This window comes from Coturnix japonica, chromosome 28 (genome assembly GCF_054131305.1).
Source record: "Coturnix japonica strain WE chromosome 28, WE-NBRP24, whole genome shotgun sequence".
Classification (NCBI taxonomy): domain Eukaryota; kingdom Metazoa; phylum Chordata; class Aves; order Galliformes; family Phasianidae; genus Coturnix; species Coturnix japonica.
The window spans coordinates 3,661,244-3,731,789 of record NC_140690.1 but is presented as its reverse complement, the minus strand read 5'-3'; the positions used below and the strand labels follow the sequence as shown (position 1 = coordinate 3,731,789).

Genomic DNA, 70,546 nt, shown 5'->3' with positions numbered 1-70,546 from the left:
GGAGGAATACTGATAAAAGTCTTCAGAGACTCCCTGGTTCCTTTCATTTGCAGCCCAATTTTGGGGGAAATGTAGGTCACATTTGCAAGTTTGCTATAAAAGCGTGTGAAATAGGTTTTTTTTTTAAGAGGGAAAAAGCACCCAAGATTGTCACATAGTTTAAATCTACCTCAAGCACACAGGCCTTAAAAAACAAACATAAGCAAAGCTCTCTAGGCAGGAATCTCCAAGTATTCTCTTATCTCCAAGACTTCTCTTTTGACTCATCTGTAGCGGACTGTGTTTCTTTGCACTTTGTAGAGGGACCCAAAAGCAAATGGTGAGAAGACCTCATGGCTGCCATAGGGAGAAAAACCAACCAGCGCCACCCCGACCACACCTGAGCTGTTTGTTACCAAATGTCTGTAATGTCAGTTTCATTGGACTGACTGGGAGCAGCCAGAAAGTCTGAGCAGGGCCACTGCTATGTAGACAAGCACTCTGTATGCAGGACTGCCACAGCTGAAGGTGAGACCATGTGTTTGTGTAGGTGCTGATTTCTGACGTGGATCCTTGATGTGGACAGCTGAGCAGAACTTAACTAATGGGGTGCTTTTGTGAAGTGGAAGGAAGAGCTGCACAAGCAGCACAGTGCTGCACCAGAGCAGGTTCACACTGGATTTGGGGAGAAATTTCTCTCCAGCAGTGTCCAGGAGGCGTTAGGACAGTGTCCTCAACGTGAACTGACTTGTGCTCAGCCCTGAAGCTGTCATGCAGTTAGACCTGATTATCTTTGTAGGCCTCCTCCCCCGATCTGCTATAAACACGATGAATTTTCTTCCTCTTTTCTTCAGATTACATAAGCTCAGTGAAGGGTTTCGGTGCTTGAGAGAGATGCAGGATAAGAGCACAACAGCACAAGGTCTGCCTTTTGGCAGCTGGAGCTGTGATAATTCCAACATGCATGAAATGGCCTGATGTGCAGCGATTTAATTAATTGTGATTGCAGTCACATTTGGAGTTCAAGAGTTGCAGTTTGCATTTTGTCTGTGTCTTTTCTGGACCACGTGCAATTAAGTTTGAAATATTTCAGCATAATGTATGTAAGTGTACGATGAAGGACACTGCAGTTGCTCTTTTGAAGGTAAACATGTCTGTGTGTCCCTGTGTGTAGGTCCTGAAGCTGATCAGACATACTGTCAATAGTAACATCTTACAGATCAAGCTTGCTTGAGTTCTGATTCCAGTGATGTGGAGATGGGAGGAACAAAAGATATCAAAGCGCTGTTGCTATTCAGAAACATTCAGGTCTTGATTTTAGAAGTACTACTTCAACTTCTTTCTCTGTAAGATGAAAATAAAACCAGTTACCTGTTGTTTTAAGTTCACTGCTGTCTCTAGGGGAAATCTTTCCTTACTGTTATATATTAATAGATTAAGTTCATCTGCAGGGCAAGTAGAAAGAACGGCAAAGACAAAGAAACCACACCTGGGTCTGCAGGAGCTGAATTAGTGGAGGTTCCCAGCTGCTGCTGCTCAGGAGGCATCACCCATAGAGCACAGGCTTGCAGGATATGATGCCTAATTGCTTGTTCAGTTTGTTTCAGAATAGCCTGTTATGTTTGAAGGACTTTTGTAGAACATGAAGTAAATTGATATTTTCCTTCTTGTTTGCATAAGTCCTCAAATTCTTGGCTTCCCAGGCTTTGATTGGAGGAGGTGCAAGACAAAGGAGCAGCATCTGAAAGGCACAGCTTTGTGGAAAGGCTCTTACTGTTCTGTCAGGACCTTAATGCAGCACTGCACAACACTGCAGAGCACTGCAGTGAAATGGCTGAGGTACTTGATCAGGCTTTACCTTCAAGGGTCAGTGTTCCTCATAATGAGAAACAGAAGGGTTTTTCGCTGTGGGAAAAACACTATAAAGAGCAATTAGAGCACAGAACCCTGAGCTGCATCTGCTGCAGGCTTCATTCCAAAGTGTTGAAGTCTGGAAGAATTCACTAAGTTACTGTGCGGTGTCAGCTCAGACATATGTAAAGTACAGGTAAGGATCTTCAAATACAAAACCACTCACATTAATAATCCCCAGGGGACATGAAGGAATGCAGGTCTCGGTGAAGGCAAACAGCATCTGTAGGCAGAAGGCCACGCATCAGAGACCTTTTCTTGTTGTTTGCTTGCATTGTAAGTGAAACATCTAAAATGACACTCCCAGAGGAGAATTATACCCAGGCAGTGGTGCACAGGCATGTATTAAAGTGCTCTTAGTACTTGTAAACACAATCAAATCAGATGGAAACATAGTGCAGAGTTCACTTCCAAAGGTCTTGAAGTTTGTTATTTTTCAGGCAAGATCTGATTGCTCAGGGTGTCAGTTTCATCACTATCAGGATGATTTCCCTCCTGAAGCAGAATCTGTTCGTCCCAGTCTCACAGGAAGGCTGAGGCTCACAGTCCTCATTTCCACATAGGGAAAACGGTCTTGTATTTTGTATTTTGCAAGTGTAGCTGCAGGAGAAAGTAGATCAAGTCTGTCTTTGATGCCAGGAATGAAGTACGAGGAACTGTGCTCGTTTCCCAGTTAAGGGCCATCAAGGTAATTAGACATCTTGAAGTACATTATACTTGATAGATCAGAATATTGCATCTCATTTAAATGTCAGTGGGGTCTTTTGGTGTTTTTTCTGCATCCATATTATTTTGTTTCCTTGTCTTTTGTTCTTTCTAGGGCTCATGTGCTTCTGTTACTGTCTGATTCCTTTCTCTGCTGTTGTTGTTTAAGGTTTTCAGGTATCAGGTGGAATATTTTCCATGAGTGAGTCCACAATAATAGTTTAAATGTCTGTGGGATTTTTTTCCATGGTGCACAGCAGAGGTTAAAGCAGTTCATCTGTCCTTGCACTTGAGGCCTGATTTATGCGTCCTAGCCTTCCACTCGTGACCAGCTGCTGTTCTGTAAGGTGCTTTCCTAAATAGCTCAAGTAAAATCTGAGCTTCATAAATAGGGAGCAAGACGATTGTTTAACAAGGAATGCTACTGTTTTCCGAATCCTATTATGTTCTTTATCAAGTACACTTGTCATGTGAGCCCTTTTACTTTCTCTTGGTGCTTTACTGTAAACAGAAGAAGTAGATTTGAGAGACCAGAGGAGGAAAAACATCAGGATGTTGTGTTCTCACTGGGTGAAACTTTGCAGAAGTGTGGAAGAACACATTGTTCATCATGTGATTCTTCCCTGTTGTGTTTGCTCTCATGCTCACATCGAATGACCGTCAAATTCCAGCTTCAAACCGGCACAGCATCACAGCTGATAGTTTTGCTGTTCAAGTTATTGGAAGTCTTATCTGAACTATGAAAAGTAGGGATTCTTTGCTTTCTGAACATATGGAGTGTGTTTGAGTCACAGCTCGATGCTTTTGTCCCTCAGCTGTGGCAGCTAGAAACTTCTCTTACGTGATAGCTGCCATTCTTCTGCAGGCATCTGAATTTGACACCTCAGTTTTCAGGAGAAAAGTCTTCAGTTATTAATATTGCTTACTATGATTATAGCTGATAAGGAGCCCTTGTCACCAACCCTGCGTGGATTCAGAAAATGAATGATCTGAAAAAAAACAAACATGACAGCCATAAGGGGGAAAGAAGAAGTAGAATGTATGACTGAATAATGTAGGCAGTGGCACAGAGTAGGTGGCTTATTACTGTAATTTCTTAAATGTTGGTTGTGAGCTTATTTTGGGAGAGGCTTACGTAAATCAAAAGGGAAGGATGGTCTTTGATCAATCAACAGGTGAGCAACTGTGGGTGAGGGATGCTGGTGAGGAGTCAAGCTGATTGAAGAGATTGATGAGGGTGTAGGAGATATTTAGCATAAAGAAATCTTTGGACTAGGACAGAAAGTCCAGCCCAAGTTAGAATGATCGCAGTCTGTAAGTTCCTTCCTTAGTGGATTTTGCTGGCTAGAGATTTCAGATGTTTTCTTCCTGGCAATAAAATAGTTTCCTTCTAGGGGAAAAAAAAACCCAAAACATAACTGTAAACCCCACAGGATTATGATATCACAGATGTGAGAACTACTGACAGAGACTGCTGGATGTCCTTCATGGAATGGCTTTTGAACAGAACCAGGCGCAACCTTTTGTTTCTTTACGCTGCCCGTGGTTTGTCCTTTTACTCTGGGCTCCTTAGTACTGAATGTGCAGCTCCAGGGTTCTTCAGGAATGAATCAAGTGAAATGATGGATAATTCTCATGTTCTCTTTAAACGGCGAATAACAGAATTTTCATTTCTCCTAAATATTTCTGAGACAAAATAGTTAAGGACAGTGGAAGTGGTATTTCAAGTTACACTGCCAAAACATATCACAGTACAGTGCTACTGGCCTGGTTTTCCATTCTGGTCACCATTCCAATCACCAACATGCTGATCCTGTCTCCAGTGTCAGTCTTTGTGCAGTGCTGTTTTGCGCACTAAACAGGCAGTGTGCTGCCCTCCACACCACCCACGAAGGAGCTATGTGTGTGCATCAATGTGCTTCTGACACATTCTGTGATGGAAGTCACTATGCCTTAGGCCATTAAATAGATATGGTCTGAATTTGATTTTTTGTACTGATAAAGTTAGTGTTTCTGTCACTCTATGCCAGTAGTCCGGTGACTGGACTTAGAAAGCATGTCAGTTTGCTCCTGTAATTGCACCTAACTTTGAAGAATAATTGATTTTCAATACCATTGTTCCATAGTGCTCCTCAAATATTTCACAAATTAAATTCCATTTGAAATGCTTCAGGCAATCTGAAAGAGGAAACTCCCCTTAAAAATACCTGTTATGCAGAGTTTTCTAACTTCCTTGTTTGTCTGGCAGTGATTCAGCCTGGTTGATGCTGACTCAGTTATAACTCTTGTATGTGACTCTTTATGTTCCTGTTTTCATGCTTTTGTTTTATTGAGGGACTGGTTCTTCTGGTCATGGGTTTACATACTGTGACTCAGGTGCAATGCAGACAACACGGCAGTTACAGGAGAAAGCCTGTTAATATCAGGTATGTTAGTACTTACGTTTTCCTTGTGCCTTTAGCTGAGAAATTCATACAGTCATAGAATGCTTTGGGTTGAAAGGGGCCTTAAATTTCCAACTCCCTCCAACAGCTGGTTGTCTCCCACAAGGACAGGCTGCCCTCATCCAGCCTGGCCTTGGCCATCTCTAGGGTTGGGCACCCACAGCTTCTCCAGACAACAGTGCCAGGGCCTCACTGCCCTCTGAATAAAAAGACACACGAGGGTTGAGCAGGTGATCCAAGACAGCTGGCACAGCTTCACCAAGGGTAGATTGTGCCTGACCAACCTGGTGACCTGGTGACCTATGATGGAGTGTTGGCATCACTGCACAAAGGGACAGCAACTAATGGCATCTACCTGGGATCCTGCAAAGCCTTTGGCACGGCCCCTTATGCTCTGCTCTTGTATGGCCCCAGCTGGGGTAGTGCGTCCAGGTTTGGGGTCTTTAACGCAGGAAAACTGTGAACTTCTAGCGATGGTCCAGAGGAAGCCATGAGGATGCTCGAGGGCTGGAGTGCTGCTGCTATGATGACAGGCTGAGGGAGCTGGGCTTTTCAGTCCGGCTTCAAGGAGACCTCGCTATGGCTTTACAATACTTAAACATAAGTAGGAGGGGAATAACATTTTTACACAAGTGATAGGACAAGGAGGAACTTCCTTTGTATGCCCAGCAGAGGCAACGCTTCGCCCGCCCGGTGCCAGCCCTTGGTGCTCCTTGTGCCCCACTCCGCTCGCTCAGAGCTGCGTGCCGCTGCCGACTTGGAGCGGTGTCAGACGCGCCGCGGATGCTTTGTAATTTTAATGCTAAAACGGAGCTGTGCCCGAGGGCTTGCACGCACGTGCCAGGAGGTGGAAAAACAGCAAGCAAACAAACGCGGCCTTTCCAGCGGTGTCGGGGCTCCCTCAACTCTGCCGCAGGCAGGAGCCGCCTTCTTTGTTTTACTCCGTGTTTGGCTTTTCAGATGTTGGAGCGCTCTGCCTTTCATTAGTCTTGGATATGGTGAGGACAGGCCGTATCTGTTGGCTCCCAAGGGCTAAGAACCAAATGTTTAGCTGCTCTGGATAAACCTGGCATTGAAAGTATGTTTGTACAGCTGTCACCTTTGTCCCTATGGCTATTTATTGTCTCCTGTGGTCAGTGGGTGTTTCTCGTGCATCTTTCGGAGGACAGCCCGGGAAGGGACACACCTTGTGGGAAAGGTTCTTGAAGTCTGTGCCCTTTTGACACTGTCCCGAGTGGAGCAATGTCCTGAAAACCTGCATTTTCCTCAGCCAGCATCTAAAGTTCAAAAGTACAGTTGAAAGTTAAGGACAGAGAAGTCGGGTTTTTTGAATTCCTTCTTATAAATGCATCAGTGTAGGTGTGTGCTGGAAGGGATTCAGAACGAATGCTGTCTTTCTCAGAGCTCTGTGCACAGCACAGATTCAGTGCAGCCGCCTCAGGTACCTTCCAGCATTCTGTCAGTCCTGCTTTCTTTCTGAACAGCAGCTGTTTAACACTGACCTGTTTGCCTTGGGGATTTCTGCAGAGGTGCTTTTCACATCCAGTGAGTTCACTTTTGCTTTGAAGACTGCAAAGCCATGTTTTGCTGTTGACGCTGGGTGAGTGTACAGTAAGAATGAAGTGACACAAAAGGCTCAGCTGACCTCACCTCTGCCTTATAAGAACGTGTTCTGCTCGTTGGGGGTGCCAGGAAAGCAGTTCTGTCAAGTGCATTTGTCAGCAAGAGTTACCAGCCCTCGTTTAGAATCAAGGGTTGCGCAGATTAATTGCGTAGTAGTTTAGCTGTGCTCAGTGCAAGGAGTGCAGGAGTTGAATATCACTGAGTAACCGCAGGGGAACCCCGAGTTAATCAGTGTTCCTGCTGATGGTGAGCAGTACTGCATCACTCAGCAGAGCTGCTGCAGGAGTCCTTTGCAGCCTCCTATTTTTAGACCTCGGAGGAGGGCTGTGTCCATCGTCACACACGGTGACTAACCCTCCTGGAGTGCTCTGTGGGCCTATAAATACTGGGTGTGCTATTTCAGTCTCAGTACCTGTGAGGCAGATCGGTGCGTGAGGGCAGCTCTGTGCTGCTGAGGGCAATGTTCCGTCCCACACCTGCCCTCAGGTTACAGCTGGGCTGTGCTGCTGGGCTGTGCTCACACACAGAACCAACCCAGGCGGCTCTCGTTTCTGAGCCCTTGTAAGACAAATCTTGGCCAGTGAGAGTTTCTAAGGGAGATCTGCCCAGTCTGGAGGCGGAATGCTTCCAGCTGTTCATTGCAAACAGCAGACCTGCACTGAAGGATGTTACTGTTCTTAGCACTGTATATTGTGTGCGGTCTCATTGCTGTAAAATAACATATATGTACATATGTTTTAAGATATTGGAGTATCCCTACTGTTGTGGAAGTGTGTACTTAGGCAAGCATTATAAGTGCGAATGCAGCTATTTAACATGCACATGTAGCACTTCATCACTATTGTGATCCTATAATACAGCTGGCTGGTCTTTTTAATTCAGCTGGAGTACTTATCAGGAAAAGAGCTGAACTGGACTTGTATCTCACTTGCTGCTGTCTTGTAATATTGGCCCTTCTGCTTAAATTTAGCCCATCTGTATTCATATTCTCAACCAGTGACCAGCCTCTTCCTTTTGCTGTGTATGCGGCAGTGCCCAGCTACAGGCAAGGTAAGTGAACTTATAGGGCTGCTCTGTCTTTCTGTTCTTATTAAAGTACAAGCTGGATGAAGATTTCAGGGCTGTTTTGTGAGCTCTGACAACTTAAATGTGCTTAATGTTGCCAGGGAGAGCAAAGGAAAACTGTTCTTTTTATGTAGGTGTTGAGATGAAGATTTGCTGTGATGCTCTCAGCTTTGCGGAGGAACTTCTAAAAGTTCCTAATGTAGATTGCACCAGGTGAGCAACCTGGAAATTAAAAAGCCTTTGTTCCCATCTGCAGCTTTGGACAGATCACGTGCACTGCAGCAACTTACAGATCCTGAAACAGGCAAAGAAATAGAAAAAAAAAAAAAGTTCAGTCTTTTGCTGTAGTCACTGAGCTGCATTGGATTCCTTCTGGCAATGCTGTATAGCAGCTGCTCTGTCAACTGCAAGACAGCAAAGTTGTGTCTTTTTAAAGATGGGGCTGTGTCTGTATGTCGGGTCTGCACGACGAGGGTTTGATGGCAGCTGCAGCAGTGACCTCTGGTGGTCTCCAGCAGCTGCCCCAGCTCAGCTCAGAGCCAGATCCACCCAGGACTAGAAGGGTGGTGCTGGTGGCCTGAGCTGAGCCTGAGCAGTGCTGTCTATGCTCTGGGGATGTGGGGAAGGTGTTTGCATTTGCTTTAGCTCTCACTGCTCTGATTTGTTACCAGCCGGTAATAAATTACAGCAATCAGTCTATGCTGAGTGTTTTGACGGTGACAGTAACTGGTGATTGACCTCCCTGTCCTTACCTCAACCTGTGAGATTCCTTTTCCTCCATCCTATTTCCCCCCTGTTCTGTTGAGGAGTGGAGCATGGTGCGGTGGAGCTGAGCTACCTGTTGCTGGATCACAACAGTGTGTGTGTGCTGCTGGGAACCTGTGTGAGGATTCCACCATCATTTTAAAAGAAATCTGAGCAGTGGGAGGACGTTTAAGGAGGGAGCTGAGGGGCTGCTGGGAGCGGCATTCTGACCAGCACAGCTGCAAAAACATGAAACTTTTTCCCTGAAGATTTGGAGGAAAATGTTGGGGTTTCCTGTTGCAGCAAGTCCTGGGAATGTGTAAATGGAGCAGAGAAAGAGAAGGGAGCCTTCATCCTGCCCAGCCGTATTTCTGAAGGTGGTTTGCAAAGCCTCTGAGTCATACAGTATTATCACAGAGTCCCCCCTCCTCCTTTTTTTTCCCTCCATTCTGACAGCTTAGATTTGGGTGGGAGAATTTTGCCCTCTTGCTCTCACCCTTCTTAATATTCTGCAGTAACTGGAATAAAAACATATAAAACTCATCATGCTCTTCTAATACAGAACAATGTGGCCTACAGCCTGCTGGAAGGAAAACTTGCATCGGCTTAGAGTATAAATGAAGAAGCTTGAGGCAGAAATTAAGAAGTAACACAAATCATCGGCATTTCTGATGGTACAGAAATGTGAATAGAAGGGCCGTGTTTCACTTGGAGATCATAAGCTCAGTCAGTGTGTCAGCGGGGTGACACGTTAGTGTGCAAGGTGTGCTCAGGACAAACGGGGGCTTCCATGTGCTTTCTTTTGTTGCATCTTTTGAGCGAGCTTTCTGCTTCAGGAGCTCTGTGAGGGGGCTTAATGGCTTTCTGCTGGTTCTCTGTTATATAGTCACGTAGCTCTTCCCTTTCTATCTTTTCCCTTGGCATTAGGGAGCAGCTTCTTGCTGTTTGCAGAGGTAATAACCAGCGGGTTACTTAGCACAGCACTTTCTATATAGTGAGAACATTCCACAGTGGGTAGGTGTTCTGCTTCACCAGGCAGAGTGCATCACAGAGCATCTGTTTAACGTGCGATTAAGAACCTATGAAGCTTGATAGATCAACTGCCCGGGGAAATAAAGTTCACTTTGTTTGGAAGCAAAGACAGAAGTGGAGCACTGTGTTCACAGTAAGGTTTGTACTTCTTTCCCCTTTTTAAGAAGAATAAGAAAAACAACTGAGCACCTGCCTGGCAGAATAGTTGTTCTCAGTCATATGAATGGTAGTAACTACTTTTGGGATGTTGTCTTAGATCTTCAGCACTTCAGTAGTGTTTAGCATCTGATTTAGGCCTTAAAAGGTATGCAAATCAGTATTGGTACTCCCCAGAACCTCTTCTCTAGGCTGAACAAGCCCAGCATCCTCAGCCCGTCTTTACCCGGGAGGTGCTCCAGCCCCCTGAGCATCCCAATGGCCCTGCTCTGGGCCGGCCCCAACAGCTCAGGGTGCAGAAAATGAAATCCTTCTGGGCAAACGTAAGCCGTGGTATTACTGCACTGATTTCATTTGCCCTACATGTTTGCTTTGGATTTTATGTGGGGTCTCATACGGGTTTTATGCTAATCATGCTAATGGTTTTGCAGAAGAAAACGTCTTAGAAGCACAATTTCCTTGTAGTATCTAAATATCCGTCATGTAGAACAGTCCCAGGTTGTACATTACCTACAGACAAGGCCGCATTTAAATGCAGAATAACTGGGGGAAGAACCTGTCTTTACAGTGGGGTTGGGAGCACGTGATTAATGAGCTGGAAGACTTGCTGGAGCTGAGCCCTGACAGTGACCGTTCTTATTCCTGCTCCAGATAACATTATGCTTGCTCCATTTTATTGGCACACATGAAACACCTAAGCATGGTGCCGTTGCATCCCTCCTACTATACTAGGATAGTTGCCACCACAAATTACTGGGTCATGACTGACCGAGAAGGGCAGGGCTTGGTCTCTTGTACCTTTTTATGGTATTGCAAATAGCTATGCAGTCATCCTGGAGGAACAGTGCAAGAAAACAAATTACAGGCTAAGCCAGTCTGCCGGTGTCTCGGTGCAAGAGTTTGTTTATGTTAGTTTCACTCTGCCAGTTCTTCCAGAAAAAGGAAATACAGGGAATGCTGCCGTATCAACAAGATCTTCAGCAGGTGTAAGGTTACCAGTGAAATAAGCCACCTGGGAGTGCGCCCTGGGTGCTGCACTGGGGTAGAACAGTTAAAGACACTCGATGGTTCCTTCCTTGGATAGGAACGGGGAAGTGGACTAAATGAATGTGAAGTTCAGTTGGGACAAACACGCTTCTCCAGAAAATCATAGAATGACCCAGGTTGGAAAAGACCTTGAAGACCATCAAGTCCAACCGCAGCCTAACCAGTACCCTAACTCTAAAAACCCTCCGCTAAATCATATCCCTGAGCACCACATCCAGACGGCTCTTAAACACATCCAGGTGCAAACAAAGAATCCTCCATAGAAACGCAGTCCAGCAGAGAGAGATTTGAGAGATGCAGTGACTTATAGCCTTACTAAAACAGAACCATGTGAGCTGTGATCCTCAGGAACAGCACAAGTGCTGTCCTGGCCTGCAGCGTCACTGTCCTTTATGTCTCATGGTACCCGTTTTCTCTGTAAAATGTGTGTATTGTCAGCAGTTCTTAGTCTGTTCTTGTTACAGTTAATAAAAGATAGGATAGAATATTTTAGCTAACCATTGCCATGGGGTGTGGTTTATTTTAGCTCTCTGCTGAGTTATTTCTGAGAATGGCCATCCTTCTTTCAAACATGTTTTACGTTTTGTTCCTATTCTCAGATACCGGCTTCTGCTGAAGTCTTTGCAGGGCTATGCAAATGCTAGTTTTAGCTCTAAATAGCTTCTCTATTTATTCAGAACTAAAGATTTGTGGCAAGACAAGCTTTTTTAAGAGCAAGTCTGTATCTTAGAACCAGTGATTTGGCTGCTGTGCAAGAGTTGAACTGACCCTAACCGATGCAGGTGAGGATTGGCCTCTGCACGTCCCACATCTCTGCCTCATCTCTGGAGGCGAATGGTGCCTTCAAGGCCAGGTTGGATAGGCAGCCTGAACTAAGGGGTGGAGACCAACCCAGCCCATGGCAGGAGGTTTGGAGCAAGATGATCTTTAAGGTCCTTTCCAATCCAAGCCTTTCTATGTGTCTGGGACAAATAGGCACAAATAAGCAGTTAGATGAATGATTACAGTCAAAACCGTGGTCATTCCTGAACAGGCTGTTTGCTCTGGGAAAAAAAGGGGTGATGAAAAATATATGGTATGAAGTTCCATGACTGCTGACGTTCTCAAGCCCCATAAATAGTCCGTGACTGCAAACACAAATTCAGATTTGTTAATCAGCCCAATCCCTGGAGAGAAATGGGAGAAAACTGTATCGCAGATACTGCATCCATCATTGGTGTCATTACTGTCGCTTCCTATTTGCTCTAATAAAGAGACAGAGACCTAGAAAAGGAGTCTAAGGCTGTGATTGGCAGCACAGGGAGGAACCTTTGCAAAATGGAGCCAGCTTGTTTCCAAGTCACTTCAAAACTAACAAGCTTTCTGCTACTTTTAGACTGCAAAATATGTAATGTCTCCTGTGCTCACCCTGATACACGGGGTGCTTTTATCGTCATTCTCATCACAGTCATGCTTTAAGAAACCTCAGAAATATTGTCTTATCTGTCATAAAATCTAACCTTTTATAATAGCTACCAAAACTCTTAATTCGTGGCTGCTCTGCTTCATAGCAGGATTATGGTTTCCATTTAAGAGGAAAGAAAAAAAAAGCAGTTTGCCCAAGATTAGTGACAAGAGGCAGCAGTTTCAGTAGCAGCTATAGCCATTAAGAGTGCTTTCTTGCTAAGCCCTGTCACCTTTCTTTTAAGACAAGTGTTTCTGCATCTTTTTGATCCTGTAGTCTATAAAACAGTACCATATTTATTTGGCACACTTGTGTTTTTCTTGTTAGTCAGATTTTTCTCCTTTCTAACTTGAAGGCTGTAAACTGTTTCCAGTCAGTCTGATGCTTAAGGGCCAGGAGCCTAATGAGAACAAACGAGAGGCTAAATTTTGCTTTTGCTTACAGTGGGTTTGTGCCAGAAAAACTCAGCTGAAGTTACTGGAGTAGAGTTACCCTTGTGCAAAGCCAGAGTAATAGAGTGACCTGGATTAATTCCACTCCATTAATTACAACTTTCCCTCTAGTCTGATTTTCTCATTTCAGCAGTAATAAAGGCTGGTAGTGAGAGGGACTATCAGAATGAAGACTATGGTTTTTCATTTCCACCTTACAAACGATGCTGACTTTCTGTGTGCTTTAGTGACCCGTTACCTTTCCTGTTCACAGCTGACTGTAACGTTCAGTCACCTTCAAATCACAAAACAGACACTGGACACTCAGCAGTGGAAAGGAATCAGAACAGATGGACATTTACATAGGTTAATAGCTGCTAAAAACAATTCACTGCAGCAGTTCTGGAATTAACTTTCCAGTAATTGTAGAGCTGCTTGAGAACCTGCATAATTTCAGAGTGCCACGTTTGGACCAGCAGCTGAGTGTCCATGTAGTAGAGCTATAGAACAGGGACTTCTCATTGTCAAGATTTAGTTGGACTGTGGATGGATTTGGAAGTCGAAAGCTGCTTGATTTCGGTCATCCTAGCACAGAAAACAGGCAGCTTTCCCAAAGACATCCAACCCAAGAACGTCAGTAAGGAAGAGTACAGAGCACTTTCTGCAGGCGGTGCTGCACAGACTTGGAGTAGTTGCTGGCACTCACTTGGCAGTTCTCTTCTGCAGGGATGAACCTGTCCACTGCCACGGACTGAGCCTGTTTATTAATACTGGGTGTGGGCACAGATTTTAACCATATTCAACCCAAACAACAAAAGCTAACTGTCGTTAACCTTCTTGGCCTGTATCCCTAAAACAGTTCTATCTAAAGCTGGAATACTCACGCCAGTAGGCAAGAGCAGCAAGGCAGGAGCAAGACTGTGGGTGGTGAGAACAGATGCAGCACGCAGAAATATTTTAATGCTGCAGTTTTACTTTAGCATGGAGGCGGGCTGTGTGTGTTTGGGCAATGCTGTGAGCCAGGAGAAGAGCCCCAGGCTGCCACCCACATTTGTCAGTATTCTCACAAGGGGAAAAAAGAGAATATTTTCTGTGGGGGGTGGGCTGAGGCCAAACACCCCATGGTGAGGCTGGGAGGAGTCTTTATAAAGTCTCAAATAGGTTGTGGATTTTTGGAGGGTTTCCTCCCCTGCCCCAAGTTTTTATGTGCATGTTTGTTTCACGGTTTGTGGTGGGTTGGCTTTTGTCAGATCTGCAGCATGGCTATTTCTGTACAAGTTATTAAACAGTAAAAAGGGAGAGAAAAGGAAGGCTGTTTGCAGTCTTGGAGGACTTTGTTACAAAAGCAAACATTAGAGTTTAATAGATTTTCACGGATGTGAAAACAGCTCCAGCAGGGGAGCTGAAGAGAGGATGGTGGATAAGATTCTGAAAGAGTTTTTGACTGCTCAGCCTCTGATCAAACCTGGCTGCTAACAGCATCAGTGGGGCCAAGCAATCACAGGTGTGTGTCTGTACACCACTTCCTTGTCTTCGAAGTACACAGTGCTTTGTGGGTATGTAAAAGGACCAGGAATCTCTGAATGCTGCGTGCATCCTGGATGACTTCAATGAACGTTGGGTACTTTCCACTGTGCAGGTGTACGTGTGAGCTCTGATGCTCATCGTTTTATAATGCAACAGGAAAGATCTCAAGAACCCCTCTGTGAGTGAAGATCAGTCAGTCAAGACTGCTGTGATCTTTGTGACCTGACTGTCCTGGCTGCTTTCAAAAAGCACCGTAAGGATACTGGCTGTTAAACCCCTGTGCTGTATGACATGTGTGTGCTCCCTGCTTCTATACACAAGTCACTAAGCAGCGCGTCCCTCATTCCAGTGAGTGGCCATGTGAATTACTAGCAAAACTGCTCGTAGTTGTGGACAGCTCATCCTTGCTGTTTAGCTGAGAAGTTAAAGCAGTAAACTGAAAACATCATTTGTCCTTTCAGCCTCAGCTTTTTCAGTCTGTTTCCCAGAGAGGTGAAAGTAGCTGCGTTGGCTGCCTCAGTACGTGTCTTCCCATGCATCTCCTGGGAGCACTGTGCAGAGTTCTACTTGTGCTTACTCTTTGCTTGGAGGGGGGAGCAGCCTTAATGAGTCCTGTGAGAGTCATTCTTAGGTTTTTGCCTTGGAAAACGAGAGGATCAGAGGCATGCTATGAAGGAGCTGGCGTGCTCTTTCAGTGACAGAAAGGGAGACAGATGGTGAGCTTTGGTTCTTGAAACCTCCATCCATTTCTGCAAGGAGAGGACATTCATTCTTTTAGGCTTTCTGCATTATTTCAGTCTCTAAATGCAGTTAACAGTTTCACTTAGTGAAGTGTGCTTTAATTCCTGTCCTGTGCCTTCCAGCTGTAATGCTTGAGCAGTGGAAATGCTGTGTTTTCCCCAGGGGGGGAAGACGGTCTTGTGAAGGACAAAGTGTTTGGGAACCATTGGGATGAAAAGGAAGTTCAGGAACCGCATGGCATAAGTTTCAAAGAAAATCCCCAGGATGGTTTTTTAATCTTATAAAGGAATGATCTGCTCCACTTCTCCCTTATTTGTGACTTGTGTTTAGTTATGTCGGTGTGTGCTGTAAGGTGTGCTGCTTCAGTTGACGTTACCCAGGCTGAAAACACCAGAGGAGAGCAACAAGGATGAGACAGTATCGTGGAATACAGTGCAGTTTATAGCATGCATGTGCTGTACAAGCATTCTGACTATCAATATGCTTTCCTTGTTGTCCATAAAATTCCTCTCATTCACTTCCAGGAGAAGACTGGGAAGTCCTTCTTTTCCACGTGTTGTCTGTTCACCTTACAGACTGCATTGGAATAGTTAGACTGACATTTCCTATTTATGCACAGCTGGGTACAGGATGGGCAGTAACACACGAAGCTGTCTCGGATTTGCCCACCTGGCTCTGGTGATGTCAGCACATTTCGGTCCCTGTAGCAGTTCAGTGCTGCTGGTTTTTGCACTCTGCTGGTCAAACACTTCAGAAATAGTTGCAGAGGAGAGTTCTGTGTTTTTTTGTTTTGAATCCACCTCGGTGTGTGTGGGGGAGGCAGCTCTCGGCCCTACACTGACTGCTTTGGCAGACCCATCCAGTTTCCTCTGTAGTGTTCTCCACATGTGGTTGTGAAATCCAGTGGCTGACCTCTTTTCTAAATACTGAGTCACCATTCTTTTAAAATAAGTGATGCCAGAATTCTCCCTTGTTTTCAGGACCTTTCTTTCTACTTCTGCAAGTATTGAGCATTTCTCCCTTGTCCATTCTGCACAATCACTTTTCAAGTAACTTTATTATTCTTTTTGCTTTACTGTGTTCTGGTGTAAGTAACTGTTTGGTTTGTCTTCCAAGCAAAAGATCTGCTAACAAAGACTGCTTTCCTTCAGCAATGCAGGAGCAGCCACCGAGGAGTGTGCTGTGCCCCACAGTTAGCACAGAGCGTGTTCTTCACGTGGGCACACCTTCTGTGTGTAGAACACGGACAGTAACGATGGTGTTAGCAAAGATGAAGTGTTCTGTTTTCTCAGTTCAGTTCTGAGCAAATAGCTGATATGTCTTCACTGCACTACCCAGCTGGAACCACCTGATGTCCTGCATTATTAACGTGGTTAAATGGTATTGCGTGTAAGTAAATGTCTTAGCTTGGCCTCTTGCTAACGATGCTAGACTTTGGCTCAGAGGTAAAAAGGGACCAAATGTAAGCCTGGGCTGCAAAACAGCCAGCAGACTGAATGAGTTCACTTTTTATTGGTGAGTCGTCATGTGCTTCAAGAAAATGACACGCAAAGCTCATAGCAGCCTCACATGGATTTGGTTGAAAAACCCAGTGTTGCACAGTGAAAAGGGCTGCTCACCCTTTTATCTGTATGGTTTAACAAGGCAAGTCTGATTTTGGGCCTCCCCTGTTGCAAATTACACATTCCACTCTCTGTACCGCTGATCTGATCTCATTGTTAAGCACCACAGTTCTCTCTTTTGTTTTAATAATCACACAAAGGTCTGGAAAACTGCCATAATTCAATAAAAAAGCAAGGCTGACTTCATGGTTTCCTGGCTAGCTCTCTCCTAGGCTGCAGTGAACCTGCATATACCCTTCGGAAACGTTACTGACAACATTACGGGGTTTCGTTCTGTACAATGTAATGTTTGTGAGAGGATGAAGTGATTCAAGTCACAGGCTCGGGGTATGGTGTCACTGCAGTAGTCAGAAGTGGCATTTGTGCCTTGCTGCTCCCATAGGGATGCTGTGGGGCTCTGTTTCTGTTGGAAAGATTTCAGGTTCGCCACAGACAGAGAACAGGTTTTTGCTTTCTGTATTGTGCTTTCAGCATAATTGATCGCATCAGGTTTTGTGTGCGGATGGACAGGAGTTTGCTCCACATCAGACATGGAATGTTAGGAGTATGGTGTGCACGGAGGATGTCAGTGCTGGTTTAGCCTCAGACGTGGGGTCAGAGCCTCTTCTTTGAACCTCTCCACATTCCTCAGGATGCGATGGGAGTGTTCTACCGCTTAGAACAGCCTGAGGTGACTCCTGAAGTGTCTCTTACGATGAACCTTCGGTACTATTGGATTCTCAGAAAAGAGTCGTACATTTTAGGTAGGATGATAAGGCACAGATAAAATGAGGTGGTGAAGTTGTATTGTACGGGCTGCTCCAAAAGTAATGCCTGCCGTTTATTTCCATGGGAACTGCACCGGGTGCAAAGAGCACAACAGCACAGTTGTGTGGAGCAGTGTCAGCTACAAAGCGCCGTGTCTCAGCACTGTCACTACCAGCAGCTCCGTGTTTTGGCCAGCAAAGAACAAGAGCCGAATGCGGCGCTGCTAAAAGCTGCATGGCCAGATCTGGGGCTTTTCTTTCCTGTCCGTGCCCCCAGTGCTGCAATGCACCACATCACTGCGCTCACACGCGCTGCTTGTGCTCCATCCACATTCACAAGTGGAGCTGGACGCCTCTGGCTGCCATTTCCCCGCACACTGAGGCCGTACATTGTATCGCTGCACACCCCGCTGTGTCACCCCGCCGCCACCTGCTGACAGGCACCACACGGGTCGGGTTCAGCTGTGCTGCCGTCCGCCCCCTCGTGACGTCATCGCGGCGCGACGCCGTCCTTCCGGCCGGTCGCTCGGTGTCATGGCGGCCGTCGGTGCTCTCCGTCAGACCGCCCGCCTGGCCTCGTCCAGCGCCCTGCTGCAGGTGCGGGCCGACCCGGGACCCCCGGCCCCGCCTCCTCCCGCTCCTCGCCCTCCTGGGCGGCGCCCGCGGGAGCCGGCCCGGCCCCCCGGCAGCGCTTTCCTCCCCCGTTCCCCCGCAGGTGCTGTTCCGGGCGGTCACCTTCGGGCTGAACGCGCTGATGCTGCGCTACCTGTCCAGGGAGCTCCTCGGCGTCGTCAGCGTGAGGTGACGCCGCGCTGCCCCGGCAATGGGAGCCGCCGGGAACCGCCTCTGGTGGCCGGGTTTCCTTGGCACGGAGCGGGGCCGACCCCGTGTCCCGTCGTGTCTCCCGCAGGCTGACGCTGCTCTATTCCACCGCGGTGTTCCTGGCCAGGGAGGCGTTCCGCAGGGCCTGCTTGAGCGGCGGCGCGGAGCGGAGCTGGGCCGCGACCATCAACCTGCTGTGGCTGACGTGAGAGCGGCTCCGCTTTGCTTTAGAGCTCACTCCTGGTTCCGGCTGGAGGAGGCGGCGGGTCCTGCAGCGGGACCTGCACGAGGCGGCCCGTGTCTGCAGCCCGCGTCTGCACTGCATGCCGTGCATGTTTTCTTCTGCTGACTCCACTGCCGTTGCCTGGAAGGCTCACTGTAACAGTTACATTGGGGCTATCAGACTCATAGCTGCAAGTAGTAGCTCGCACTGACAGGTTTTACACCAAAACTTGTAGCTACAATAGCAATGAGTTTGTCTGATCTCTTTCGACATACGTAAAGTACAGCAGCGTGGGAAATTTGAATCAGATTTTCTCTTGTTCTTTTTTCTGCTGAAGGAAACCTGACTGTTTTTACATTAACGTTTTAGAGTCCCTCTTGGTGTCTTCTGGTCTGTTTTCCTGGGCTTCGTCTGGCTGCACGTACTTGAAGTTCCGGATCCATCCGTGGTTCCTCACTATCAGGCTGGCGTGGTGGCGTTTGGCCTCTCTGCAGTTGTTGAGCTTCTAGGGGAGCCATTCTGGGTTTTAGCCCAGGCTCACCTGTTTGTAAGGCTTAAGGTTAGTAGGGAAGCTGTGAGCATAGGGCTGTGTGGGACGGAGAAACTTCGTGCTGAAAAAGTGACGTAATGGAAATGAAGACCAGATTCCTGAACTGGATCTGTGCATGTTCAGGGGTGCTTAAAAAACAAATGAAGCTATGGGTTGCTTCGTGCTGTACGATGTAGTCATAATGTATTTGTAACGTTAATTTGCTCCTGTTTAAAAAAGGAAGTTAATTTGTTTAGAAGTTACCTCCCTAATGCTCATTAAATGTATAATCACAAGTGTTGCTCAGAGGGAGGCACAGACGCCTTCCACACTTCTGCTTTTCACTGTCGGTGTGAGGCTGTGAAATGCAGCAGCTGGGGTCACGATTGTGCCAAGCAGGATTTACTCCCATGTGGGTCCCACACAAGGGAGCGGGGCAGTGTGATGGGGGAAAAGTGCCCTATAAGACTTGAGAATGTGCAGAGATGCTGCAGCGTGAGGTGGTCAATGCAGCAGCAGAACTGTGGTAGCCACACTGACTGTGAATGCCTTACAGGTCCTTTGTGGGTTGTGTGTGTGAAACTGGAGTGCTTTGCCTTCCTGTAGGTGGTTAAGCTGGCAAAAATGAGTGTTGTCTATTTTCTCTTTCTTGAAGGTAATTGCTGAAAGCCTTTCGATAGTGTCAAAATGCACTTTGACAGTTATCTTAGTCATCCTTTATCCGCAATGGGGCCTTCACATTTTTTCCTTGGCTCAGGTAAGTTTCCTGTATTCTGTATATAAATTCTTGCTCTGAAATGTTCTTTGCTGCTGTCTGTGACATTTAACCTGCTAGATAACACTGAGGAGGTGAGAGAATGTTCCTCCGAGGTGAGGGTTTAAATGTGAAGGATTTTGGTGATAGACGTTACTTGGCGCGTTGAGCCCAGTCAGTTTAATGGGCACCTTTGTTGTGTGCCTAAAGGTACATTTTGTGAATAAGGTTGTTACGTTGTGTGTGCTTTAGCTGTTCTTGAGGGCAGAGGGCTGTGATGCTGATCTGCTGATTAAAATGAATTTAAATCAACAGTACTCTGTGTGTGGGGAGGGGAGTTACAGTAACGCCTTCAGCTAGGTTCAGAGTTGACAGGAAGAAGAACTGCCTTCACTTCTCACTGAGTTCTCACTCATTCTTTGTTTTTTTCCTTCCTTGTCTTTCCAGCTTTTGTACACCAGTGTTCTGGTGCTGTGCTATGTGGTTTGTTTTGCAAAGTTCTTGGGGTCTCCTGAAGCAACAAAGAAGTCATTTCCGATTACAAGAATGAAAGGCCTGTTACCTAACTGGATGGCGGATAAGGTGGGTCACACAGTTCATTCTTAAGTCTTTGACGAGAGCGCTTTGAAAACTGGAGTTGATGGAGTGACTGAGAGATTATTTCTGCTCCTGGACACCATGGCTGGTTAGGAAGCATGGTTGCATAAAATTCCATTCACAGTTGTTGCATTCAAATCCTTGTCAGAAAACCACAGTGAACCTGGAGCTCTTTGTTTCTGGGCCTCGTTGGCTGCCTCATCTGTTGATTGGAGATGGAACATTTACAGTGTTAAAGGGAGTGAGCTGGTATCAGGTAGAAGAGAATCCAGGGTTGTCTTACAGAGCTGGTACTTCAACTTCTCCTCAGACAGAACGTGGTGGTGCACAGCGTCCTGCAGATACTCAGATCTCTGATGTCCTCCAAAAAGGAAATGGGGCAAAGAAAGAAATGAAAAGGCAAAGATGAGGAAGAGACTGAGAGATTGAGGACATGAAGGCAGTTCTGTCTTGTGAGGCTTGCAGGAGTGCTTTGAAGAGCACTGAAAGATGTACAGTACTGTGAGGGGCAGAGTTATATTGGTCTGCTAAACAACTTTTCCCCCTCTCTGGTTACTGTTGAGTGATTTACTCTGTAGAAAACTTATGCAGTTCCTTTGTGTATCTGCAAAGATGGTGATTTTCCACAAGGGAGAAAGTCAGCCAGACCAGGGTGACGCTGCTTCTTTGATTTTGCAGGCTTTCCTTAACTGGAAGGAAGCATGGCTGACTTGGAGCTTCTTCAAACAGTCCTTCCTGAAGCAGATTTTGACAGAGGGTGAGGCTCGATGTGTGGGAATGCTGGGGGAAGGAAAGTGGATACAGGTCACAAAATGGACAAGGAGCCTGGGAAGGCTGGGAGGGGATGGTGGTCAGAGCGGCACCAGCAGGTGTTGGCAACCCAGGTGCAGTTACGGAAGGTTTGTGGAGGATCAGAACTGTACCGTCCTGCTGGACATGTCTCTGGAATGCGTCCTGTTAGCAGGGCCTGGACACACACGGGGAGAGATGTGGGGGTTTGTCCTTACTTCTGTGTTTTCAACTTCAGGTGAGCGATACGTGATGACTTTTCTGAATGTGATAAACTTTGGCGATCAGGGTGAGTGTGGCGATGCTGTGCAACAATGACATCATTTTCTAGTTGCTCCTTTTTGTCGCTTCTGAAAATACTGAAAATATTAGAAACCATTTGAAAATAACATGAAAATGTTGGAGGATTTCAGTGGCGCTGGGACGTTGAGGTGCATTTCAGAGAATGATGGGTAAATGGTTATTAAATATAACACACACCAAAAAACAAGAAACAAAACCAGAGCAACTTGTTTGAGGGTCGTGGATTTAAGGAATGCTTCTCCCTTGGATCAAAACTTGGCAGTTGTGCCTCTTCTGCTGTGCGTCTTGTTTCTGTTTTAAAAACTTGGAAGGAGGCAGCATAGTATCTGATACATTGCAGTTCCTTCTCTTCATTTTCTTGGCCCTGTTGTCTTCCTTTGCAGTCTGTTAGCTGTTACAGCAGGAACACTGTTGTTTGTAGCATCACATCTCCAACTGAATGTGCTCCATAAAAGCAGTGTCCTTACAGAGTAATGAATGGCAGCAGCAGTTCAGGTGACAGCACTGGCTGCGCCACAGGCTGATTCTCTTGCATCTGGATCTTTTATCTTCCTCTGTAGTAAGAACTGAAGGGGCTGCCTGGGGGTGTCTGGGGCTATTGCTAGATTTGCTCTAATGCTGCATTAAGTTCCACTGGTTCTCTCTTTGTTTATCAGAAATGTGGAATAGGAATTTGTGCCAGAAAAAAAGTGACAGCTTGTTGGTGTGTTTTGTTTGTGAAGGTGTGTATGATATCGTGAATAATCTCGGGTCGCTGGTGGCCAGGTTCATCTTTTTGCCTATTGAAGAGAGTTTTTATGTCTTTTTCGCTCAAGTGTTGGAAAGAGGGAAGAATGTAAAGGATCAGAAGCAGGTACGTTTGTTAGTATTGGTTCCACATGAAATGCTTACCTTCTGTTGGAGATCAATTGTATCAGGAGTGTGACTGACGTGTGTTTAAATTACTGAGTGTAAAGATATTTGGAAAGAAACTTGAAGTGGAGACCATGCCGAAGGAGTCTGGACAAAAAGCAAATGGATAAAAAGGTAGCGAAGTAGGAGTTACGAGGTGCAATGACATAATGCTGCATTGTCTGGTAATTGAAGTTAAAATCCTCTACTCCAACAGCATGGTGCTTGTGCACCATGTCTGTGCAGCTGTGCTGAGGCAATTACTGTAGGTTCAATCTCTTTCCAGCAAATAAGTGGCACTTGACAATATTTGACTGACTTGAAAATACAACAGGCTGGTAAGCATTGAGCGCTTCAGAGGGTGCCCTTTCCAGAGGAAGACAGCTGTGTTTTGGCTGAGCTTTGGGATTGTTTGCGCAGTAACGATGGTTACATGAAGGAGAGGTTTCTGTATGCTCTAGAAGAAATTCTTGGTCAGATAGGAAGGTCCCAGTCAGCCAAGTGTCGTGTCTCACGTTAATGGTAGGCTGACAGAGGTGTACCTGTGTGTGTGTTTGACGTGGAGTGTTCATGGTGTGTTTGTGTGTGGGCTTATCCCGTGCACCTGGCAGGAGGTTTGACTCCTCATGAGGGGTGTGGGCAGCTGCATCTTACCATGTACAGAACTCACAAGTGGCTCCTTATGCTGTGGCGAAACTTGTAGTCCAGTGTAACAATGAAGACGTGGCCCTTTTGGTGATTCAGGCTGTGGCCCTGGGCAAATGCTGTGCTTTTCTTTGCTATTTACTGGCTGCTGTTTGCCCCTTTCCTTAAGCCCTGAAACAGAGCTGTCAATGGCTGATCTTTGTTGAGAGTTCTGCATATAATACGGAAGAGAATAAGAATACCTGAGCACAGCTGGAAGCCAGGACCAAGTGTGTAGGTGTGTCAATACCAAAAAATAGTCTTGGCTGTGCCTTGCATTGTGCCAGTGGACTTTTTCCCCCTGGAACAGTTTCTCTTGGTGACAGCAGCAGTTGTGCTGGTTCTAGTTCGTGTAATTGACTGCTGGGTTTTGTTGTTTTGTTTCTGTTTTTTTCTCCAGGATGATGTTGCTATGGCTTCGAATGTGTTAGAACTGCTGTTGAAGCTGGTGCTTCTGATTGGCCTTACCATTGCTGTTTTTGGATGTGCCTTTTCTCAGCTGGCTCTGGATATTTATGGAGGTTCAATGCTCAGTTCTGGAACAGGTAAAAAGCTTTAGCTGTGTTTTTTGTTTCTCAGCTCTGTTCTGAGCTCTTGGCTCGGTCAGCTTTCTGTCTGAAAAAAATCAGCTCAGGTTAAAAGGAGCTTCAAGTAGCCTCATTCTGGTAGAATTATTTGATTGCTTTGCCCTCCTGTAGATGCATGCATTTAGAATATTCCAACTGTAGCACCACAGCTCCCAAAGTTACCTGCAGGGATGCTTGCAGAGGCTGGAATGTAGCCCAGCAGTAGTTTTAACAATATTAGGAGGTTTACAAGGAAGGAAGGATAAAGCATTGGCTTTTCCTGACTTGTGTCACGTGTACCAGCTTATGGCCCAATAAATACAACCACCACTTTTGTGGAGGAGATCTTGTCTGTTACATTAATAGCTGCTGCCGCCTTGTACTTTGTGTTTGGGTTCCCCTTGCTTTGTTTATTCTGTTTGTCATCTTGTCAAGATTTCCAGACCAGAAGCTTCTCAAAGGGACACAGAAGTTGCTGTTATCATCGGTGATAATGTTACAGCTTCTGTTGTGGAGTATGAAACTGTGGCTTTATAAAAGAAGTAATGATCTCTTTATCCTTGTAATGCTGCTGTCTTTATTTTGTTGTAGGTCCCGATCTTCTCCGGTGCTACTCGTTGTATGTCCTATTTCTTGCTGTCAATGGAGTAATGGAATGTTTCACGTTTGCTTCGATGTGCAAAGAAGAAGTGGACAGGTGAGGAGTACCCCCAGTGCATCTGTGTGTGATTTGCATGGAGTTAAGCATGCAAATGGGGAACAATTGTTCTGCTTGGATATTCGCTTGGAAATGCTTTTCTGTTACTGAGAAGGCAGTTTCTTTTTGCAGTCGTTTTAAGGACTGTGTGCAGACCTCGATGTAAAAGCTTTAGTTTAAACCTTTGGGTAAAAAGGATCCGAACTGACAAGGTTATTAGCTTTTAATACACAGCAAACTGGGAAAGTAATTTAATGTGAAGTCTTATTTTCTGTACATGTACATGAATAGAAGCTTCAGTTTTTAAGGTGGACTGTTATGTTAAACTCCTTAAAGTCTTGCAGCTGTTAAAACTTCTCAGTCACAGTTTCTATAGATCACATTTGGGATGACATGAGTTCAGTGGTTTATCGGCCTTGAGGAGAGCTCTGGACAAGATGACTTCCTGTGATGTTTTGCAGCCTGGATGTTTTCTTGGTTCTCTGTTGTGGTGTGTTGGCACTGCAACCTGATGGCTGCCATCGGACTTGTTTCACTTCTGTGGCTGTTGTCTATTACAGCTCTGTTCCAAATTAATTAGGCCTTTATTTTTTTTAGGTCATTAATTAAAAGAGATCCTCTTTTAGCAGTTTAGCAATTGAGCAATTCTTTTTAGATGTGCAAGGACTGCTTTTGTCCCCCTTTCCAAGTGTGATCTTCTCTTTAAAGCCACTGTTTGGAGCAGGACTAAGTGTCACCCTATTGAGCGTTATTGTTCTTCAGTACCGAATAGAGAAGGAAAAAGTCCTCAGTGTTTGATACTGCTAATTATTGTTAGTAGGTTTTCTGAAGTGAATGCACAGGTGAATAGTAGGATAGAATTTCCTTCACTTAAAGTAGTTGTTGGTTTAGTTTACTCAACGTATTTTTCATTCTTGTGCTGCATTTCTTTTCTCAGCCTTGCCGGCTGTTAGCAGATGACAGGAGTTGTTGCTCCCATGTTTTAGAAAGCAAATGGATTTTTATCTTCTGAAAATGAGTTTAGTAATTAAAAGGTGCAACTGCATATGTTGTTTATATTGTTTCTTCTTCCTAGGTACAATTTTGTTATGCTGGCCTTGTCCTTCGTGTTCCTGTGCATCTCTTATTTCTTGACCCGCTGGCACGGAAGTGTTGGCTTCATCCTTGCCAACTGCTTTAATATGGGTATTCGCATTGCTCACAGCATCCAGTACATCTATGAGTACTTCAAGGAAAGCTCCTACAGACCTTTGACAGGCTTGCTTCCCTCACCGTTTTTAATACTCGCTTATGTCATAAGTGGAGGAATTACTGTTTATTCAGAGGTAAGTATCTGCCTCGGGATGTTCCTTTCACTGCGGAGGTTTGTCAGATGGCTTCATTACCAGAAGGAAAGAAATATTATCAACAGGAAAGGCTTACAACCATAGCCTTGGAGATTTCCATTACATCTTGCAAGGCTGCGTATAGATCTATTAAAAATGAAACAAAGACATGCAATTATATTGATCTTCAGATGTGTGCCTGCTTGCCTTCTCCAGGTGGCAGAGAACTGTGTACCTAATGAGTCAGACAGTTCTGCTGGCCATCTGTATATCCACATTCTTAGTTCTTGGTAATTGATGGTGATAGTGCAAAGAAATGGTCACTAAAGATTCGGTTAAAAAAATAAAAAAGCAGTGCAGGGGGAATAAAACAACAACATCTATCATGTATGTAGCTGGCCTACCTTGTGCCAACTGGTTTTCCTTCAGTTGCTGGTTTCCTTTGTTTTAGGCATTCTTCTGCTGCGATAAGGGTTGGATGTCAAGGCTGATTCACATCAGCATTGGGGCGCTGTGCTTTGCAGCTACCACCATTACCATGTTCTGCACAGAGACCAAGCTGGTCCACTTGGTCAGAAGCCAGTTCCTCTCCCAGTATATGAAGAAAGGAACATGAAATGCTCGTGGGCAGAATAATTCTTGTTCGTGGCTGCAATTATGGAGGGTTGTATTCTTTGCACGGGTCTGCCTGGATAAAGGTTTCCACATGAGTTTGTTGGAAGTATTGATAGTGACAGTATAAGTGGTTGCTGACTAAACTACTCTGTACAGTGAAAGAGAGCCGAGTAATTTTCTCTTCATGCATCATTCGTTCTTAGCTTTTCTTCCAACAGCCTCGTTGGTGATGAAGGTCTGTAGTGCACCTGCCTGACATGAACTGATGGCCAGAATTAATGTGGGGAGCTCCCATTCTTACTGGTAGGGAGACATATATGAAGGCATTGTATGGCTTACGTCTTAATTAACATGTAATTAAGAATACCCTTATTGAGGATGGTGGGCTGTTGAAAAAGTTAGCAAAGAAATGGTTTGATGTTGAAAAACAAAAACCAGAACCAAAACCTGAAGCAAACACTGGAGCGAGGACCAAGCACGAAACCAGTACCAAAGTGGAACGTAATGCAGCGCAGAAAAACCTGAGTTATCGGTGCCCTGAAGTGAGAAGCATTAAACAGACAGTTCTGGTACTTGCAGGGAAGCTACTGGAATATGCAGCGTGTCCAAGTCCAAGCTGGCTGTGTGAGTTTACTTCTGTCAGCATCATTCATGTAAGGAGAGAATCGATTAGCTTGTCAGAAATGCTCTGAAGCTTTTCTCTAGACAGAAGTGTGGTGGGTTTTTGAGCAGTGCCGAACAACAGCTGTGAATTACAGTCACGTCCAAGTTCCAGAAGGTAGAGTTAAATATCATTGACTTCACTGCTGTTCTGTTCCTACCTGAGGTGATCAGTGCAGTTATGAGCAGATTTGTCTCGCCTTTCTGCAAAGTGGAACGTTGTGTATGTTGAATGAGATTTCCTTCTGGGTTTGTGCGTGTTGGATCTCTTGCTTTTGGATTAAAAAAATGCTGCTTTTTCTTACAACGAGGTTTTTCATCTGGTTGCTCCTTTTTGTGTTTGTTATAAACCTTTGTGTTGATTTAATTTATTGAAAATGTCAATGCTCAGAAGCAATAAAGCATTGAATTTTGTTTCCTAAGGGCGCCATGTCGTATTGCTGGTCTAAGATGTGACTTCAGAGCATACGAGCAGCACGTTGTAACAACCAGCATTCCCTTCACATGGTTTGAGTGGAGCAGGAAATGCCGAGTGTGCTGAGACGTACAGCATGAAGACTTCACTGTCATCACATAGCAAACTCCACAGGTCCTGAGACAGCTCTAGAAGCATCTTCACTTCCAATGGCAGTGAGGAGTTGGTACCAATGGACAGAGCTGACGGGGTGAAATGCTTTCTGGTATCACTGTGGTACCGTTAGAAATGTTTGGTTCTGTTAGAAATGTTTTCTTAACTGTCGCCTCCAAATCCGGCGACAAGTCAAGGCTGCGTGTGAAAGTACCGTGCCTCCGCACATGGGGAACAGATGAGACTCACACACAGTGCGTAATGCCAAAAGAACGAATTTAATGCCTTGCAACAAATAGTATATACCGGTACATGTGACCGCCCCCATCAGGTACTTGTGACCTCCCTGACTCCAGCCCAGGTGCACCCAACAGCTTTGTCTCAAGTGATGCACGGTCATAGTTTACAAATCCTGATGAGCGGGCTGAAAGGAAGTGATCACACTATGATACAGGAACATCCCCTTCACCCGAGATTTCTGTCCAGGTTTTGTCTTCTCCAATTTAGAAAAGGCTCATTGGTAGGCTAACAGCATTGTAACCAGCATTACTAACACATCAAATGCCTATTCCCATAGATTCCAGCATTGGTAACATTAGATCCTATTTGATTCACATCCAATTTATTAATAAAATAGAAGCACACTGGATAATAACCTGGATAATGCCTAATAATTGCAGTTCCTGAGACTGCATTGGAAATGCTAGAAATTCTCCCATTATGTCGCTCCGCTGTTATCTGCAGTATAACAGGTTACAAAGCAGCACACGGGCCCAGTCACTATGAAAACTGGATACTAGGGCCAGTCCTAACGACTCCCATTTACTTTCCAAAAGCACAATTTGTGCGGGCGATGGGGCAAAGGGAAGTGATGTGCCCGAGGAGTGGGGCTGAGCAGCAGGCAGGAGATGCTGGGAGCTTTGCAGGGCGCTCAGCTGTCTGCCCGGGAGGAGCGCCACCTCCTCCATGTGCCACGGAGCCTGGTGGAGAGCTGCCCAATGGCTCCTTGTGGATGTGGCCTCGTTTCCTTCAGGATCTTCAGCGTCTGAAGGGCCAAGGAAGCGACAGCTGGACTGGGGTCATGCTTCATTCCCTGAAGGCCTGCGATAAGAGGAACAGAGAGGCATGATGACCCAGCTCTCCCCTCTGGCAGGAGGGAGCGAGGGACAGGCATGTCACCTGCTGGCTGCCCCAACATCCCACTCCCTGGCTTACTTTGGTAGATGTGCTCTCTGTCAGCCCGCTGCTCATCCCTCATGTGCCGCCCTAAGAGCCCTGCGAACACAAAGCCCCGTCAGCGACCCCCGCTGTTCCGTGGGTGCAGCATGGAGGGCCGGGGATGGGGGAAGCTCAGCCTCGTGGCTCACCGATGAACCTCACGGCCTCCAGTCGCAGGGTTTCCTGCAGGCTCTGCAGGTAGAGCAGGCAGTCGCCCAGGTAGTCCTGCGCTGCACTCTGTCTCCTCCTCTTGGTCAGCTGAAGAGGGAAGAATGTGAGGTCAGTGCAGGCTGGTCCCGACCCTGTCCTGGGGTGTGGGAATGGGCATACTGTTGCGCATACACACCATGCAGTCGCTGATCTGCCAGAACTGCTCTGTCTGCACCAGGTGCTCCAGCTTCCTCCAGCGCAGGAACCGTGCAGCACCAAGGAGGGCTTTCTGGGAGGCCTGCCAAAGAGCTGAGATAGCACCGCAGCCCGAGCAGCCGCAGAGCCCGTGTCCCCAGAGCCCCTCTGCAGGGAGGATGCAGCAGCAGGGGCTGATGCTGCTGTGGGCTGCAGTACTCTTGATGTATGGGGGGCACCACGGGAGCAGCATCACCCTCCCCCAGATGAACCTGATTCCCACCTTGGACACGTTCTCTTCCTCATCGTGCAGGTGTAGATACAGCAGGACCAGGTTCCTGCACACCGTCTTCTGCATCTTCCTCTTTTCTTGGCCCTCCACAAAGCTCAGCGTTTTGAGGAAGAAGTCGATGGAGAGCTGACGCACCGTGCCGGACTCCTGTGGAGGAGGAAGGAAGGACATCTGTGTCAGCAGCTCCAAGTCCATGGCAAGCAGGGACAGCACCACCAGTGAAGTGGGGGCAAAATCTCCGAGCTGAGAGGATGCAGATCTTGAGGATGCCCTCAGAACTGCTCCAAAGTGTGCAAGCTCTGCCCAGCGGAAAGTCTGCCCAGGACCACGCAGTGCCTGAACCTGGTGAGCGGCCAGGAAAGTCCCCTGGTGCGCTGTCACAAGGCAGCAGGCATGGGCACGCTGGGCTGGCAGCCACATCCCTCGTGTGCTGGACTCCCTATCATCCTTACATCGTTAAGCAGAGCTGGGAGCTTGCCAGCCAGCTCCAGAGCCATGACGCTGAGCTTAACCTCCTTCAGGAGGTGCAGCAGGTTGCTGAATATTGGTAGGGCCGTGGCACGGATGTCACTATCTGCATCCTGCAGCTGCTCCATGATGCACGGCAGGAAGATGATCATTGTCCTTGCCTGTGGGGAAAAACACCCCATCCTTTAGGTACGGCAGCAAGCGTAATGAGGGCAAGGCTACTCCAGTACCAGCCCTGAATAGCAGGCAGTGATGGGGTGGGCAGAGCGCACCAGCTCCTCACTGCCTGAAGAGTTGCCGAGTTGTACATGGCCCCGCTACAGCCCCATGGCAGGCCCAGCCCAACCTGTGGCATTCCTGGCCACCCCTGCTCACCGTGTCCTGCCTCTTGCTGAGCTGCAGGATGCCCCTGAGCACCAGCTGCTGCATGCCCACCCTCTTGCTCTGCAGATAGTGGGCAAAGATTCCTATGATGCGGTGCAGCTCTTTGCTGAGGTCCATGCATTCCAGCATCTGCAACAACACACGTGGCTCTTAGTGCTGGATCTAACAGTCAGCTTGGGGAAAGACAGCAGGCCCCGAGGGAGGCAGCAGGGCTCGTGCTGCCAGTGGCCTTGCAGCCTCCAGTGTTCTCTGCTTCTGCAGCTGTTGCTCACCTCAACGAGGAAGACCATGGCCACCATATCCCAGGAGTAGAAGTTGGTGCTGAGCAGCTCAACCAGCTGCTGGAAGATGGGGTCACGCAGAGCAGCAGGCAGTTCCCTCATCACCCTGCAGGGATAAGAAGGCACCGTGAGCCCTGAACCAGGCAGACGCAGCTCTGGCTGTGCAGCCCTCTTGCCACTGCTGCAGGGGCCACAGGCTCTGGTGCTGTGGCTGCAGTTTGGCTGAGAACTGGGGACCCCCGTGACACCACAAGGAAGGGCTCCCACCTGGCCACCACCTGCACACCCTGGAGGTGGGTCACAGTGCTGAGAAGCGCGTCCCAGCCCCCCTGCTCCTGGATGGCCTCCATCTGCTTCTGGAGGCCCACGCTGCAGAGCAGCACCTTCAAGGACTGCACCGCGGACCTGCAGGTGGAGAAGGGTGCGAGTCACATCAGGAGCCCCAGCACCGGGTCCCTGGGTGCAGCAGGGGGACGGGGATGTGGCACCTGATGGGAGTGAGCTGGTGCTGCTGTTGCCCCTCCCAGAAGATTTCCACCTCCTGCAGCGTCAGCTCCGTGGTGAAGGACACTTGCAGGAGAAGGGCTGGGAAGAGCTGGGGGAAGATGGCTTCAGCCTCCTTGAGGACCAGAGGCAGCTGGAGTATCTCTGGTAGGATCCTTGCTGCCTGCAGAAAGCACCCGGATATGATTCTTGCCCTGTCCCCTGGGTTTCCATCCCGTCTTTAGAAGTGTAGGGATGGAGAAAGGGAGGGGGGGGGAGGGAGACCCCCAGAGCCCCAGGCAGGTCTATGGATGCATCCCAGGGCAGGAAGAAGGCTCGGGGGTGGACAGGGAAGGGGAGTGGGGACTCAGCTGGGGTTCAGCTGGGTGAATGAGGAACTCACGGCCAGGGCAAGGACACGTGGCCTCTCCTTGATGAATGGGGAGGTGTGCTGCAGAGTGTGGTTTATGAGCACTTGGAACACCTCCTGCAGCACCGTCTTCACGGTTGAAGACTCCGAGAGCATTTCCCTCCACATGGTGACAGCAACTCTGCAGGTCCCCAGGGCTGTCAGCGTGGCTGCTCCTGCCTGGCTGACGGCCGTGGGGTGGGGAGGGGGGGGGAGAGGAGCCCTGAGGGCTGTGGCCCCATACCTGGAGCAGGTGAGAGAGCAGACCAGCAGGCTGCTGACCATCTCCTTTGGGAATTTGCTGGCCAGCACAAGCAAGGCCCTGCTCAGGCTTTCAAGAGCTGGCTTGGCTTTGATGGAAGGCAGGCTGCTGTGGATCGCCTTCACAATCTTTTGCACCTGGAGGGGGGGAGCATGGGTGAGAATGGGATGGCACCAGAGCAGGGCCCTGCTGCCATCCCCACTGCTGCCTGCCGGCCAAGCGCAGTGCCAGGGATGGAGCAGAGCCCCCAGGGCTGGAGCGGAGGCAGCAGCAGGTTCCCACCTGCTGTGGAGGGAAGCGAGCCTCTCCTGCGAGCACATCCACCATGTGGGCAGCCAGCTGGGTGCTGTGGAGGCTCGGTGCTTTCATGCTCTCAATGGCTGTGAGTAAAATGTTGACCTTTTCAGGGTACAGGAGGTATTTCAGAAGGACCTGTGGGAGGGAGGAGAGGAGGGATGACTTATCCTCTGCTTGGCTGCTCAGCTGTGCAGGTGTCCCAGGAGAACTGGGAGCAGAGGCTGTGCTGGGTGATGCCAGGGATATGAAGCGTGAGGGCCCCAAAGGCACCAGGGCTGCTCGGGGACAGTGCGTGCACTCTTCCTGACACTGCAGGCCTGGGTTCTCCTGTGGGCTCAGGGTTTGCTCTTTGTACCTCGAAGATATTTCTGGCTCTGTCCTCACGGGAAACCTCCTGGTGGAGCGAAGTTTGGCTGTCCCAGAGCTGTGGTACTGTGCGCTCCTCCGGTTGCCATGGCAGTCCTGGACAGGAGCACACACGGTGTCAGTGAGGGGTCTGGGCATCTGGAGGGACCTAGCCCAACACAACTCCTCTCACTTGGGGCAGCGATGAAGATGAAAAGCTGATGAACAGCATTAATCGCCTCATCTCTGGTCCTGTCATCCGTGGAAGTGCAGGACAGGATGAGGTGTCCGACCAGCTTTCCCAGCACGGGGAAGCGTTGGTTCTCCTGGCACTTGTGCTGGAACACCGCGGTTCCAACGAAGCAGGTGCACAGCTGGGGAGAGAGGCAGCACGGCTGAGTGGGCAGCAGGGCCCAGCCCAGGCTCTGTGCAAGCCTGGACACAGGTGGGCTCTGGCTGGGGAGCCAGGATGTGGTCCCAGAGCTGAGCGCGCCGGGACTCCCTACCTCAGGCAAGACGCAGGTGTTGCTGAAGGCGAGCAGCCTGGCAATGCACACCACAGCCCTCTCCTCCACGGCCGCCAGCTGGCACGTGGTGAAGGGCAGCAGGAGCTGTGGAGAGAAAAGTTGCTGTTGTGCCCACAGCACGGGGCACTCGTCCTTCCCTTTGCTCCCCAGCTGCAGCGGGGTGGGTGGTTGCGTCCCTGTCCTGCTGCAGCCCTGCCATCTTCCCGCTGCTCCCCACCCATCCCTCTAACACCACACGGGCTAGTTTTGGGCCAGCACCCCCTGCCCGCAGCAGGCCCTGGGGGGACCTCGTGTGGATCCCTCCTTTGTGGCCTTGAACCATCCCCGCAAACCCCAGCGTTGCCACATCCAAACCTCCATGATGTTCTGCAGCTCCACGAGGACAAAGCGGCCAGCGCTGCTCACCAGCACCTGCAGCAGGTGGTGCAGGGCTTCCATGGTCTGCAAAGGAGGACAGGGGTCAGGGCGGCCTGCCCTGCTGCGTCCTGCTGGCAGCGGAGGGGCATCCCGGGTGCTGGTGCCCAGGAAGCGTCCTCAGGGCTCAGCTGATGCGCACCTCCACGTAGAGTGCCGCATCCAGGTCCGCGTCGTCCTCGTAGCAAGGGAGGTGGAGGACGCTGCCGAGGCAGGCACGCAGGAGACCGTTCTTCTCCTCTGGAAGCAGCCATGCTCCACTGCGAGGGGAGAGAGGGCAGAGGTGTGATGCTCCGCTCAGCACCCTGTGCCCTGCAGCCTGTCCCGCTCAGGGCCCCGGCTGGGACCGATGCCTCCACGCTGGCAAAGCCGTGCTGGGGCGGTACCTCATGGTGGCGATGGTGCTCATGGCCTGCTGCCGGAGCTCCGTGTCCAGGTGCTCGGCGGGCTCCTCCTGCAGCAGCACCTGTGGGCACAGCGGGATGGGATGGGATGGGATGGGATGGGATGGGATGGGATGGGATGGGATGGGATGGTGCAGTGTGCCCTGCTTGGTGTGCAGAGCCCAAGCACCCCATCCAGGCCCCCAGTCCTGGCCCTCGTTCAGGGCTCCCCAGTGACCTTGCAGTGGAAGGGCTTTGCCCTCAGCCCAGCCCTGCAGTGCTCCATTACCTCAATGCACAGCACCACCTTCAGCACGTAGTCACACAGCTGGCTGTGGACCACGCTGTCCGTGATGGCAGCTGTGCAGGCAGTGCGGACGCAGGCCAGAAAGCGCAGCTTCTGTTCCTGTGTCTGAGACAGGAGGGGAGTTACAGGGGTTGGCATCGGGGGACCCCGGCACCCTCTGGGCACAGCCGGGCAGGGGCAGCCATGGAAGCACAGAGTGCACACTACCTGCGGTCTGCATGCACAGCAGGCGTCGATGTAGCTCAGGGGATCCTCGTCCTGAGGTGACACAACGGAGGCAAAAGGATCCTCAGCTGAGCCCACGGGCCCCTGCTGGGGCTGCACCCCATGCACCTCGCCGGGCCCCTGCGGGGCCGTGGGGGTGCGGGATGCTCCGCGCCTCTCTGGCCAAGCCTCTCGAACTCGGAGTGGGGGTCTCTGCTCCATCTCGCAGCGAGGAACAGCGGCGAATGAGCCTCGTGTTCCAGCTCTGCCTCCTGGTGGTCAAAGCCCATTGTAACGGGGCTGTGATCTCACCCCGTTCCATCCGCCTCCACATAGAACCACTCCTCTTTCCCTGGGCTCGCCCCAGAGCCCCACAGCCGTCCCTGTCCTTGGGCAGGTTCGGTCTGGAAGGAGCCCTTGTATTCACTGTGTGTGTTTGCCACAGCTGCAGTGTTGGGATCCGGGAGTCCTTCTTCAGTCCATCCCCGCATCCCCCCCTGTCAAATTAAACCATGTTCTGGTCTCCATTGGGACGGAGCTGATTTTCCCTTCTTGGCATCTGGTGCTCTGTTTCGGCTTTAGGAGAAAAACAGTGTTGGTAACGCAGCAGTGTTTCTAGCTGTTGCTGAGCTAGAAGGGATGGGATGGGATGGGATGTGATGGGATTGGATGGGATGGGATGGGATGGGATGGGATGGGATGGGATGGGATGAGATGGGATGGGATGGGATGGGATGGGATGGGATGGGATGGGATGGGATGGGATGGGATGGGATGGGATGGTGCAGTGTGCCCTGCTTGGTGTGCAGAGCCCAAGCACCCCATCCAGGCCCCCAGTCCTGGCCCTCGTTCAGGGCTCCCCAGTGACCCTGCAGTGGATGGGCTGTGCCCTCAGCCCAGCCCTGCAGTGCTCCATCCCTGCAGGCATTCAAAGGCAGGCTGGATGTGGCTCTGGGCAGCCTGGTCTGGTGGTTGGCGACCCTGCACATAGCAGGGGGTTGGAACTGGATGATCTTTGAGATGCTTTTCAACCCAGGCCATTCTATGACTGTACAGTTCCATACTGGAACAAAGATAAAATGGTAACTATGCAAAACATGGAGTCAAACCTGTGTGATTTGTCCACACCAGGAGGTGATTAGAAAACAATTTGTAAGCTACAAAGCTGCTTGCATGAAAGGAAAAGAAAATAAAACTACAAGAATAAGGGAAAACCTTTCTTCCTGAAAATAGGAAGAATAATGGACCTGACATGAAATTTGGGTGAAGCTGCCTGATTTTATGAAGCTATTCCCATTATTTTCTTGGTGCTGTGTTTCCCAAATGAGTGGTTTCTGGCTGTGCTGCAGCACCAGTCTGCATGTGAACATCAGCTCTATTCACCATCTGGGAAGATTAGGACTTCCCTTCTCCCACCAGCACCACTGAATTACAGTTACTCAGTGGTTAAACAAAGGAATCCTTAAAGAAGGGTTTACAGCTGTCGTGTTATCTGAAGTGCTTGGGGCATTCTGATGCTATTAAGCTCTATGTATTAACAAGTTCAAAAAGAAAAGGTAGGCATCTGATTGTTGTGACAGTTTCTAAGTGATTTGGAAAGCTGTACCACCCAACCACTCCTTCTGTTTGATGGAGGTGACAAAGCTCAGTTTAATTTCTGACTGCTGTTTAAATTCTGAAGCTCGAGCTGGTTCCTGGAGCAGAAAAAGCTCGGAAGCTGTCCCTCCTACAAGCAGGCACCTCTGAGCAAAATATGACATCTCAATTTCTGATGGTAAGGTCAGGAGACCTGATTCCAGCGTCTAGCTTTCGGATTCATGCTATGTTAGTGGGACCTTTGGCATCTAGCACTGACCAACAGCAACTGACAGGCTGGTAACAGTGCACCACAAAACAGTTACGTTTCTATTTATGTTATGAGGGAAAATTGTATCGCATTGAGATTTCCAGTTTTTACTCTTTGCAGATCTAACTAGCTGCTGGAAGAATCCTGTACGCCATGTTCACACCATTTTCAATGAGCTGGATGAGTCTGTTGTTGGCATTTTAATACCACTGACCAGGCAGGCAATATGTATGGAGTATTTGGCTCTCTCTACAGTCATGAATGTTTGAGTATCTTCAACATGTGGCTCATTGCTTCCATTTCAGGCTGCCCAGAGAAGCTGTGGATGCCTGTCCCTGGTGTTGAAGGCGAGGTTGGATGGGTGATGGGCAGCCTGAGCTGGTTAGTGGGCAGCCAGCCCATGGCAGGGTGTTTAGAACTGGATGATCTTGAAGGTTTCTTCCAACCCAAGCCCTCCCGTGATCCTATGATTCTGTGATTTCATTCAGGTTTATTAAGATGAGATGAGTTCTCCTAAATGCGCTGTTCTCCATATGATGATAATTGGAGTCTAGATGGATGACTTAAACCAGACACCAAACTTTCTGATGGCCAAAATGAAATGAAATCAATCCTTTACTGTGTCAGTAGTCTGTAACTAGAGCCCATCAGGTAATTCCCAGCCTCCTGCCTGTATCAGTGGCTGCACACGGTGAAAAAGTCTGATGGGATTTTAACCTCTAAAATGTTCAGAATCAGCCAGAGGGTGAATATATTCACTATGCAAATACCTGCAGGAATAAGCTTGTCATGTATGTCCTCAGGTAGCACAGTAGTTAATGGTGGGACTCAGTAGGTCATGCTGAAAGTTGAGTCTGCTCATCTTGAAGGTCTTTTCCAGCCTACATGACCTTATGCTAATATTTCTGTATTTATTTCTGTTCAGCTCCCAGAAAACCTCCCACCCAGCCCCCAGCTGACCCCGTGGTGAAAAATAAAACAGAAACGTCAGTGACGCTGGCATGGTCCCCTCCGAAGATGCAACGCCCCATTCCAATCGATGGCTACATTGTGGAAGGCAATAAACTAACTGGCTTCACGTGGGTAAGGTGCCACGAGTCTCATGTCCCTGTCCCAGAGTTCACGGTGAGCAATCTGTCTGAAGAGGCTGATGATCAGTTCCGAGTGTCTGCAGTCAATGCGCATGGACAGAGCCCGTCTCTGGAATTCCCAGGGAGCGTGCACCTTGGTAAGCACAAAAACCCCAATGGAAATGGGTCAGTGTGTGCTGAGCAGCTGTGTTGGTTCCCTAAAGATGTTTCCTTTGACTTTAAGGATAGTAGTGCATTAACACACCAAAGGCTTTCCCTTCTTCCTAGTTCTCCTATCAACCTCCAGCTACCACTAAAGTGATACAAGTTCTGTTTCTGTGACAGAGAGATGAATATCCTTATCTTTTGATATCTCACATGTGCAAGAGGCAGAACTTTCTGTAACAGATCTTAAGCATAGAAGTGCTTCTTCCAGCACTCATGCAAAGGGAGAAGTAGAAATGTACCTATGATTTAATCTTCCATCTCTAAATGAGATACCAGACTTGCATCTAAAGAGCATGAAGACATCCATGTTGTTCTTCCTCAGAACCAGTCCTGGCTGTGAAATCCCCCCTAACAACTGGTGAAGCTGTACCTGGAGGGGATGCCATGTTTACTATTGACCTTATAACAACGTGTTGCAGCACTTGGTACCTCTATGGTAAAGTCTTACAAGAAAGTGAGACCTGCATCATCAAGAGAACCCAAACTACTCACAGCCTAATCATAAAGAACGTCACCAAGAACGATGATGGAGCAGAAGTGAAATTTGATGCCGAAAATGTTGATGTCAGCAGCAAGATGAGAGTGAGAGGTATTTGCTTTGATCCTTCTCCTTTCATCTTACAGTCAAGGCATAGTTGCTGTGATCTGTTGATTAGAACTGGGGCTGCAGGCATTCACTGCCTGTACCAAATACCTGAAATTGCATCCCATGGACTGACGTGAGTCCTGGTAATGACCTAAACATGATAGCACTGAGTGTAGGGTAAGCCAATCTACCCAGCTGCTTGGTATCTGAACCAGATTGCTTCATGCCAGCTGATGAATGTCTGCAGTTCACAGGTATTGGCCACTGCATTCAGTCAGCAGGTTTACCACTGCATCACCATAGAGCAGTACTTTCAGCTCCAGGTTCAGACAGCCTTTCTGATTGCACTGGAATAGTTTAGAAGTAGGGGAGCAATCATTCCAATAATATCTCTGTCAATCAGCTTTGCATGACAAAATAGAACAAATAAACATTCATTATGGGAGGACCTGTTTGTCATTGGGTGGAAACCTCTGCAGAAGCATGTTTAGAGCATTATTAATCAGTAGAAGGAGATGTTTGGTTGATTTTTACTTAGTAAATCCGGCAAGAAGACCAAATGAAATATCTTGAATTGCTCAGCAGTGACACAATGATGAGTGCAGGAACAGAAGGTGATACTTTTTCAGAGATGTTGCAGGAAACATTGACCACGTTAGCCTGATCTAAATTAAAATAACGAGGCCTTTGCTCCTGACAGGTGCTGCAGTGAGATTTACCAATAAGAGCAAAGATGTAGAAAAGATCTCCGCTCGGCTGCGTGAGGAAGCCAAACTGCAGGCTGAGCTTTCAGACACAGGCGCTACTGTGGGGTGGATGAAGGATGGGAAGGAGCTCAAGGCCAGTGAAAATTATGAACTGCAAATTGTGGGGAAGAAACACACCCTGAAAATTCACAGTGTCTCAATGGATGATGCTGGAAGTTGTCAGTGCATGTGTGAGGGGGATAAAATGCTCTATCAGCTTTCAGTGAAAGGTATGTGACAGTCTGGGCTGTGCTCTTCCTGCCCAGGGCGAGCAGACTGCATTCACCTGACTCCCCGACAGTCCAGCTGTTGTCAGACAGCATCTGGGGTGTTTTCAGTGGCTGTTTTGACTTGAACTGGCCAATCTGCTTTGTAGAGCCATTTGATTTCTGTGTTCTGTCCTGTGATTCGTCCCTAAGATATAGAGGAAATCAAGGGAAAGATAGGAAAAAGAGCATCCCAGCCTTCCTGCTCTTCTCTCAGGTTGGCCACGAGAGATGATGTTAACAGCTCTTTTTGTAGCAGTGATCCCAAGTGTAGAAGAGACCTGTGAAGAGTCACAGGGATGTTTCCTTAGCTGTCATTCCATGGTGGGCTTTTTCTTACACAGATGTAGAGAGAAACTGAACATTCCCACGCAGGTCTCTGTTTTGCTGCAGGGTGTAGGTCTGATCTCTGAGATCCACACGCTGGGCCTTGATTGCAATAAATGAGAGCCCTTTGTTTGCTCCAGTGGAAGACTTTCCATTTCTGCAGTACCCTCTGCAGATGACACAAATGCAAATGCACCTTCTTCCCAGCAACAATTGCCTTTTTTTTTTTTTTACACTGAGTATGCATGAGGCTCTTCATCATATTCTGCTGGCTTGTCACCCTTGTTGATCCATGGAGAGACGAGAAAGCCCTAGAGTAGTGTATGCACTTTGGCATTGGAGAGCTTACTTAATTGCTTCTTCTCAAAGAACAAACTCCAGAGAGGCATGGAGACAGCTCCAAAGAGAATTGAATAATGGGTATAAATTTAAGGAGAGCAGAACACCCTGCCAAGGCTTGTCAGCTAGTCTTAATTTTGCTTTTCTTCTCTTTCTTTGTCACGATAGCATAATATTTCATACTGGCAGTTCTGCCCACAGAATTAACTGGCACAGGCTGCCTGGGGAGGTGGTGGGATCCCTGGAGGTGTTCAGGACCAGTTCTTGGGACCAGTGCTTTTTTACATGGTTATCAGTGACACCAATGATGCAATGGAGTGCACCCTCTGCTGTTTGCTGAGTGGTGCGGCTGATGCAGTGGAAGGAAGGGATGCCATTCAGAGGGAGCTCAACTGAGAGGTTGGCCTAGGTGAATCTAATGAGGTGGAACACAGCAAAGTGCAAGTTTTGCACTTGGGCTGGAGGAATCCCAGGCATTTCTACAGCCTTGGAGGAGCAGTCCTTAAGAGAAGCCCCGCAGAGAAGGACCTGGGGGTCCTGGTGGATGAAAAACAGAACGTGAGCCATCAGCGTGCTCTTGCAGCTCAGAGAGCAAATGGTCCCCTGGGCTCCATCAGAAGAGGGGATGGCCAGCAGGGACAGGGAGGTGATTGATCTTCATGATCCTTGAGGTCCCTTCCAACCCGGGCCATTCTATGATTCTGTGATTACACTTGCTGTCAGAAATAACGGCAGCTGTACAGAAGCTGGATATATTGTGGGACAGTTCTTGTAACCAGCTGATTTTAAGACCCTGCCAGAGTTGAGAGTCTAAATTGCATGTCAGAAGAAAACTGGGAAAGTGGTTATTGCTCATTCTTTTTCATTTGCTGATTCTTTCTTTAGGGATCCTTTTCCAAAGGAGATTCTGGTGCTGGAAGCAGTTGAAGAAAGAACCTAAGCAGCTCTTGCCAAGAGTGCTTGAAGTCCCTGTGGAGAGAAGCAAAGAACTTGGGCTTCCTCTGGGATGCTCCCCACCATGTCTCAGGAAGGAGACCAACTGCTGTTCCACTTTCTGCTCTGTGTGTGGAAAGGTACGTCTGGGTTTCTTCTGCTTGTTTTTTCTTTCTTTTTCTGGCTTTGAAGGAGAAAGGGTGGAGCAAGGGGAGACCCACTGGTCATTTGTTACCTCAAGAACAGGATGGATTCTGCATTGACTGTGAAAAACCTGGGCTAGTAGCATGGGCATGTTTCAGGCTGGACTCTTCTTTTGCTGCTTGGTTTCCTTTTGTCTACAGGGAGACAGCTGTCTAAAGTTGTGTTTTCAAACCCACTCTCCAAAACCATGTTTCACTGTTGCAGGTGGTTCAGTGTGCTCTTGCAGTGCAGATGCTGTAGTTTGCTGTAGAATCTGAATGGTTTCTGTTCCTAGGGGAGGACTGGGAGGAGGTAGTGAGAAGAGAATTCAATGCCTAAGGGGAGGGGAGATCGGGGATTGGTGGGAGAGGGAGCCAATAGGAGGGAGAGAGAAGTTGGGCGCAGGGTGATGGTAACATCCCTTTGTGACGTCATAATGCTCCTTTGTGACATCATAATGCTCCTTTGTGATGTCATAATGCCCCTTTGTGACATCATAATGCCCCTTTGTGACATCATAACGCCCCTTTGTGGCGTCATAATGCCCCTTTGTGACATCACAATGCCCCTTTGTGACATCATAATGCTTCTTTGTGACATCACAATGCTTCTTTGTGATGTCATAATGCTCCTTTGTGATATCAAATGCCCCTTTGTGATGACATAATGTCTCCCCTTTGTGACGTCACAATGCCCCTTTGTGACATCATAATGCTTCTTTGTGATGTCATAATGCCCTTTGTGATGTCATAATGCTCCTTTGTGATATCACAATGCCCCTTTATGACGTCACAATACCCCTTTGTGATGGCATAATGCCTCTTTGTGACATCATAACGATTCTTTGTGACGTCATAATACCCCTTTGTGACGTCATAATGCTTATTTGTGATGTCATAATGCCCCTTTTTGACATCATAATGCCCCTTTGTTACATCATAATGCCCCTTTTTGACATCATAATGCTTATTTGTGACATCATAATGCCCCTTTGCGACATCATATCACCCCTTTGTGATGTCATACTACCCCATATGAAGTCCAGGCAGAGTCAAAACTTATGGACCTACACGAGGATCACTTTCAAGACAGTGGCTCTGTTGCTTCAAGCTTATTTGCTTCGTCCTGCCGCCACTCTATTACCAAGTATCAACAACCTCTTGCACGATTCAACTTGCAAACGTTTGACACTAACCCTTGTGTTTCTGTGCCTTCCTAGATAATTCGAGCCCTTGTCAACCCCAATGATCCAAACCAAGTAGTGATGTGCAGTGTGTTTCCATCAATGGAGAGTTCTTATTAAGCACAAATCGCTGCAATTCGGATGACAGCCTTCCACATGGTAACAGTGATGGACACAAGGGGCTCATCCACGTTCATGCTCTCATATCTCCTGGCTCTGCTGAAGCTCCTGACCTGAGCCTGCCAGACACCACAGTCACCTGCCTGGATTGTGACCCAGCGCCTTTGCAGTGCTGCCCATCCCAAGCACAGCCCGAGTGCCCCAGCAGCAGCACCACCATGCAGGAGCAGGGCAGCATCAGTGAGGTGAAGCTGAGCATCTTAGATGGGGACTTAGAGTCAGGCTGCCAGTCCCAGGCACCAGGCAGCAGCACCAGCTCTGAGCCACTCTCATCTTGACAAGAGGAGTCCTATCTTCACCCTTGACCTCTCAAGCCCTCCTGTCTTTTATTGAATAAAGTCACTCTCATGCTCAATCATCGCCTTGGCTGCATTCCGAGTCTTCATTCACAGGGATTGGGATGAATGCAACAAACAGCAAGGCAGCTCAGCTTGCAATGCTATGGCTGTGGGGTTCGTGCAGGCAGAGCTCTGGGTTCCCATTTTGCATGGCTTTGGGATGTCAGCAGCAAGATCTCTACCATTTTGTATGGCAGCAAATAATCTCTAGCATCCAGGTTGCTGCTCATGATAATCCCAGTCTTTCTGGCTGTCGCTTTGTGATACCTTTCAAAGCCTTTTGATACTCTTTGATGCCTTGGCTGCTCCCTAACACCTCTGTCCTCCTGCCATGTTGACTCATGTCTCCGACTTTTAAGCTGGCTTTGCAGATCTTCTCCAGCCCTGTCATCATCACGCTGCAGCAGGAGGTGCTCACCTGGCCCAGTGTCTGGCAGTGCTGCTTGTTCTGCAGATGAGCAGCTGCCTCCTCATCTCTTCAGCTACAGTAGTTTTTCTCAGGGCAGTTAGATGCAGTCATGCTCCTCTGGATTTGGTGTGTTAAATCCATGCTGCATGGCAGCAGTCAGTGCAATACAAAGGTGTTCTGTGTGCCACAGCATTTCTCCAGGGCCTGCCAAAGGTAGAAGCACAACACAGCACCATCCTTCTGACAGTAATGTCTGTGAGTGTTAGACATGTGAGCACTGCATCATCCCCAGCGTGTCAGTGCTTTTCCACACCAACCTGACTCTCACACTCTGCACTGAATGTAACTCTGCTCTTGTGGAGACAAATGCTTTCTGTCACATCCTCTATCCCTGCAACCATTTGCCGGTAGGCAGCTCTTGCAGAAGAATCAAGCAGCAGAACCTTTTGCTCACCCTACAGCATGAAAATGCTATGAAAGCAGAAATAACCTGGCATGCTCTGGGTCTGCAAGGCTGCACAGATGGGAGAGGTAGATTGTGTTTTTGCAGTGGAAGTTTCCAGTATTTTCAGTACATAGTGTAGGCCCTAACTGAATGTATAACCCTCTTGTAAAACAGCTGTATAAGTAGTTTTTCCACCAAGAAAGTTGCTGAACAGAGTTAAGTTCAGACTGGGGGCATTCTGACATGGGTAGAATTGAGACAAGTACAAGATAAATACGCAGGGTGGGTAGAGCCCAGCACAGCACAGAATGAATGTACTGACTGTTGGAAACATTGCCCTTCTCTCTCCGCAGAAAAGTACAAGGCAGACCTAAAAACAAGAGGTTGGTAATTGACCTTCTATGGAAATGAATCCTAGCAACAGTCTGGAGGAGTCTGTGAGCCTGAGATGCTCAACCAATGAGAGCCATGAGAGCATCACCTGCATTGGGTTTAGGGCATAGAACAGAATTAATGTCACTGACTGGTGTGCTATTTCTCCCTTGCCAACAGGGGATGTGCGCGCAGTATTGCAGTAATGAATAAGCACTGCTGCTATCGCTGCCAGCTTTGCCTAACTAGAAATCTTTGACTTTGAGAGTTTCTCACACAAGGGGAGAGGGTAAGAAAGTAAAGAGGCACAGAAAATTAAGGGAAACTGCTCTTCTTTATCTTACCTATAAAAATTGATACAATTGATGCTGTCGTGCATTTTTTTTTAATTATTTTTATTTTTTTTTTGCCAATGTCAGTTAGATTGTTTTAAAATATCCACACACCAAAATCTGACTACCAAGCAAATGTAATGAAAATGAAATGAAGGTGAGTTAGCGGAAAGCACAAGGCCATATTATATCAGGCTCTAGCAAATATACAGGCAGTCACTGCACGAAGAGGTAGATCTGAGTTGCACATTATATGATTCCCACAAAGATTAAGGAAATCTGAAGCTTTCAATATATTTCCCCTATAATCAAAAGAGAACAGATCCCCAGGGTCTGTCCCGCAGACGTCCTTTCCGTGGTCTCTGCTGCCACCTGCTGGCCAATGCACGGAACTGCCACTGTTGGGCGTTTGGTGCCGCAGGAAGCACAACGCAGATCTGAGTTCTGACCGGTCTACGCAGCAAATCCGCCAATCTTTATTGCGATAAGCCCTCCACATGGCATTGCACACGCACTCGAACACGCAACAGGCATAGATTTCTCCTAACTCCTCGAGGAGCAGGCAAGCAGAACAACTGAGCGCAGCACTGCTTGTGATTGGGCCACCCCCATCATAGAGATGTGTGTTAGATCTTTTACCCACCCCTGGCTTTTTTGGCTACAAGGGCACACTGCTGGCTCATGGTCAATCTGTCGTCCACCAGGACGCCCAGGTCCCTCTCAGCAGAGCTCCTCTCCAGCAGCTCTTCTTTCTGCTTACACAAGGAAGATAGTCTTGTCAATGCAGAGAAATGAATCACAGAATCACAGAATGACCCGGGTTGGAAGGGACCCCAAGGATCATGAAGCTCCAGCCCCCCTTCCTGGAAGGGCCACCAAACTTCCATGTTTAGTAATGAAATAAATGAAATAAATGACAAAATTTCCTTTCAGAGAGTTGCATTCACACCTTGACTTAGGTTTGTACAGCTTGGGCATTTGGTCAGACGTGTACTGAAGTCAGGTTTTTCTTTGATTGAGAAAGCATTGAACTAGTTCCTCATTGATGTACAGTTCCTTAGAAATGGAGTAGTCCCCACTTCAGACCAGCTCCTACTGGATCCCATTTCCTGAGAGTCCCCCAAGAAATTCTGGAGGAATCAGTTTGCTTTCTAATCTACCAACTGTCTGATACTTTCAACACCTTGAATAAATTGCCAGTTGCTGACTTGTTTCTTTTTGTAAATCTGTTGATGCACGCACAAAAAATGGATCAGAGCACAGGGTCTTATCTGGAGATGGGAAAACAATTGGATAAACAGAAAATTGTTATTTGCAAGTTTTGCAGATCTATAAGTGGCTTTTCAAGAGATTGTACCACTTCTGCACATTGATTGTCTGACAGTTTCCCTATGATTTTACTTAAAAATGAAGAAGCAATGAAAAGCTCTGAACTCTGTGGGTGTGCATGGCTGGCTCTGCCCTTCTCATAGAGGAGAAAATCAACATTTTCAGCCCTGGTTCCTACACTTAGATAAAATCCCCTCCACTTACCTGCAATTTTCCTATGTGTGGAAACAGCCTGACCTCAGATGGGGTGAAGCAGCTTCTATTTGTCCTTTCTCATTATTGAGGAAATAATCTGTATTCTTGGTATCACATCATTCACATGAATACTGTGTCTGAACTCCACTTGTACCTGCCAAAGATCCTGCTACCTTCTCAGCTCAGTGAAGATTTGGCCTGCTATCTGCCCTGAATTGTAATGCCAAGTATTGGCTTTTATTTAGTTTTTCCAGCAACGTTTTGTTACATTGAAACCTGCTTTTCTATTTTAACTATCACCACCACTTTGCTGTGATCAGTGGAGATGAAAGTTTATCCTGTGGATATATTATGCCTTGAGGAAACAAATGACTCCCTGACACTCAACCATCTCTCATTTTCAATATCCTTAAACAATTCTCTCACTGACTTCCTGCTGTTCATCTTCATGGCATCTCGCTCAAGCTGAAACCCATCAGAAATTCAAAAAGGTGCCACTTATCCTAAAGACCGGGAGGTGGGAGCTGATTTTACAGTTCAGTGTGAAAGAACATGAATGAGAGGAAGCAAGTCTTGAGAAACAACTTCACCAGCTGGAGTCAAACAGGCACATCTGGAAAGGACTGTCAGATGCAGCTTTTTCACTTATCAATTCAGATCCAAGCATGACATTCAGAAGACAAACGCAAAGTGATGCTGAGGGAAATAGAGAACTGTGGTAGAGGTCATGAAATACTGAGACAAACACAGGGTTTAAAAAGAGATTTTCAATAAAAGAACTACATAATTTCAAGTTGTATATTTTTCTCAGGTTGTATTACATGTCTAATGTCTGGACTGTGGCAGCAAAGAGGCTGCAGTGTTGTTCTCTGTAGGAAGAGGCCAGTAGTTGCCCCATGTCAGACAGAACCATTTCAAGTGCTGGCCAAAGCTGAGTCAAGGAGTGATGCTGCTGGCACTTCTGTGATAACTTTGTTAAGGAAGGTTCAAACCACTGCATAGCATATGTGAGAGCTATGAGCAAGAATGATGTGAGACAAACAGCCCTGCAGTCACCAAGGTCAGTGAAGAAGGAGGAGAGGAGGCTTAGTGGACATGGTGGTGATGGACTGATGATTGGGCTGGATGATCTAAGTGGTCTTTTCCAGCTCTCATGATTCTATCATTCTGTGACAGGTGATGTTAGTTTTGTTGACAGGTTCAGCAAGGTGAACTGGGACCAGAGGTACATCCCAAAACCTTTGAGTTGCTGGACTGGAGATAATCTTCCCAAAATAACTAATGAAAATAGTAGAACCATAAAAGGAATTTCTTTATCACTACGAGAAAAAGGGAGGGATCCTTTGGCTAATGAAGGCCTGATTTGGCAAAGCCAGAGACAGTTTGCTTTGCACCACATTTATTTGACTTTCCAGAATGGTGTACTTACTTTCCAGGTATTTCTAAACAGTGATTTTTTATTTACAAACATGGCTAACAGCAGGTTAAAAATTCTTTCTTTTCTTTGTTTCCTTTCTGCTAAGAATGAATGAATTTAATGTGGTCTTTTTCGTGCTTCCTTCTTTACGAAGGAGACAGCTGCTGCATCATGGCAAACAAACATTCAGATGGTTTGGAGAACAAGTCCTTACACAGACTACAGTGTACAGCAATAAAGGGCACACACAGCAACATGCAAGTGTGTAGTCCAACCACTGACTCATCCCCACCACACCCACTAAATCATGTCCCTCAGTGCTATATCAGGGACTGCACCACTTCCCTGGGCAGCCTGTTCCAAAGCATTGCAACCCCATCTGGGAATCATTTTTTCCTAATACTGAACCTCTCCTGGCACAACTTAAGGACATTACCTCTGGTTCTACGACTATCAAAAAGAGAATTCAGTAGATATAAACAGAAACTTATCCACCTGATATCTGATAACAGACACTGGGGTCCTGTTTCCTTTCTGTTAACCTAATCCATGGCAATGAAAATTGGCACTAAAAATCTTCAGCTACAGGACAAGAGGTAATGGCCTCAAGTTGCACTAGGGGAGTTTCAGGTTGGATAGTAGAATAAATTTCTTCTCATCAAGAGTAGCAGTGCACTGGAACAGGTTGCCCAGTGTGATAAAGTGTTTGCTCATTAAGACCAGGATGTGGTCTTAGGAAAATTGATGATCATTATGGTCCTTTTCAACCCAGGCCATTCTGTGATTCTATGATATGCCTTGAATAGCTGAGACAATGCATCCTTTCTTGTTTCCCTCTCTGTGTTACACAGAGACAAGACTGATGGTGAACTGCCAGCACTGCTGAGCAGAGATGCAGCTTTAGTCTTCATTTGTGTGCATGCTTTTCTACAGGCCCACGCACTGCTAACATCACAGAAGATGAAAGTGGTTTTAATCAGAGCAGAAAACGTGGAGAAAAATATCACACTGTAGCCAATAAAGAAAAACTTTCAGTGATACTCAGTTCAGAAGGCATTCATTCTGGCCTCCTTTGTAGTTTGTTTCGTTTAGGCTCTTTTTGTTGTTATTACTGTTGTTCAGTTTTCTGCTAGAAAGAGACTAAATGAATGGAAATTGATTGGTGTATCTAAAGTTATGTACAGGGATAATAATAATAATAATTCTATAATCAGTGATTCCCATCTCACAGTAACCTTGAAGATAGAAATGTCAACATGGATGCATGGATACACCACTGTATAAACGAGCATTGCAGTCATTTCAACTTTTACCTGTTGAAATTCTTTTGTGGAGTAAAATTCAGAAGGCAAAATCAGCCCAGTCAAAGACATGTCCCTGTAAGGTAGTCTCGTAGAGAGAAGCATGCCGTACTTGTTATGAGAGAAGAGTTGACGTCTACACTTGAAATGCCTGCCAATTTAAGCAGGCAAATCGATACTCATGGTATTGTCTTGCTGCTCAGCTTTTTCTGACTCCCTATGTAGACCAGCCCTAGGCAGAGAGGTAGGGTACATTCTTATGTGCATCCCATAGTTTTAGATATAGTCTCAGTACAGCTTTTTGACAGAGCAAAGTAACTCCTCAAACAACTACCTCCCATTCTTTCAGTAGACTGCTGAAATCCCATTGAGCACATTGTCTTTCGCTGGCCCTGCACAAGGGATTCTCTGAGAAATTTCAGGCAAAAATGTTAATTCCCAACAATCTCTAGCTAAATTTAATATAAGGGTAAGACTTGTACGGCATATCTACAGAATCACAGAAGCGTTAAGGTTGGAAAAGAGCACTAAGATCATCTAACCCAACCATCCAACCATCACCACCATGCCTGCTAAATCTTGTCTGTTAGTGTCACAGGGAGCATGAGTTGAGATGGAGAAGACAGAAAGGGAGTAGACGTGTTCAGGGTATTCCTGCCACCCTTTCTAATGACACAGCTGTGCCATTGGCAGTCCCAACTTCATATATGCAAACCAAACAACTTAGCCAGTGTTTTCCTAGCCATACTGAAAAGAAGTCTTCAGTATTCACAGAATTAAAGAATCATTAAGGTTGGAAAAGACCTCAAAAGATCAAGTCCAACCATCAATCATATTGCCAAGGAATACTGTGTTAGTAAGACAGTTCAATACCTACCATCTGTCTGTGGATTGCATCACAGGTGTCTGGATACAAAACCTACTGTGCCCTTACCCCATACCTTTCTGTTCCATTGCCTCCAGCAGTGGGTTCCTAAAATTTGCATTAGATATAATGTGAAAGCAGTATGATACTCAGCAAGTTGAACTTTGTAAAGCACCACAAGCATTAAAGGCATTCAGTAACCAGTAACTGCTGCTCCTGAGCATGGGCTCAGGTCCATTTTGATACTTAGGCTGGCTTTCGCAAAGGCTGAGGAAATTCTTTCCTTTACAAACAATTAGAGAAATCATGTGTGTATCCATGCACAGCCTGTTCTCCACCAAGGCAAAACGTAAGTCAATTGCTAGTACCACAAATCTTAGAAATGGCAGGCTTCCTCATCCTACAGTTTAATTCTTGGCAGTTTTGATAGATTTCTAAGGCAGAGGTAAATAATCTTGAAGAGTCTTTTAAGGTGATTGTGCCAGCATCAAACCACCCTCATTTAAATATACAAAGAAATCTAAGGTAGTATCACAGACCATGTCTGAAAGTACTTTAAAAGGAGGTGAATAAATTAGAAATGTTTTATTTTTACACTCTTTCAACACTCAGAATAATTTCTTCCCATAGATTTAAAATAGGATGAATAGGCCCAGTGCTTTCCAGCTAGGGATCTCTGAGGACCATTTTCAAAACGGTTACTACAGCTACAGAAATTTAATCTCATCCAAATTTCTTACTGCTGATGCTCTAAGAACTGCATAGATTCGATATGAAAAATATACCATTTGTTGCCTCCACTTTGTATTGGTTTCCAACCTGGATTATCCCCATCTGAACTTTGCTGTTTTTTATTCTAGTTGGCTACAGTACTGAATGGGAAAGAAAGGAATTCAGCAATGACATTCAGCACAAGTTTGGAACTCATTCAGTCATGACCCCAGTGGAAGAGTTCAGACTAAATATCTCAATGAATTTCACTGTTTCTTGTTTAAGTAGTGATTACATGAGGGCAATAGGATTCTATGTCCCAACTGTTGGCTGAGTGATGCACTTGACTATTAATCTAGAGTTACAATGCAGGTTAATGCTGTTATCTTTACAGCTCCTGCGAGAGTTGGGGTCTGGGTCAGGTGTTTAAAAAATGAAATGAAAAAAGAATTAAAAATATATATTGAAAGCTTCAGATTTCCTTAATCTTTGTGGGAATCATATAATGTGCAACTCAAATCTACCTCTTTGTGCAGTGACTGCCTGTAAATTTGCTAGAGCCTGATATAATATGGCCTTGTGCTTTCCGCTAACTCACCTTCATTTCATTTCCATTACATTTGCTTGGTAGTCAGATTTTGGTGTGTGGATATTTTAAAACAATCTAACTGACACTGGCAAAAAATTAAGAATACAAAAAAAAAAAAAAAAAAAAGGAACGACAGCATCAATTGTATCAATTTTTATAGATAAGATAAAGAAGAGCAGTTTTCCTCAGTTTTCTGTGCCTCTTTACTTTCTTACCCAATCCCCTTGTGTGAGAAACTCTCAAAGTCAAAGATTTCTAGTTAGGCAAAGATGGCAGCGATAGCAGCAGTGCTTATTCATTACTGCAATACTGCGCGCACATCCCCTGTTGGCAAGGGAGAAATTGCACACCAGTCAGTGACATTAATTCTGTTCTATGCCCTAAACCCAATGCAGGTGATGCTCTCATGGCTCTCATTCGTTGAGCATCTCAGGCTCACAGAATCCTCCAGACTGTTGCTAGGATTCATTTCAGGTAAAAGTTGAAATGACTGCAATGCTCGTTTATACAGTGGTGTATCCATGCATCCATGTTGACATTTCTATCTTCAAGGTTACTGTGAGATGGGAATCACTGATTATAGAATTATTATTATTATTATCCCTGTACATAACTTTAGATACACCAATCAATTTCCATTCATTTAGTCTCTTTCTAGCAGAAAACTGAACAACAGTAATAACAACAAAAAGAGCCTAAACGAAACAAACTACAAAGGAGGCCAGAATGAATGCCTTCTGAACTGAGTATCACTGAAAGTTTTTCTTTATTGGCTACAGTGTGATATTTTTCTCCACGTTTTCTGCTCTGATTAAAACCACTTTCATCTTCTGTGATGTTAGCAGTGCGTGGGCCTGTAGAAAAGCATGCACACAAATGAAGACTAAAGCTGCATCTCTGCTCAGCAGTGCTGGCAGTTCACCATCAGTCTTGTCTCTGTGTAACACAGAGAGGGAAACAAGAAAGGATGCATTGTCTCAGCTATTCAAGGCATATCATAGAATCACAGAATGGCCTGGGTTGAAAAGGACCATAATGATCATCAATTTTCCTAAGACCACATCCTGGTCTTAATGAGCAAACACTTTATCACACTGGGCAACCTGTTCCAGTGCACTGCTACTCTTGATGAGAAGAAATTTATTCTACTATCCAACCTGAAACTCCCCTAGTGCAACTTGAGGCCATTACCTCTTGTCCTGTAGCTGAAGATTTTTAGTGCCAATTTTCATTGCCATGGATTAGGTTAACAGAAAGGAAACAGGACCCCAGTGTCTGTTATCAGATATCAGGTGGATAAGTTTCTGTTTATATCTACTGAATTCTCTTTTTGATAGTCGTAGAACCAGAGGTAATGTCCTTAAGTTGTGCCAGGAGAGGTTCAGTATTAGGAAAAAATGATTCCCAGATGGGGTTGCAATGCTTTGGAACAGGCTGCCCAGGGAAGTGGTGCAGTCCCTGATATAGCACTGAGGGACATGATTTAGTGGGTGTGGTGGGGATGAGTCAGTGGTTGGACTACACACTTGCATGTTGCTGTGTGTGCCCTTTATTGCTGTACACTGTAGTCTGTGTAAGGACTTGTTCTCCAAACCATCTGAATGTTTGTTTGCCATGATGCAGCAGCTGTCTCCTTCGTAAAGAAGGAAGCACGAAAAAGACCACATTAAATTCATTCATTCTTAGCAGAAAGGAAACAAAGAAAAGAAAGAATTTTTAACCTGCTGTTAGCCATGTTTGTAAATAAAAAATCACTGTTTAGAAATACCTGGAAAGTAAGTACACCATTCTGGAAAGTCAAATAAATGTGGTGCAAAGCAAACTGTCTCTGGCTTTGCCAAATCAGGCCTTCATTAGCCAAAGGATCCCTCCCTTTTTCTCGTAGTGATAAAGAAATTCCTTTTATGGTTCTACTATTTTCATTAGTTATTTTGGGAAGATTATCTCCAGTCCAGCAACTCAAAGGTTTTGGGATGTACCTCTGGTCCCAGTTCACCTTGCTGAACCTGTCAACAAAACTAACATCACCTGTCACAGAATGATAGAATCATGAGAGCTGGAAAAGACCACTTAGATCATCCAGCCCAATCATCAGTCCATCACCACCATGTCCACTAAGCCTCCTCTCCTCCTTCTTCACTGACCTTGGTGACTGCAGGGCTGTTTGTCTCACATCATTCTTGCTCATAGCTCTCACATATGCTATGCAGTGGTTTGAACCTTCCTTAACAAAGTTATCACAGAAGTGCCAGCAGCATCACTCCTTGACTCAGCTTTGGCCAGCACTTGAAATGGTTCTGTCTGACATGGGGCAACTACTGGCCTCTTCCTACAGAGAACAACACTGCAGCCTCTTTGCTGCCACAGTCCAGACATTAGACATGTAATACAACCTGAGAAAAATATACAACTTGAAATTATGTAGTTCTTTTATTGAAAATCTCTTTTTAAACCCTGTGTTTGTCTCAGTATTTCATGACCTCTACCACAGTTCTCTATTTCCCTCAGCATCACTTTGCGTTTGTCTTCTGAATGTCATGCTTGGATCTGAATTGATAAGTGAAAAAGCTGCATCTGACAGTCCTTTCCAGATGTGCCTGTTTGACTCCAGCTGGTGAAGTTGTTTCTCAAGACTTGCTTCCTCTCATTCATGTTCTTTCACACTGAACTGTAAAATCAGCTCCCACCTCCCGGTCTTTAGGATAAGTGGCACCTTTTTGAATTTCTGATGGGTTTCAGCTTGAGCGAGATGCCATGAAGATGAACAGCAGGAAGTCAGTGAGAGAATTGTTTAAGGATATTGAAAATGAGAGATGGTTGAGTGTCAGGGAGTCATTTGTTTCCTCAAGGCATAATATATCCACAGGATAAACTTTCATCTCCACTGATCACAGCAAAGTGGTGGTGATAGTTAAAATAGAAAAGCAGGTTTCAATGTAACAAAACGTTGCTGGAAAAACTAAATAAAAGCCAATACTTGGCATTACAATTCAGGGCAGATAGCAGGCCAAATCTTCACTGAGCTGAGAAGGTAGCAGGATCTTTGGCAGGTACAAGTGGAGTTCAGACACAGTATTCATGTGAATGATGTGATACCAAGAATACAGATTATTTCCTCAATAATGAGAAAGGACAAATAGAAGCTGCTTCACCCCATCTGAGGTCAGGCTGTTTCCACACATAGGAAAATTGCAGGTAAGTGGAGGGGATTTTATCTAAGTGTAGGAACCAGGGGTGAAAATGTTGATTTTCTCCTCTATGAGAAGGGCAGAGCCAGCCATGCACACCCACAGAGCACAGAGCTTTTCATTGCTTCTTCATTTTTAAGTAAAATCATAGGGAAACTGTCAGACAATCAATGTGCAGAAGTGGTACAATCTCTTGAAAAGCCACTTACAGATCTGCAAAACTTGCAAATAACAATTTTCTGTTTATCCAATTGTTTTCCCATCTCCAGATAAGACCCTGTGCTCTGATCCATTTTTTGTGCGTGCATCAACAGATTTACAAAAAGAAACAAGTCAGCAACTGGCAATTTATTCAAGGTGTTGAAAGTATCAGACAGTTGGTAGATTAGAAAGCAAACTGATTCCTCCAGAATTTCTTGGGGGACTCTCAGGAAATGGGATCCAGTAGGAGCTGGTCTGAAGTGGGGACTACTCCATTTCTAAGGAACTGTACATCAATGAGGAACTAGTTCAATGCTTTCTCAATCAAAGAAAAACCTGACTTCAGTACACGTCTGACCAAATGCCCAAGCTGTACAAACCTAAGTCAAGGTGTGAATGCAACTCTCTGAAAGGAAATTTTGTCATTTATTTCATTTATTTCATTAGTAAACATGGAAGTTTGGTGGCCCTTCCAGGCAGGGGGGCTGGAGCTTCATGATCCTTGGGGTCCCTTCCAACCCGGGTCATTCTGTGATTCTGTGATTCATTTCTCTGCATTGACAAGACTATCTTCCTTGTGTAAGCAGAAAGAAGAGCTGCTGGAGAGGAGCTCTGCTGAGAGGGACCTGGGCGTCCTGGTGGACGACAGATTGACCATGAGCCAGCAGTGTGCCCTTGTAGCCAAAAAAGCCAGGGGTGGGTAAAAGATCTAACACACATCTCTATGATGGGGGTGGCCCAATCACAAGCAGTGCTGCGCTCAGTTGTTCTGCTTGCCTGCTCCTCGAGGAGTTAGGAGAAATCTATGCCTGTTGCGTGTTCGAGTGCGTGTGCAATGCCATGTGGAGGGCTTATCACAATAAAGATTGGCGATTTGCTGCGTAGACCGGTCAGAACTCAGATCTGCGTTGTGCTTCCTGCGGCACCAAACGCCCAACAGTGGCAGTTCCGAGTATTGGCCAGCAGGTGGCAGCAGAGACCACGGAAAGAACGTCTGCGGGACAGACCCTGGGGATCCGTTCTCTTTTGATTATAGGGGAAATATATTGAAAGCTTCAGATTTCATTAATCTTTGTGGGAATCATATAATGTGCAACTCAGATCTACCTCTTCGTGCAGTGACTGCCTGTAAATTTGCTAGAGCCTGATATAATATGGCCTTGTGCTTTCCGCTAACTCACCTTCATTTCATTTTCATTAAATTTGCTTGGTAGTCAGATTTTGGTGTGTGGATATTTTAAAACAATCAAACTGACATTGGCAAAAAATTAAAAATAATTAAAAAATGCACGACAGCATCAATTGTATCAATTTTTATAGATAAGATAAAGAAGAGCAGTTTCCCTTAGTTTTCTGTGCCTCTTTACTTTCTTACCCTCTCCCCTTGTGTGAGAAACTCTCAAAGTCAAAGATTTCTAGTTAGGCAAAGATGGCAGCGATAGCAGCAGTGCTTATTCATTACTGCAATACTGCGCGCACATCCCCTGTTGGCAAGGGAGAAATTGCACACCAGTCAGTGACATTAATTCTGTTCTATGCCCTAAACCCAATTCAGGTGATGCTCTCATGGCTCTCATTGGTTGAGCATCTCAGGCTCACAGACTCCTCCAGACTGTTGCTAGGATTCATTTCCATAGAAGGTCAATTACCAACCTCTTGTTTTTAGGTCTGCCTTGTACTTTTCTGCGGAGAGAGAAGGGCAATGTTTCCAACAGTCAGTACATTCATTCTGTGCTGTGCTGGGCTCTACCCACCCTGTGTATTTATCTTGTGCTTGTCTCAATTCTCCCCATGTCAGAATGCCCCCAGTCTGAACTTAACTCTGTTCAGCAACTTTCTTGGTGGAAAAACTACTTATACAGCTGTTTTACAAGAGGGTTATACATTCAGTTAGGGCCTACACTATGTACTGAAAATACTGGAAACTTCCACTGCAAAAACACAATCTACCTCTCCCATCTGTGCAGCCTTGCAGACCCAGAGCACGCCAGGTTATTTCTGCTTTCATAGCATTTGCGTGCTGTAGGGTGAGCAAAAGGTTCTGCTGCTTGATTCTTCTGCAAGAGCTGCCTACCGGCAAATGGTTGCAGGGATGGAGGATGTGACAGAAAGCATTTGTCTCCACAAGAGCAGAGTTACATTCAGTGCAGAGTGTGAGAGTCAGGTTGGTGTGGAAAAGCACTGACACGCTGGGGATGATGCAGTGCTCACATGTCTAACACTCACAGACATTACTGTCAGAAGGATGGTGCTGTGTTGTGCTTCTACCTTTGGCAGCCCCTGGAGAAATGCTGTGGCACACAGAACGCCTTTGTATTGCACTGACTGCTGCCATGCAGCATGGATTTAACACACCAAATCCAGAGGAGCATGACTGCATCTAACTGCCCTGAGAAAAACTACTGTAGCTGAAGAGATGAGGAGGCAGCTGCTCATCTGCAGAACAAGCAGCACTGCCAGACATTGGGCCAGGTGAGCACCTCCTGCTGCAGCGTGATGATGACAGGGCTGGAGATGATCTGCAAAGCCAGCTTAAAAGTGGGAGACATGAGTCAACATGGCAGGAGGACAGAGGTGTTAGGGAGCAGCCAAGGCATCAAAGAGTATCAAAAGGCTTTGAAAGGTATCACAAAGCGACAGCCAGGAAGACTGGGATTATCATGAGCAGCAACCTGGATGCTAGAGATTATTTGCTGCCATACAAAATGGTAGAGATCTTGCTGCTGACATCCCAAAGCCATGCAAAATGGGAACCCAGAGCTCTGCCTGCACGAACCCCACAGCCATAGCATTGCAAGCTGAGCTGCCTTGCTGTTTGTTGCATTCATCCCAATCCCTGTGAATGAAGACTCGGAATGCAGCCAAGGCGATGATTGAGCATGAGAGTGACTTTATTCAATAAAAGACAGGAGGGCTTGAGAGGTCAAGGGTGAAGATGGGACTCCTCTTGTCAAGATGAGAGTGGCTCGGTGCTGCTTCCTGGTGCCTGGGACTGGCAGCCTGACTCTAAGTCCCCATCTAAGATGCTCAGCTTCACCTCACTGATGCTGCCCTGCTCCTGCATGGTGGTGCTGCTGTTGGGGCACTCGGGCTGTGCTTGGGATGGGCAGCACTGCAAAGGCGCTGGGTCACAATCCAGGCAGGTGACTGTGGTGTCTGGCAGGCTCAGGTCAGGAGCTTCAGCAGAGCCAGGAGATATGAGAGCATGAACGTGGATGAGCCCCTTGTGTCCATCACTGTTACCATGTGGAAGGCTGTCATCCGAATTGCAGCGATTTGTGCTTAATAAGAACTCTCCATTGATGGAAACACACTGCACATCACTACTTGGTTTGGATCTTTGGGGTTGACAAGGGCTCGAATTATCTAGGAAGGCACAGAAACACAAGGGTTAGTGTCAAACGTTTGCAAGTTGAATCATGCAAGAGGTTGCTGATACTTGGTAATAGAGTGGCGGCAGGACGAAGCAAATAAGCTTGAAGCAACAGAGCCACTGTCTTGAAAGTGATCCTCGTGCAGGTCCATAAGTTTTGACTCTGTCTGGACTTCATATGGGGCAGTATGACATCACAAAGGGGTGATATGATGTCACAAAGGGGCATTATGACGTCACAAATAAGCATTATGACGTCACAAAGGGGCATTATGACTTTAAAAAGGGGCATTATGACGTCACAAGGGGGCATTATGATATCAGAAAAGGACATTATGACGTCACAAAGGGGCATTATGATGTAACAAAGAAGCATTATGACATCACAAAGGGGCATTATAACATCACAAAAGAACATTATGATGTCACAAAGGGGCATTATGACATCACAAAGGAGCTTTATGACGTCACAAAGAGCATTATGACGTCACAAAGAGCATTATGACGTCACAAAGGGGCATTATGATATCAGAAAAGGACATTATGATGTCACAAAGGGGCATTATGACGTCACAAAGGAGCTTTATGATGTCACAAAAGGCATTATGATGTCACAAAGGGGCATTATGATGTCACAAAGGAGCTTTATGACATTACAAAAGAGCTTTATGACGTCACAAAGGGGCTTTACGACGTCACAAAGGAGCTTTATGACGTCACAAAGGAGCACTGCGACGTCACAAAGGGGTATTATGACATCACAAAGGGGCATTATGACATCCGAAACTGACATTATGACGTCACAAAGGGGCATTATGATGTCATAAATGAGCTTCATGATGTCACAAAGGGCATCATGACGTCAAAAGGCGCATTATGACGTCACAGAGGGCATTATGACGTCACAAAGGGACAGTATGACGTCACAGAGAAGCATTATGACATCACAAAGAAGCATTATGACATCACAAAGGAGCTTCATGACATCACAAAAGGACATTATGATGTCACAAAGGGGCATTATGACGTCACAAAGGAGCTTTATGACATCACAAAGGAGCTATATGATGTCACAAAGGGGCATTACGACGTCACAAAGGAGCTTTATGACGTCACAATGGAGCATTATGACATCACAAAGCGGCATTATGACATCACAAAGCGGCATTATGACATCAGAAAAGGACATTATGACGTCACAAAGGGGCATTATGACGTCACAAAGGGGCATTATGACGTCACAAAGGGGCATTAGGATGTCACAAAGGGGCATTATGATGTAACAAAGAAGCATTATGACATCACAAAGGGGCATTATGACGTCACAAAGGGGTGTTAACATCACCCTGTGCCCAACTCCTCTCTACCTCCTATTGGCTCCCTCTCCCACCAATCCCCGCTCTCCCCTCCCCTTAGCCCCGCCCCCCGCCCCCGTTAGGCCCCGCCCTGCCCCTCACACCCCACTCCCTGCCGCCATCTTGCCCCGCTCCGCTCACCCACCTGCCCGGTGTCGCTCGGACCGAACCGGGAACAGCTGAAGGGACGGGGAGGGCAGCAGAGATGGGGACGGGGTCTAGGGCGGCCATTCTGAGAGACAGCCCTTCTGAGGGCTGAGCTGCAGGGCAGTGGAGAAACCCACCCGTGACCAGGGTCACATCAAAGCTGCATGAGGCTGTGTTACTAAACACGGTGCCACACGGCCTGCAAAACCATGCGGGGGGGACAAAACATGGCACGTACCTGGCAGTGAGATCACCTCAAGCTATCTGCAGCAGTTCCATGTCGCTTTGCTCGGATGAAATGAGAGCAAAAGCTGCACCGAGGCAGTGGGCGGAGGGTGAGGAGAGGAGAGAGAAAGAGCAGGTCAGTGAGCAGGGCTAAGACATCCATGGAATAACACACACAGCACAACCGTCCCATCCACTTGCTGCAAGTCATGCTGAGTCTCAGGCTACGTGATGCCTGTCCGCCCAGCAACTTTACGATGCTTCCACAACTGAGCAAAGAAGAGCTGCACCAAGCCCTTGGATGATGGATTCCCTGCTCCTGCTGGCTTCAGCCTTCTGCATTCCAATTCCAATCTAAACCATTCCTGTGGTGGTAGTACTTGAATCCTCATTTGGGGCTGGACCTCAACAGGTCAACACATCAGAAATAACACAACGTGCATCTGGAAGACATGTCTCAAAGCCCAGAAAATCCAACTCTCTGACCTTGGCACAATTCACCAACCAAGAGCCAGGCCTTGACAACTTGGCTGATCTGAGCATGCGGGAGGGGGGCAGACAGTGGACCACAAGTGTCCATTTCCACTGCAGCTCCCTGTAGAGAACAGCACCAATCAGCAGGCGTGAATCAATTCATTCACAAGCTGCACAATGACTCTGTTCTTTACATGATAAAAAAACACACAGAGATTCCTGACCAAAAAGTTGGGAGTTAATAACGACCAAAGAGGTTCCTGTTTCTACGCCTCATCCTCTCACCCCAACTCCTGGGTGATGCCCACAGGCTTCAAGTCAGCTCTCAAATCCACTGAACTCCCGTCACGGAACTCCATCAAAAAAGATGTCACACATGTGACACTTACATACATGAGAATGTATGTATCAGAAACACTGATGCCAGCAGGAGCAGAGAGGCGATTGTCCCCCTGTACTCAGCACTGGTGATGCCACAACTCGAATTCTGTTTCCAGTTTGTGGCCCCTCACTGCAAAAAAGACACTGAGGCATTGGAACGTGTTCAAAGAAGGGCAACAAAGCTGGTGAGGGGTCTGGAGCACAATGGAGCCATATGAGAAGAGGCTGCGGGAGCTGGGAATGTCCAGCCTGGAGAAGAGGTGGCTCAGGGGAGACCTCATTTCTCTCTAAAACTTCCTGAAGGGAGGTTGCAGTGAGCTGGGGGTCAGCCTCTTCTCTCGTGTCATTACTGATAGAACTAGAGGGAATGGTTTCAAGCTGCGGCAGGAGAGGTTCAGGCTGGACATTAGGAAATATTACTTCTCAGAAAGGGTGGCCAGGCACTGGAATGGACTGCCCAGGGAGGTGGTGGAGCCATCCCACCTGGGGGTGTTCAAGGAATGACTGGATGTTGTGTTGAAGGACGTGGTTTATTGGGAGCTATTGGTAATAAGAGAACGGTTGGACTGTTCTTTTAGGTCTTTCCCAACCCTGGTGATTCTATGATTCTGTGATTCATACACTAAGAAGCAAGGAGAGGCTCTTTTGTTAAATCTTTCAATAGAGAGAAGAGTTGATATCTGCTTCTCCCAACAACAGAAACACGGAAACAACTTTCCAAGCCCACCTGCCATACAGTAGGCAGAAAACGCACATTGTAAAGGAGCACGCACATCCCCTCTGGCATAAGTCGAGCCCAAAACCCACCTTCAGATCTCTGTGCATTTCCCTTGTTTTACACCAATGCAGCCTCGCTGCAGCTCCGTGGGTGTCACACAAGGCCTGCATGTCCTCTTTCTCCGCAAACCCCACCCTCAGGCCTTGCTCTGTGAGGATTGACACCTGAGCAAAAACAAGCACTAAGAACGAGAGTAAAGCACACTGGATTCGCCCTGGCCTGGCCCAAGCCACAGTCCTACCAGACAGACCCTGGAATGAAAACTGCTCCACAAACCACAGATGGACACCAGCACACAAGAAGTTGATCGGATACAATCCCATGCAAGCACCAAGCCTCCTAAGGAAGCTCTTTGCCATCAGCTCCTTCATCGCCTTTCCTTCTCACCTCAATCTTAAAGTGGCTTCAACATCTGCCAGCACGTCTTACCACGCACCTGCTCATCACACAGTGCTTCAACAGCAACAAATTTGCTTCCGGGGCCCTCCTTCAACTCACTGTGCTAACACTCAAGATTCAAATTACACAGAAATCCTAGCAGAAGTTCTCAGTGAGAACTGCACCTAACATTCCTCCTTCTACAAGCAACAGCCACAACAAGTGGTCATGAAAATGCTTTCATCAAAAAGAAGCAGAGACGGCACGGCAGGACAGATGTACTCTGTGTGCACGTCTGAAGCCTTTTGAGAACCTCGTCGTTCTTCCTGCAGGACCCCTGTCTTCTGTTAAAAGCTGAACGGTCCCCAGAGCACCTGTTTCCATCAGCTGCCACCATCCAAAGCAGCCAGCCTTCTTACAGTCACCTGGCCCAAACATCCCTTTTGCTCTACACTTGATTCACAGAATCACAGAATTGTAGGGCTTGGAAGTGATGGGAGCTCGGCATGCACACCATCCTTCCAACAGCACATCCCAGCAGCAAGGGATCACAGCGCTGGCACAGCTGAAACAAAAAGGGTGTGCGAGTTTCCTGTTAGCACTCAGTGTAAACAAATCTACCACTGAGCAACACCGTGAGCCCCCACTCACCTCAGCACAGGTCAACCTGTAACCCCAGCCTTCCCCTATCCATGTGCACATGCACACCCATGTGCCACCCTGCCTGCTTTGCACACCTCCATGCACACACCGCATCGTGTGCCCTCCTTTGTATTCACAGACGTGTGCAAACCACCCCTGGGAACACGTACGTGCCTACACCTTCCACAAACACCCCTTTGTGTACACCTGTGTGCAACCCAACTCCTCAGCACACGCACACGTTTGTGCCACCCTGTCCACGCACTCACCACGTGCCCTCCAGCATCACTGCTGCCTCCTCTGGTACCAGACCCGCAGATGCTCCAGAGCTCATTAGCATGGACTTCCTTCCTCCCCTCAGCAGCTGCTCCTGCACTCACCTTCATTCCTACTCAGATACCGGCTGCTTCCAGCACCAGCTGACCTGCAAGACACAGAAAGGAAAGGTGGGAGTCATGCAAATCCCCAAGAAGCCCAAGGCTGCATCACCACCACGTATGGCAGCCTCAGGAAGTCAGCTGCAACTACAGACTTTGTCAGAATGGAAACAGGAATCGTCAGTTAATTGTGACCTCTGAACTCATTGCCACCATCAGAAACAGGCACTGAAATCGCTCACTTCACTGCAGCTGGTTAATGCAGACACGGAATTGAAGGACACCAGCAAAGTGACATCTACTTCATTGTAGGTGGTTAAGCTTGGAAGCAGGACTTGAGCAAGAAAAGCTTCTCAGCTCCTTGTAAGGCACTAAGTGATGGGATGATTTCCCATCCCTGCAGAAATCCTGACCTCTGCCACAGGTGGCTGAGTGACACAAAAGCTGTGTCCTTGGTTCCCAGCCTTACCTTCTCATGTCGTTCATCTTGCTCTGCAGCTCCTGCTCTGAATAGTCTTCTTATATTCCCACATGATGTACCCTGAAATACATCATTTAGTAAGTCTGAACAAAACATAAGACATTAATTGGAACTATGAAGAAATGTCTTTTGCACTTTACTTGGAGAATGTTCCATCCTATAACTTCTGCTCTCAATTGTAACACATGATTTTTTATAAAAAGAAAGATAACAAGTCAGCTCTTCAGTGTGCACATTGATGAAACTTGGTGAAATACAACTTTAAGAAAAGGTAATTTGAAAACTTCAATATTCTTATCAGAATCTCTGCTATTAGTTACCGTTCCAATGTTCTGATCTGATGATGTGTCTCTCAGAGCTGTTTTGTCACTCCCCCCCTCAAATGCACTTCAAGTGCTTTAGGAGCATCACTGGAATTTTGAATAAACTCGATATATCTTAGCAAAGCTGCTACAGCTGCACAACTGAAGTACTTTGGAAAAAAAAGAAATCTTTAATGAACGCTGAACAGTGTTATTTAATTATAATCCAGGTAATTAAATTAATTAAACCAAGGAAATCACCTTCCAGTCACTCAGCTCTCACCAGGGAAATCGCTTCCCTGCCAAGCAGATGCAACCAACACAAGCTGCTACATCACTCTAGGGCCCCACTGAGTCTTCCCAAGGGGTCTCCAAAGGCTTCCCTGTTGACTTCTGGGAACCTGGGAACACTCACATGGAAGCCAGTGCCCCCTAATGTGCCCCAGACGTTTCTCAGGGCCCCACAATTAGCTCTACAGACATCCAGACATGCCCCAGAGCAAGTATGTGTGCTGTAGGGAGCCCAAGAGACATTCCAGAGCACCCTAGTACTCCTCAGTGCACTCATGGATGCTTCACCTGTCTCTAAATATGCCCTACTGGACTTTGTTTTCTCTTCTGGAGCTTTCCTTAGTTCTCAGCTTTGCTTTCTCATGCCATTTATCTCGCTCCACAGCTTTTGCTCGCAATATTCTCTCTTGCATTCCCACATTCCAACAGAATCACAGAATTGTAGGGGTTGGAAGGGACCTCTAGTGATCATTGAATCCAACCCCCCTGCCATGGCAGGTTCCCTACACCACGTTGCACAGGTAGGTGTTCAGGCGGGTCTTGAATATCTCCAGAGAAGGAGACTCCACCACCTCCCTGGGCAGCCTGTTCCAGTGCTCCGTCAGCCTCACCGTAAAGAGGTTCTTGCACACATTTGTGCGGAACTTCCTATGCAGAAGTTTCAGCCCATTACCCCTAGTCCTGTCCCCACGCACTACTGAAAAGAGACCAGCCGTGCCACTATGGCCCCCACACCTCAGGTATTTATAAACCTGGATCAAATCCCCTCTCAGCACCGCCAACGACAACCCTCTGCACTCTGCCAGTCAGACAGTTCACGACCCACTTCACTGTACACTCATCTATCCCATACTTCCTCAGCTTTGTTATAAGGATGTCGTGGGGGACAGTATCAAAAACCTTTCTGAAATCAAGGTAGACTACATCTGCCACTCTAGCCCCGTCCACCCAGCTAGTGACATCTTCATAAAAGGCCACCAGGTTGGTCAAGCACGACCTCCCCTTGGTGAACCCATGCTGAGTACTCCTGATAACCTCCTTATCACCCAGTTCTCTGGAGATGGCATCCAGCACAAGCTGTTCCATCACCTTCCCTGGGACAGAGGTGAGGCTGACTGGCCTATAATTACCTGGCTCTTCCTTCTTGCCCTTTTTGAAGACTGCAGTGACATTGGTCATCCTCCAGTCTTCAGGCACCTCCCCAGTTCTCCAAGACCTCTGAAAGATTACAGAGAGCAGCTCAGCAATGACCTCCACCAGTTCTCTCAGCACCCGTGGATGCACCCCATGCACCCATCCCATGTATTTATGGACATTAATGTTTCCTAGGCAATCACAGACCACCTCTTCCCTGACTAAAGAGAAATCTCCTATTGTCCAGACTCTCTCATTAGCCTCCAGGGTCTGGGATTTCTGAGGGAGAGCCTTTTCACTAAAGACAGAAGCAAAGAAGTCATTCAGTGTTTCTGCCTTCTCAGCATCCTCTGTTATCAGAACGCCTTCCTCCCCCCCTTGTTTTTTGTTTATTAGCAAACTATTAATATACTACAAAATAATAGCACTAATTACTAAGTAACATCACCATGCCAGCATCCCGACCACCTGCTTTAGAGATTTCTCCTTCATTTTGTGCAACACTTCAAAAACTGCAAAGGAAAAAAGCAAGTACAGAACCAGGACACCACTTCCCTCAGGATTTTACAGTCTCATTCATGTCTGACAGATGGAGGCCCTGACAACAAGAGCTGTGTCTGTCCATAACAAGGACTCACCTCTGCAGGTGCAGGGGCAGCTCTCAGAGAAGCCTTCTTCATTTCTGCTTTCTTCTCTTTTTGTCTTTTGACTGGGAGGTGGTGTTGATCTGCCTGAGGGAAGGGAGGCCCCTTCAGAGGGATCTAGATAGACTGGATCAACCTCACTGGGCTGAGGTGAATGGGATGAGGTTCAGTGAGGCCAAATGCCAGGTCCTGCACTTTGGCCACAATAACCCCATGCAGCGCTATAGGCCTGGGGCTGAGTGGCTGCAGGACTGTGCAGAGGAAATGGACCTGGGGCTGTTGGTCGATGCTCAGCTGAACATGAGCCAACAGTGTGCCCAGGTGGCCAAGAAGGCCAACGGCATCCTGGCCTGTATAAGAAATAGTGTGGCCAGCAGGAGCAGAGAGGTAATCATCCCATTGGACTCAACACTGGGGAGGCTGCACCTCAAATCTTATGTTCAGTTTTGGGCTCCTCGCTACAAGAAAGTCATTGAGGCACTGGAACTTGTATGTGGAAGTCTGTCCCTTGAGCAGCTCCCATTCATCATCAGCTCCCATTCTGAACCCCACTGTGCAAAACTTCTAACTTCTACTACAGATGGCTGCAGACACCAAAGCTCAGCCCACTATCCAGGTATCAGCCTTCTCCCTTCTGTTTTCCATCTTAGCCCATAGTTTTGCTTCCAGAAATGGAACTGCACTCCAACAGTCAAAACACAAACTAATACATCACTTTCACTGCTCCTTCCTGCACCCCCAAATTAATGGTTACCTGACATCCCCTACAGCACAGCACCTGCTCACAAGTATCATTCAAACTCTATTCTTTCATACTTCTTGAGAGAGGACGGTAAAAACTCACTTATGCATGGCGGTAAGGACAGTCTGTCCCCATCACATCCCTCTGTGTGCTGAAAGCTGCCATTGGATCTCTTGCAGCCTGCTGGCTGCTGCTCACAAACACAGGGAACTGCACCACACTGATTCTAAAGAGAGAAAGGAAGAAACTCTGGTGGGAATGAGCACCCAAGGTTTGCAGAGATGCTCCAGATTGTGACAGAGATGGAATCTCAGAGTGCTGGGACATGATTGATCACTAAGGAAAACACTTGGAAGCACATTCAATCTGCAGAAGCTGTAATTACTGGGCACAGTCAGCTTTCCTATGGCTCAGCTGGAGTAGGAGGGTGCTCTCACACATCTGCTCAGGGGCTTCAGCTGAGACACTTGCACAATGCTGGGATCATTCTGATGGAAACTATGTCTTCAGATACCATGGTTAAATCCATCCAAAATGATCAAGCCGAGCCTTAGCTCTTGAGCAGCACTTCTTCCCCACCCTTCACTACTCCAAGCAGCTCCAACAAACTTCTCAGAAGAAATCCAGGCCAGCACAGACCTGGCAGACCAGAACCAAGTGCAGCTGGTGGGACGGCAGTGCCCACTCCTTGCTTCCACCCTGCTCCAGCAGGTTAAGGAGTCTCAGCCTCACTGGCCTTTGACAGCTCAAGACTTTCAGCACCTCATGCCAACATTTCTCACTAAGATACACCTCAGGCATTGAATTCTCTTCTCACTACCTCCTCCCAGTCCTCCCCTAGGAACAGAAACCATTCAGATTCTACAGCAAACTACAGCATCTGCACTGCAAGAGCACACTGAACCACCTGCAACAGTGAAACATGGTTTAGGAGAGTGGGTTTGAAAACACACCTTTAGACAGCTGTCTCCCTGTAGCCAAAAGGAAACCAAGCAGCAAAAGAAGAGTCCAGCCTGAAACATGCCCATCCTACTAGCCCAGGTTTTTCACAGTGAATGCAGAATCCATCCTGTTCTTGAGGTAACAAATGACAAGTGGGTCTCCCCTTGCTCCACCCCTTCTCCTTCAAAGCCAGAAAAAGAAAGAAAAAACAAGCAGAAGAAACCCAGACGTACCTTTCCACACACAGAGCAGAAAGTGGAACAGCAGTTGTCTCCTTCCTGAGACATGGTGGGGAGCATGCCAGAGGAAGCCCAAGTTCTTTGCTTCTCTCCACAGGGACTTCAAGCACTCTTGGCAAGAGCTGCTTAGGTTCTTTCTTCAACTGCTTCCATCACCAGAATCTCCTTTGGAAAAGGAACCCGAAAGAAAGAATCAGCAAATGAAAAAGAATGAGCAATAACCACTTTCCCAGCTTTCTTCTGACATGCAATTTAGACTCTCGACTGGGGCAAGGTCTTAAAATCAGCTGGTTACAAGAACTGTCCCCAAATATATCCAGCTTCTGTACAGCTGCCGTTATTTCTGACAGCGAGTGTAATCACAGAATCATAGAATGGCCCGGGTTGGAAGGGTCCTCAAGGATCATGAAGATCAATCGCCTCCCTGTCCCTGCTGGCCATCCCCTCTTCTGATGGAGCCCAGGGGACCATTTGCTCTCTGAGCTGCAAGAGCACGCTGATGGCTCACGTTCTGTTTTTCATCCACCAGGACCCCCAGGTCCTTCTCTGGGGGGTCTTCTCTTAAGGACTGCTCCTCCCAGGCTGTAGAAATGCCTGGGATTCCTCCAGCCCAAGTGCAAAACTTGCACTTTGCTGTGTTGAACCTCATTAGATTCACCTAGGCCAACCTCTCGGTTCAGCTCCCTCTGAATGGCATCCCTTCCTTCCACTGCATCAGCCGCACCACTCAGCAAACAGCAGAGGGTGCACTCCATTGCATCATTGGTGTCACTGATAACCATGTAAAAAAGCACTGGTCCCAAGAACTGGTCCTGAACACCTCCAGGGATCCCACCACCTCCCCGGGCAGCCTGTGCCAGTTAATTCTGTGGGTAGAACTGCCAGTATGAAATATTATGCTATCGTGAAAAAGGAAGAGAAGAAAAGCAATATTAAGACTAGCTGACAAGCCTTGGCAGGGTGTTTTGCTCTCCTTAAATTTATACCCATTATTCAATTCTCTTTGGAGATGTCTCCATGCCTCTCTGGAGTTTGTTCTTTGAGAAGAAGCAATTAAGTAAGCTCTCCAATGCCGAAGTGCATACACTACTCTAGGGCTTTCTCGTCTCTCCATGGATCAACAAGGGTGACAAGCCAGCAGAATATGATGAAGAGCCTCATGCATACTCAGTGTAAAAAAAAAAAGGCAATTGTTGCTGGGAAGAAGGTGCATTTGCATTTGTGTCATCTGCAGAGGGTACTGCAGAAATGGAAAGTCTTCCACTGGAGCAAACAAAGGGTTCTCATTTATTGCAATCAAGGCCCAGCGTGTGGATCTCAGAGATCAGACCTACACCCTGCAGCAAAGCAGAGATCGTTTCTACATCTTTGCTCTTATTGGTAAATCTCACTGCAGCACCTGTCAGGAGCAAAGGCCTCGTTATTTCAATTTAGATCAGGCTAATGTGGTCAATGTTTGCTGCAAGATCTCTGAAAAAGTATCACCTTCTGTTCCTGCACTCATCATTGTGTCAGTGCTGAGCAATTCAAGATATTTCATTTGGTCTTCTTGCCGGATTTACTAAGTAAAAAACAACCAAACATCTCCTGCTACTGATTAAGAATGCTCTAAACATGCTTCTGCAGAGGTTTCTACCCAGTGACAAACAGCTCCTCCCATCACGAATGTTTATTTGTTCTATTTGGTCATGCAAAGCTGATTGATAGAGATACTATTGGAATGATTGCTCCCCTACTTCTAAACTATTCCAGTGCAATCAGAAAGGCTGTCTGAACCTGGAGCTGAAAGTTCTGCTCTATGGTGATGCAGTGGTAAACCTGCTGACTGAATGCACTGGCCAATAGCTGTGAACTGCAGACATTCATCAGCTGGCATGAAGCAATCTGGTTCAGATACCAAGCAGCTGGGTAGATTGGCTTACCCTACACTCTGTGCTATCATGTTTAGGTCATTACCAGGACTCACATCAGTCCATGGGATGCAATTTCAGGTATTTGGTACAGGCAGTGAATGCCTGCAGCCCCAGTTCTAATCAGCAGATCACAGCAACTATGCCTTGACTGGAAGAGGAAAGGAGAAGGATCAAAGCAAATACCTCTCACTCTCATCTTGGTGCTGACATCAACATTTTTGGCAACAAATTTCACTTCTGCTCCATCATCGTTCTTGGTGACGTTCTTTATCATTAGGCTGTGAGTAGTTTGGGTTCTCTTGATGATGCAGGTCTCGCTTTCCTGTAAGACTTTACCACTGAGGTACCAAGTGCCACAACATTTTGTAAGGTCAATAGTAAACATGGCATCCCCTCCAGGTACAGCTTCACCAGTTGTTAGGGGGGATTTCACAGCCAGGACTGGTTCTGAGGAAGAACAACATGGATGTCTTAATGCTCTTTAGATGCAAGTCTGGTATCTCATTTAGAGATGGAAGATTAAATCATAGGCACATTTCTACTTCTCCCTTTGCATGAGTGCTGGAAGAAGCACTTCTATGCTTCAGATCTGTTACAGAAAGTTCTGCTTCTTGCACATGTGAGATATCAAAAGATAAGGATATTCATGTCTCTGTCACAGAAACAGAACTTGTATCACTTTAGTGGTAGCTGGACGTTGATAGGAGATAGGAGAACTAGGAATAAAGGAAAGCCTTTGGTGTGTTAATGCACTACTATCCTTCAAGTCAAAGGAAACAACTTTAGGGAACCAACACAGCTGCTCAGCACACACTGACCCATTTCCATTGGGGCTTTTGTGCTTACCAAGGTGCACGCTCCCTGGGAATTCCAGAGACGGGCTCTGTCCATGCGCATTGACTGCAGACACTCGGAACTGATCATCAGCCTCTTCAGACAGATTGCTCACCGTGAACTCTGGGACGGGGACATGAGACTCGTGGCACCTCACCCACGTGAAGCCAGTTAGTTTATTGGGTTCCACAATGTAGCCATCGATTGGAATGGGGCGTTGCATCTTCGGAGGGGACCATGCCAGCGTCACTGAGGTTTCTGTTTTATTTTTCACCACGGGGTCAGCTGGGGGCTGGGTGGGAGGTTTTCTGGGAGCTGAACAGAAAGAAATACAGAAATATTAGCATAAGGTCATTTAAGCTGGAAAAGACCTTCAAGATCAGCAGACTCAACTTTCAGCATGACCTACTGAGTCCCACCATTAACTACTGTGCTACCTGAGGACATACATGACAAGATTATTCCTGCAGGTATTTGCATAGGGAATATATTCACCCTCTGGTTGCTTCGGAACATTTTAGAGGTTAAAATCCCATCAGACCTTTTCACTGTTTGCAGCCACTGATACAGGCAGGAGGCTGGGAATTACCTGATGGGCTCTAGTTACAGACTACTGACACAGTAAACGATTGATTTCATTTCATTTTGGCCATCAGAAAGTTTGGTGTCTGGTTTAAGTCACCCAATTATAATTTAAGACTCCAATTACAATCATATAGAGAACAGCGCATTTAGGAGAACTCATCTCATCTTAATAAACCTGAATGAAATCACAGAATCATAGGATCACGGGAGGGCTTGGGTTGGAAGAAACCATCAAGGTCATTAAGTTCTAAACACCCTGCCATGGGCTGGCTGCACACTAACAAGCTCAGGCTGCCCATCACCCATCCAACCTCGCCTTCAACACCAAGGACAGGCATCCACAGCTTCTCTGGGCAGCCTGAAATGGAAGCAATGAGCCACATGTTGAAGATACTCAAATATTCATGACTGTAGGGAGCCAAATACTCCATACATATTGCCTGCCTGGTCAATGGTATTAAAATGCCAACAACAGACTCATCCAGCTCATTGAAAATGGTGTGAACATGGCGTACAGGATTATTCCAACAGCTAGTTAGATCTGAAAAGAGTAAAAATAGGAATTCTCAATGCGATACAGTTTTCCCTCATAACATAAATAGACGCATAACTGTTTTGGGGTGCACTGTTACCAGCCTGTCAGTTGCTGTTGGTCAGTGCTAGATGCCAAAGGTCCCACTAACACAGCATGAAGCCGAAAGCTAGACGCTGGAATCAGATCTCCTGACCTTACCATCAGAAATTGAGATGTCATATTTTGCTCAGAGGTGCCTGCTTGGAGGAGGGACAGTTTCCGAGCTTTTTCTACTCCAGGATCCAGCTCCAGCTTCAGGATTTAAACAGCAGTCAGAAATTAAACTGAGCTTTGTCA

The 70,546-nt window shown here is 46.9% G+C and overlaps 2 protein-coding genes and 1 long non-coding RNA gene across 4 annotated transcripts; 1 reads left to right on the top strand and 2 right to left on the bottom strand.

The window, feature by feature from the left end:
* Positions 1–17,715: 17,715 nt before the first annotated feature.
* On the top strand, positions 17,716–27,094 carry LOC146756079 (man(5)GlcNAc(2)-PP-dolichol translocation protein RFT1-like). The gene is made up of 13 exons (XM_085525002.1): positions 17,716–17,814; positions 17,933–18,018; positions 18,128–18,244; positions 18,632–18,821; positions 19,447–19,548; positions 19,993–20,127; positions 20,821–20,899; positions 21,170–21,220; positions 21,957–22,087; positions 23,210–23,354; positions 23,967–24,072; positions 25,148–25,397; positions 25,849–27,094. The coding sequence occupies exons 1-13, from the start codon at positions 17,752–17,754 to the stop codon at positions 26,011–26,013; spliced, it is 1,620 nt and encodes a 539-aa protein (XP_085381128.1). The 5' UTR covers positions 17,716–17,751; the 3' UTR covers positions 26,014–27,094.
* Positions 27,095–27,499: 405 nt separating this feature from the next.
* LOC146756078 (maestro heat-like repeat-containing protein family member 7) lies at positions 27,500–34,081 on the bottom strand. The gene is made up of 20 exons (XM_085524795.1): positions 33,863–34,081; positions 33,587–33,760; positions 33,336–33,431; positions 33,108–33,284; positions 32,906–32,992; positions 32,218–32,635; positions 32,035–32,141; positions 31,665–31,814; positions 31,365–31,519; positions 31,115–31,262; positions 30,717–30,895; positions 30,496–30,633; positions 30,220–30,334; positions 29,939–30,076; positions 29,548–29,724; positions 29,087–29,242; positions 28,805–28,906; positions 28,608–28,716; positions 28,456–28,515; positions 27,500–28,341 (listed from the first exon to the last, which is right to left on the bottom strand). Exons 1-20 carry the CDS (start codon positions 34,079–34,081, stop codon positions 28,172–28,174), a joined length of 3,075 nt encoding a protein of 1,024 aa, XP_085380921.1. The 3' UTR covers positions 27,500–28,171.
* Positions 34,082–58,356: 24,275 nt separating this feature from the next.
* Positions 58,357–66,783, bottom strand: LOC146756077 (uncharacterized). 2 transcript variants are annotated; one of them, XR_014937556.1, is made up of 5 exons: positions 65,265–66,783; positions 63,773–63,860; positions 62,038–62,109; positions 61,461–61,615; positions 58,357–58,624 (listed from the first exon to the last, which is right to left on the bottom strand). It is a non-coding gene; the product is annotated as an uncharacterized LOC146756077 (long non-coding RNA). The 2 variants fall into 2 exon arrangements; XR_014937557.1 differs by lacking the exon at positions 63,773–63,860.
* Positions 66,784–70,546: the final 3,763 nt, after the last annotated feature.

Coding starts and splice junctions, on each gene's coding strand:
- LOC146756078 (XM_085524795.1), bottom strand. CDS start 34,081: ATGGAGCAGAGACCCCCACTCCGAGTTCGAGAGGCTTGGCCAGAGAGG. Junction 30,077..30,219: donor CCATGGTCTTCCTCGTTGAG/GTGAGCAACAGC, acceptor GTGTTGTTGCAG/ATGCTGGAATGCATGGACCT. Junction 28,717..28,804: donor GGCAGATCAGCGACTGCATG/GTGTGTATGCGC, acceptor TTCCCTCTTCAG/CTGACCAAGAGGAGGAGACA.
- LOC146756079 (XM_085525002.1), top strand. CDS start 17,752: ATGGCGGCCGTCGGTGCTCTCCGTCAGACCGCCCGCCTGGCCTCGTCC. Junction 18,245..18,631: donor ATCAACCTGCTGTGGCTGAC/GTGAGAGCGGCT, acceptor TTAACGTTTTAG/AGTCCCTCTTGGTGTCTTCT. Junction 20,900..21,169: donor GAAGCAGATTTTGACAGAGG/GTGAGGCTCGAT, acceptor TTTCAACTTCAG/GTGAGCGATACGTGATGACT.